Genomic DNA, 56,275 nt, shown 5'->3' with positions numbered 1-56,275 from the left:
TTATGGAAAAAAAATTTAATGTCTACTGTTTGCTTTTTGAAACCTTCCTTTATTATTTATTATTATTATTATTATTATTTTTTACTAAGCTACAAGCCTAGTTGGAAAAGCAGGGTCCTATAAGCCCAAGGGCTCCAACAGGGAATATAGCCCAGTGAGGAAAAGAAATAAGGAAATATATAGTTGGAAAAGCAGGATCCTACAAACCCAAGGGCTCCAACAGGGAATATAGCCCAGTGAGGAAAAGAAATAAGGAAATTAATAGTTGGAAAAGCAGGATCCTATAAGCCCAAGGGCTCCAACGGGGAATATAGCCCAGTGAGGAAAAGAAATAAGGAAATTAATATACTAGAGAAGTAATTAATAATAAGCTACTAATAACACTTAAGAAGCAATTGTGAATGGACAAACTAAGAACCCTCGAAAGGAAATTGACAAAACCACAACGGAACAATATTTTAACAATTGAAATGGGTGAGGGCTATGCATTAACTCTTTTACCCCCAAAAGGACGTACTGGTACTTTTCACAAAAGCCATCCCTTTACCCCCATGGACATACTGGTACGTCCTTGCAAAAAAATGCTATAAATTTTTTTTTTTTTCATATTTTTGATAATTTTTTCAGAAACTTCAGGCATTTTCCAAGAGAATGAGACCAACCTGACCTCTCTCTGACAAAAATTAAGGCTGTTAGAGCAATTTAAAAAAAATATACTGCAAAATGTGCTGGGAAAAAAATAACACCCTGGGGGTTAAGGGTTGGAAATTTCCAAATAGCCTGCGGGGTAAAAGGGATAATTGGGTTAGCCACCTTTGTCTTTGAATTGTCGTTCGCCTTGGCTGAGTGTCTTTAACCAAATGAGTTCTTTCAAGTTGTTTGACCTCAGAATTATTTTTTCATCACCAGGGCGGAAATGTTCAACCACTAGTTAATGGTTCCGGTGCTTTCTGTCTCTGATCGTTGAAATTATCCTTTGCGATGATAAACCAACAAGGAGACTTGCAATATTTGCCAATGAATGTCTTCTATACAATAGAGATATTGCTACACTAAGTAACACTCTTGAGGTGGGAAAGTCTTCCTAAAGACTAAGAGTACACCATAGAATTGATAAATCCAATTCTAGGTAAGAAAAGACGTGAACAATGTTAACCCTTTTACCCCCAGGCTATTTGGAAATTTCCAACCCTTAACCCCCAGGGGTTAATTTTGTTTTCAAGCACATTTTGCAGTATATTTTTTGTTAATTGCTCTAACAGCCTTAATTTTCGTCATAGAGAGGTCAGGTTGGTCTCATTCTCTTGGAAAATGCCTGAAGTTTCTCAAAAAATTATCAAAAATATGGAAAATAAAATTTAAATAGCAGTTGTTCCAACACGAATACTTACCTCGAACTACTTTCTTAGGAGTTACCTGTAATCTCCTCTCTACCGACCAGAGTTTTGTGTAGGATACCCTAAAACCCGTTTTCTATGGAGGGCTATCTCGGGCGTAAGAGAACGTGCCACGAGGGTAGCTTTTGCGCTAGGTCGAGGTCCACCTGGGTCGTGAGCGTCGGTAAGTTCTCTGGTCGCGACGTGTCACCACGTCGCTCTCGTTCTCTCTCGACCCTTTGTGTGCGCCACGTGTTTACCGCGTGGTAACTTGTGCTTATCCCTTGTGTCCCTGTGTGTTCACTTCCCTTCCTCGTGCTTCCCCAGTGTATTCCTTTAATTCCCTGCGTTCCTGTGTCTCGTGTTTGTGCGCTATGGAGCAGATCCGCCGTTGTCCTGGGCCTAGAGCCGGAAAATCGTGTGGAGCGTTCCTCTCCAAACCTGAAGTGGACCCTCACTCCCTTTGCTCTTCCTGTAGGGGCAAAGTTTGTTCGTCTTCGGATACGTGCCTCGAGTGTGTTGGTTGGAGTGATATTCAGTGGGTGCATTACGGCACGAAGAAGAAGAAATCGTCGAAGCGTTCACCCAGGAAAGCTAGTGTTTCTTCGCCGCTACCGTCGCCCAGTGAACGGTCCGACGGGGCTTCTGTCTTGCCTTCTCCTACCCAGAGTAGGGGACGAGGTAAGTCCATCGTGGGGAAGGAACCGAGCGTTCTTCCCCAGGAGTCTGGTGAATGTGAAGTGGGGGTTGCAGGGCCTTCTCGGGCTAGTGAGGAGCCTGGTAGTGCTGTGTCAGGGAGCTCTGGAGACTCGGCCCTTGTGCTTGGGGGGCACGTTTCCTCCGATGACCCCTTGTGGTGTAGCAACGTTGTTTCTGTGTCTTCGCCCCCTTCATGGGCCTGTGTTTCAGGTTCTTCGACAGGCAGCGACAACCAGGGTAAGTTAGGTTCCGCAGGGAGTGATGCCTTCGGGTGAAAGCTTCCTAAGACACCAGGTAGGTCCCCTGTGCGGATGGAAGAGGGCCTGGATTCCTGGTTCCCTAGTGTTGGGCGCCAACCCTCGTTTCCAACCCCTCTCACGGAAGTTCCTGAAGAATTCCTGCAACCCTCTACCTCGGGTACACAACGAGTCGCGAAGACCCCCGCGGTCTCCGCTCCCGCCCGCCGTACGGTAGGTACAGTGACGTCGGGCTCCTCAGAGGAGTCTTTCTCGTCGGGAGAAGAAGCCAGGAGAAAACATCGGCGTCGGAGGGAGCGGTCCAGGAGCAGGTGTTCCCGCTCAAGATCACGTTCCAGGTACAGCAGGAGGCGCTCCCGTTCTCCACGAAGAAAACACAGGAGTAGGAGGTCACCCGATGGCGATTGGGTTTTCGTACCCCGTAAGTCGGAGATACAGTGTTCCCCGGACCGGCGGTCCAGGGATTTCTCGCCAAGGAGACCATCCTCCAAGCATGGTTATGAAGGCCTCTGCAGGCAGGCGTAAGACCGCGAAGCCTCCGGTTCACCCCGCCCAGCGGGGGGAACCGCGCTTCCTTACGGGCAGCCAGGCCAAACCAGCCCAGCTGGTGCGGCCCTCGGACCTTAAGGAACGGTTCCCGCTGTCGGGTCAGCCCACGGGATCCGCGTCCTCGTCCCCCAGGGAACAGGATCGGACACTAGTCCCCGCCGGTTCGGCGATGCCTGTCCTAACCCCTGCCCTTGGTGCGGAGACCTCCGCCGGGGAGGACCAGTACCTCTGCAGGGGAGTGCCTGTTGTGCCAGGACCAAGGCTCCCGGTGGGAGTGCCCGGTGACCCGGCTCCCCGGGCTCAAGCCGAAGCTTCGGCCGACGGTAGAGAGGGTTCCCCGACGGAGGACTCGGCCTATAGAAGAGTGATTGGCCTAATCAGGAGGCATCACAAGATTGAAGAACTATTGGAGGTCCAGCCTTATCAGACTGATGCAGGCCCCTGCCCAGCCAAAAACCTCCCTGGCTCTTCCTGTAGCCCGGGATCTCGTCCTGGGACAGGAGCACATGGATAGAGTGGTGGCAGGTAATGCCGAAGCCCCCAAGACTCAGAGCTCTTTTAAGTTGCTCCAGGGACTCAAGATGCAGAGCAAGGTCTATGTACCAGAAGGACGACGGCTGGGAGCCTGCAAAGTAGAACCTTCTCTCGACATTCTGGGGCAGGCCGTCTCGGAGGACAGAGCCTCTTCAGCCCCAGTCTGTTTTTCTCCATCGGAGGCTGCGATGATGGAGGAAATGTCTAGGGACCTGGTACACGTCTCCTCTTGGCTAGACTGGTGGGCTTCCACCTTAGTAGGGGTGCAAGCTACCTTTGACCCTACAGACCCGGAACAACAAAGCCTCCTGAGGGAACTTATCACCTCCGGGGGCAAGACTCTTAAGTTCCTGACTTACCAGTCACTCGCCCTGACAGCGAATTGGTGACTTACCAGTCCCTCGCCCTGACAGCGAATTGGGTGCTTCGCAAGAGAGACACCATCCTGGCGAAGGTGTCCCGAAAGGTCCCAGACAGAGAGGCGCGGGCCATGAGGACCCTTCCTTTGTGGGGTGACTCCTTGTTCCCCTTAAAGGACTTGGAAACGATCATGGAGAAAGTGTCTAAAAGGAAAGAATTAAACACGCCCAGGTCTACGCCGGTAAGGAGACCTCCCTACTAGAGGTCAGTCTCAGACAGTGCCGCGACGTCTCAGGCCTCTCCTAGCATGACGAAGCGAGAAGCTCCTTCTTCCTCCTGGGCCTCAGCCCCCCCGTAGAGGAGCCCCAGCAGCTTCAGCCTCCTTTAGGACAGGTTATTCTGCTTCCAGGAGAGGCCGTTCAGGCCGCTCCTCCAGGAGGAGATATAGTGGGAGGCCCCCTATCCCTGCCCAAGCCTCAGGTTGGGGGATGCCTCAGACTATATTGGCAAACATGGAAAGCTCTCGGAGCAGAGCCCTGGACAGTGTTCGTACTGAAAGAGGGCTACAGGTTACCGTTCTTAGCAGAACCCCCCCTTCTAATTCCGGCCATCCGGTCGGAGTGGCTGGTTCCCAAGGATCCGTTGAAGAGAGCCGCTCTTCAAGAGGAGGTGTCCTCCATGTTAGAGAAGGGCGCCATGGAGGAGATCCTACACCCAGGTCCAGGTTTCTACAGTCGTAAGGAAGACAGACTTCAAAATGGACACTCCGAAGTCAGTCCTGCTGTCCTTGAGGGAGAAAGATTACATGATGACCATAGACCTCAAGGACGCCTACTTCCAAATTCCGGTCCACCCCTCGAGTCGGAAGTTTCTCCGGGTGAAATGGGGTACCCAGATCCTGCAATTCAAGACCCTTTGCTTCGGATTGTCAACAGCGCCCCAGGTATTCACGAGAGTCTTCACGACAGTCTCAGTGTGGGCTCACAAACGAGGCATTCGCCTCATCCGGTACCTGGACGACTGGTTGCTTCTTTCCTCCTCGAAGGACCTCTTGAAGGAAAAATCGAACCTATCCCCCTCCACCAGAATGACCTATTTGGGGATGACGCTGGATACCCTTCTGGGAAAAGCATTTCCTTCGGAAGACAGAATAAGCAATCTGATGGAGATCCTTCGTCCGTTCCTATCGGGGCAACCCAGGAGAGCGAAGGACTGGCAAAGACTAATAGGGCATCTGGTGTCGTTGGAAAAACTGGTTCCCCAGGGGAGAATCAGGCTCAGAGCTGTCCAATGGAACCTGAAGAACCTCTGGTGCCAACTGGACTCGCAACAAGAACTAATCCCAGTCCTACCAAACACAATGCCCTCCCTGGAATGGTGGCATTGCCGATCGAACTCGCTCAAAGGGATGCCCTTCGCGAACGACCCTCCCGAGTTACTTCTCTTCACAGACGCCTCCAACCAGGGGTGGGGAGCCCATCTCCTCGACGAGTCAGCGAGAGGAACCTGGATGGACGGGGAAAAGAACCTACACATCAATGTCCTAGAGTTGAAGGCAGTCCAGAAAGCTTGCCTACACTTCGTAGATCTACTAAGGGGAAACACTGTGGCGTTGATGTGCGACAACGCCACAGTGGTAGCGTACATAGAGAAACAAGGAGGTTTGAAGTCAGGGGAATTGTGCGATCTCGCCCTAGAGATTCTAGATTGGGCAGAAACGAACCAGGTTGTGTTATTAGCAAGGTTCATCCCCGGGAAAAAAAACGTGCTGGCCGACGGCCTCAGCAGGATGGGTCAAATAGTAGGGACAGAATGGTCCCTCCTTCCAGAAGTAGCCAAGCTCATCATCCAACGTTGGGGTTCCCCGGTGATGGACCTCTTTGCAACCAAACTCAACGCGCAACTTCCCGTGTATTGTTCGCCTGTCCCAGACCAGAAGGCAGCCTTGGAGGATGCCTTTCAGCACAGGTGGGACAACCTAGACGTGTACGCTTTTTCCCCCTTCACGTTGATAAGGCAAGTACTCAACAGAGTAAGGACTGCCCGGAACTTAAGGATGACTTTGGTGGCCGGAGAGAGAATGGTTCGCAGACCTAAAAGACCTGGCGAGTCAACCTCCGTGGCCACTCCCCGACAGGTCAGATCTTCTACAACAACCGCATTTTCTCAGATTTCACGACAACCCACAGTCTCTACATCTTCACGCCTGGAGACTATCGAGCGACTCCTGAAGAAGGAGGGGTATTCATCAGCTACTGCTAAGAGGATGTCGCTATACCTGAGAAGGTCGTCGGCAGCGGTCTACCAAGCTAAGTGGGCCTCCTTCACGAAGTGGTGCGCTTCGAGGCACATTAAACCCCTCAAAGCCTCGGTCCCAGACATAGCGGATTTTCTGCTATATCTCAGGGACAAAATAGGAATGTCAATCCTAGCCATAAAAGGAGTACGGGCCGCCTTGGGTCAAGTCTTCCTCTTGAAGGGCATCGACCTGGGTTCCTCTAGGCACATCTCGATGCTTGTCGGGAGCTTCGAGCAGTCCTGCCCCCACAAGCAGTTAGGGTACCTCAGTGGGACTTAGCTAGGGTCCTGAAGATGTTAAGTGGCCCCCCCTTCGAACCAATGAAAGATATCGTAGACAGGGATCTCACTCTCAAGACAGTCTTTTTGCTAGCCTTGGCTTCCGCTAAAAGAGTAGGGGAGATCCATGGGCTGTCTTATGACGTCTCTCATTCGAGGGGGTGGAAAGAAATATCTTTCAAGTTCGTTCCTTCTTTTGTGGCGAAGACCCAGAATCCAGCTGTCTGGGATCCTAAATTCGAAGGTTTCTCTCTGCCAGCCATCCCTAGGACAGGAAATGCTGAGGATTTGAAATTATGCCCGGTCCGTGCCATTAGAAAATACCTTGAAAGGACGGCTCATCTCCGGCCAGGCATCAAGAGCCTTTTCGTCTCCACGGGTGTTACTAAGAAACGGGTATCCAAGAACACCATTTCCTTCTGGTTGAGACAAGTCATTGCCAGGGCCTACAGGGAAGAAGCTCTGGCCTTGCCAGGCGTCCACAAACCCCATGACATCAGGGGTCTGAGTACGTCCTTAGCCTTTGAGAAAAACATGGCAGTAGGTCAGATCCTTCGGGCAGGTACCTGGTCTAACCAGTCAACCTTTACTGCTCATTACCTCAAGGACTACTCGAGGAATTCCTTAGACGGGTTCTCCATTGGAACAGTCATCTCCGCTCTCCAAGTGGTTTAACGGTAAAAGCCCCAGGCTCAATCGTGGATAGCAAACCGGGAGACACAGGTTCGTTCCCTTTCACCCTATTCCCCGTTTTTCCCTATTCTTATCGGAGATAACCCTCTTGTGACCATTGGATAACACGTTCTCCGCAACTACGTTACTGGATTCAACATCAGAAGAAGTTTTTCAAAGGGTGAGTACTTAGACACTAACGTGAGCTCTTTGTGTAGTTACCCTACCGTCCGTTTTCCTAGTATGTTTCGTTGTTACCTAGGCCTCTTGGCTTCCGCTTACTGGGTCTGAAGGTCAGAAAGGCACTCCCGCCTCCTAAAGTGTAAGTCTCCTAAGAAAGTAGTTTGAGGTAAGTATTCGTGTTGGAACAAATAAAAAATTTTAAGTAATTTTTATTTTTCTTAACATACTTACAGAGAACTACTTCCGGGTAATGGCCCTCCCTTCCTTCCCCGAGTGCCTCTCTGCCCTTGCGAGTATTGTGCAACATCTGAAGATCTTACTGACGCTCACGACCCAGGTGGACCTCGACCTAGCGCAAAAGCTACCCTCGGGGCACGTTCTCTTACGCCCGAGATAGCCCTCCATAGAAAACGGGTTTTAGGGTATCCTACACAAAACTCTGGTCGGTAGAGAGGAGATTACAGGTAACTCCTAAGAAAGTAGGTCGTGGTAAGTGTTAGGAAAAATAAAAATTACTTAAAATTTTTTATTTTTTTGCAAGGACGTACCGGTACGTCCATGGGGGTAAAGGGCGAGTTTTGTGAAACGTACCAGTACGTCCTTTTGGGGGTAAAAGGATTAATTACTGTTCAGTTTTGTTAGAAATATTTTCCTGCTGGTTTTAAGCATGAAAATTGACATTTGATCAGTTTTAACGAACTTTAACAATTTGTTAATTATGTTCTATTGAATATTAAGATTTTTCAATGTTTATTTACCATTGGTATCCAACAAAGATCAGTCTTGATAATTTGACATCACTATGTGCTATTCATTTTTCTTACTTAGTAAAACTCAAAGATTTAATTGTATGATGTATGAAAATAAAACTTGATGATTTTAAACATCTTTTAGGTTATGCTAGGAGGCTGTGAGGATGCAGAACACAAGAATTCTAATATAAATGGCATTTCTACTGTTTTAGCATCTGTAGTTTGGTCGTAACTTCATCTCGCAACTTTTAACATCAAAGACCTAACACCAGTTATTCTTCCATGGACGACCACCGGATTATTCATGAAACTTTCGGCAGGTATTAGTTCTATTTACTTAGTTTTAGAAAATATATCTATGAATAAAAAGAATATTTAAGCTTTATTATTAAATGAATACGAAATTGATATTGATGAAAACGAAATGTAGTACAGTAGTAAATTTTTTTACAGGTGAGCAGTTTTAGAAAATATATTGGTTATGAATAAAAAGAATATTTAAGCTTTATTAAATGAATACGAAATTGATATTGATGAAAACGAAATATAATAAATTTTTTCTACAGGCGAGAATTCAACATCGATAGTAGTGTCTGCAAATGGCACGCGAGAGAAATTAGACTGGTCAGCGTTAATCCGGGTCGAGTTCCCAAAGCATTGGTGATAGTTTTCTCATTTCAAAAAGGACTTAATCTAGAGAAGTCTCCGATTGTTACATGGATGGGTAAGTTTTGCGAAATTGGCATGCCATTTAAGAGAGGCATCTCATGTCTTTAATGTTGTGTATGCTTATATGCAAGGAGGAGGGTGTTCTAATAGACTTGGGCTAATGCTGTGGAAGAGTCATTTGAGGTATCGGGTAAATAGAAGCAGAGCTTTATAGCAAAACTGTTAAAACTCCTGTGTTATGGAAGGGACATTTCCCTGTCTTGTAGTTCAATGTTCTGAAAGAGCACCATGGCAATTAAGGTATGGCTCGGTTGGTTAGCACTATTGGTAAGAAAGTGTGCTTTATGTGGGAGTTTGTACCTATTTTTTATTCATAAGAACCTCCACACATGTTCACATTACTTCTTAAACCTTGATATATATTTTTCTGGGCTCCGACTTGTGCCGCCCAGTGAAATGCTCCTTTTACATCATTTCTAAGGTAAAAACTGCTATGAATTTACCAGAAAAAATTGTATAGGAATGCCAGGTTGAACCCAGCTCGCTCACCTAATAAGGTGTCGGTATAATATACTGGGGCGTGATAAATCACAACCAGAGGCAGATGTTCACGTTGCTGCTTAAACCTTGATATATATTTGTTTAATCCCTTCTAAAATCAAAAATTTCCTTTGGCACAATTAACCCTTTTACCTCCAAAGGACGTACTGGTACGTTTCACAAAACTCGTCCCTTTACCCCCATGGACGTACCGGTATGTCCTTGCAAAAAAATGCTATTTAAAATGTTTTTTTTTTGTCAATTTTTTTTTAGAAAATTCAGGCATTTTCCAAGAGAATGAGACCAACCTGACCTCTCTATGAGAAAAATTAAGGCTGTTAGAGCAATTTTGAAAAAAATATACTGCAAAAAATAACCCTTAGGGGTTAAGGGTTGGAAATTTCCAAATAGCCTGGGGGTAAAAGGGTTAAACCTTGATATATATTTGTTTAATCCCTCCAAAAATCAAAAATTTCCTTTGACACAATTAGGCTAATACAGTGTTGAATGGCCATAATTATGACTTAACGCTGTACCTGCTTTTGTCTCTTCGTTGAGCGCGACTGTGTAAGGTTCACTGCTCGGTGTTACTTGGGTTATTAGTATTTACAATGGATGTCTACTGGATTTAATAATTACCGAGTAGGCTGTTCAGGGAATTTTTTTTATTTCCGGCCACTATTGCGACGTGAGTCTTTGTTCCAATTAGGGGAAAAAATCACAAATTCTAAGTAATTTGTATTTTTCCTAACATACATACCGAGAACTACTTTCTTAGGAGGTACCTGGAATCTCCTCTCAACCGACCAGAGTTTTGTGTAGTTTACCCTACTTCCGTTTTCTGTGAGGATCACCTCGGGCGGAAGGATACGTTCCCTGAGGCTAACCCAGAGTCAGGCCACATGCTAGCTTGGGACTCGACCCTCAGTAAGTTCTCTGGTCGCGTCGTGATGTCAGATTAAAATTTCAATTAGTTTAGAGGAAAATCTATAGAATTGTAAAATAACTTTTGAGAAGGGAAGTTTCCTTTTAGGCAGTAATAAAAGGCTTATCAAATGTACTTGTCGGTACCAAGGTGATCTCATTGATGAATAGTCAATGACTCCAGCTCTAAACAATGTAGCTCAAATTTATAAATCCCAAGGTGTACTCTTTTTTAGTCTCATCTTTTGGGCCCCCTTGTCCTCTTCATCTCTTCCCTTTCTATCTAACTTTTATATTTGGGCTCGAGCCATGTCGTCCTGATGGAAGTTCTTTCTGGCAACTTTCTACAGTATAATATTTCTGCGATTGATATTACGAGAGAATTAACGTCGGGTATCACCGGGCTCCAACCCCGGAAACGACTATCCGAAGATATCGCGTATAATCAGGGACGTATCCTAACATAACCATAGGTATCTGCACCCCAAATAGACCTTACCCAGTCTAATCCACTAAGGGGAAGGATAAGTAGGAAGCCGCTACACCACCTATCACCTTCGAGCGCCCCTATACGTTCCTGCTTCTCATGCCTTCGAACGCAGCTGATGGCTACAGTTCGGTTGATTTTTGGGGGCGCTTATTTCGCAAACTTTGACGATTAGATTTGTGAATTGGCTTCCTCTTTTTGCAAAAGTTGAGTATATATTTCTCTCTGGTTTTGTTTATGGTCATTTTGATTTTAGCTCCCTTCGGGGACTTAGAGATCCCTTCTTTGATTTAGCACTGTTGAATATCCTCCCTTGGTCAAATTACCCAGACACAAGACCCTAATCACATATATCAAATCGCCCAATTTAAAATTTAGCCAACTTGTGAAAAATATATTAGAGATCTTATTGCAAGAGCTTGAAAAGTTATCGAGGGATACCTTAACCTAAAGTCCTATTTGTATTTAAATTAAATTTTTTTGGGGTATAATACAGTAATTCAATATTGGAATAATATTGCTTGAGCAGCTATGAGAAATTTTAAGCTTGTGGTCATATGTTTGGCCTTACATTCGGCCATAATACGTATAATTAAAATTGCTTTACGAATGTATTTCCTGGCTAAGTTCAATGTGATTTGAATAGACCAATTTGGTTTTATTCTACCATCATATGGGGTTTTGTGGAAATTTTATCAATAAGGACAACCCATATTATTAGATACATGAATATTTTTATTAAAAAGTTTAAAGCAGAACCGAACCTATTGAACATAGCTGTATGAACTACCTTTGCAATTGACTAGCACAAGGAATAAGTGCTTTAGTCTGCTTTTCATTTTAATGTGTAATATTGGCCTTAATATTATGTTGGTACCGTCTCAATGGATAGTTATCTAGTTGAGTCGTGAGATGTTATAGCAATTGTTAATGCCCCGTTTACATTAAAAGTGGTTAACTACTGCATTGTGATTGTTCATTTGCTACTTAACTCTTGGTAAAGGTAGAAGCGCACTCGAGCTATGGTAAGCAGTTCTTTAAGAAGACACTCTAAAATCAAACCATTGGTCTCTAGTCTTGGGTAGTGCCATTGTCAAAGTTGACCATGGTCTGCCATTGTTTAGGGGTAGAGTTCTCTTGCTTGAGGGTACACTCTGGCACACTATTCTATCCGTTTCCTTATTTCCTTAACTCACAGGGCTCTATTATGGTCTGTCATTGTCTAGGGGTAGAGTTTTCTTGCTTGAGGGTACACTCAGTCGCATTATTGTTTCCTTAACTCGCTGGGCTATTTTACCTGTTGGAGCCCTTGGATTTTATAACATCCTTCTTTTCCTACTAAGGTTGTACCCGAGCTAATACTCTAATAATGATGCCGATTGTTTACGGGTGTGTTCAATGGCAATTGTTGAATTAACCCTTTTACCCCCAGGCTATTTGGAAATTTCCAACCCTTAACCCCCAGGGGGTTATTTTTTTTCCCAGCACATTTTGCAGTATATTTTTTTTAAATTGCTCTAACAGCCTTAATTTTTGTCATAGAGAGGTCAGGTTGGTCTCATTCTCTTGGAAAATGCCTGAATTTTCTCAAAAATCAAAAATATGACGCATTTTTTTTTGCGAGGACGTACCGGTACGTCCATGGGTTAAAGGGATGGCTTTTGTGAAACGTACCAGTACGTCCTTTTGGGGGTAAAAGGGTTAAGTAATAAGTAGGTAGTATTTTTTTTATGTAAAATGAAAACTTAGAATGTACAAGAAAACCATGTTTCATATTTGATGCCATTTGAAATTGTTTTATTCACCAATGTTCAGCAATATACTGTACATCAATTCTACCTAACTTTCAACTTCAGTGATACCTCAACATACGATCTTAATTCGTTTCAGAAACTGCTTTGTATGTTGGAGCAAATATTCCCATAAGAATACGTGGTAATTGATTTAATTCGTTCCTCAGCCTAAAAACCCATAATATATCCTTAATAAATGGCTACAAGTTTGCATTTTTAGCCTGTCATTCGACCTTTGATTCATGTTTAATCAATCATATATAAGTTTGTCTGTCAACAGAGAGATCTCATGTTAATTATATATTTCAGGAATAGAAAAATGCATATTGATAAAAGATCGACGTTCTCTACATAGCTGCCTTTATCAACGAGTAGATCGCTGGTTATAAAAATGGCTTCCTGCTGATTAATGGTATGTACTTGAATTGTTGTGAGAAATGCTTATAATAGTTAATTTTGCAATACTATTTTCACACCTATTAATCATATATTCCATACCCAAGGTGTTCAGACAACTTGTGCACAACACACAGGTATTTAATCCATTGCAAAAGAAGTGGTAGCTCAATATATATGCTACCTATATTTTAGGTACATATCAATCACAATCTACATTCCCTCTAGATTGGATATGAGTTACTGTGATCTTGTTATCTGAACAAACGGGTAGATGGAAAGATTTAGTCCCGAGGTGTTGCTCCGTTTTTGGAAGTAATGGAAGACTGTTTTACTGAATAGAAAAACTTCCTATTCATTATTGGTGGTAAAGGATTTTGTGGAAAAGTCCCGCATGTTAGAACCTTTAAGGGGTGGTGGTGGGCGATGTGGTAACGTCCCTGACTGGTGAACGCCAGACTTGGGTTCGAGTCCCGCTCAAACTCGTTAGTTTCTCTGGTCGCTACAACCTCGCCATCCTTGTGTGCTAAGGATATGGGGTTTGGGGGAACCTATAGGTCTATCTGCTGAGCCATCAGCAGCCATTGCCTGGGTCTCCTTGGTACCAGCTTGCGTGGAGAGGAGGGCTTGGGCGCTGATCATATGTATACATGGTCAGTCTCTCGGGCAATGTCCGGCCTGCTAAGGCAATGTTGCTGTCCCTTGCCCCTGCTATTCATGAGCAGCCTATAAAAGTGTGCCTGCAATCAATACAACTTTAGAACTCTGGCCTTTATAAGTTTGCCTTAGTCACCTTTCAAATTGAGAGGAAGACAAGGCTTCAAGGATCTCTCATCAGAATTTATAGTTTTCTTGCAGAACCTGCATCGTGTTCTCAAATTTTTAAGATTCGAAAGGAGCTTCACTGGCTGTAAGTGACAGTCCTTATCAACTTTAGTTGCAATTAGAGTGTTCTGATTAGAAGTAACCTTCCCACTGCTCCAATTATAGAATTGTCTTCACTTGGCCTTGCAATTGATAATCATTGCCATGGAAGGTCTTGCTAGTAATAGCTTTAGCTTTTTTTTTGGCTGACAATCCCTTACTGCTGAAACTAATAGCAGTCTGTGTAAAATGGTAACACTTTGTTTCTGGTAGTCTGCATAATTGCAACTTCGATATATCATGGAGGACTTTGTGGTAAGTAACTACTTGTGCAGCCAAAGAAAAGTAATCAAAAAGGCATCTACATATTCTCGGTCCTTCATAATCTTGTCTAGCGCCTATCTGGTGAGAGAAACGGTAGGAAAGAGACCGTATAAGGAATGCATCAGTTTTCTTCGATGCAAACAGGTCTATTTAAGATACTGATATTAAATATTTTTGCAGAGTATTTTAATGAGTGCTAAAGAGAATGAATTCCAAAGTTTGTGCTCCTTTCCTGAGTTGAACCTCCAGCATGTTCGTTGGTTGAGGTCTTAAAGGTTTTGTAAAGCTAGAAAGAAACTGTTTCTAATTATCTACCTAAGATACTATAGTGGAACGCTGCTTGCAGACATTCTGATCATCCCTTGACATGGAGAAGGACTTGAACTTTGTTTTGTGGACAGTTGGATTCTAGGTTTTGGCCACAATTTTGCGAAGAATCTTCAGTATAGGGGACTTTTCATTCATTGAATTAGTGACAGAGATGACAATAGCCAGCCCACTCACATCGCCAAAGCTAACTGAAAGACAATCTGATCAAATCTTTGCTTGATAATTTTCTTAAAGACCCTTGAGGATGTGGATCATATCCCATTTTAAGGCATTAAGGCCTCGGGTGGGGAGAGATTGCTTGTATGTTTTGTGTCAACTTAGAAGTCTGTTCCGCAGTCAGAAAAGATTGTGCTTAAGGCTAAATGGTAGTCTTTCCCAAGTGCAAAGTCTGCACTGGAGAAGTTTCCAGTGACTTTGACACTGACCATTTGCCTATTTAACTTAATCAACAGCAGAAAATGTGATTATACTCAAAGCCTTTGCAAATACCCTTTAGCTCATAGAAACTGTGTAATAGAAACTGTGTAATCTCCAACCTTGAAGTGCAAGTGAAATTACAAATGATTTTAAGTACGATAAATGTGGAGGAGTGTACCTTCATGAGGTCTACTAAATGTGTCAACAGCTTTGAGACCAAGTTATAACCTCTGCTCTGCAGGACGCTGTAGTAATCCCACAATTGTAGATGAAGCTGAGTCATACCCGCTCTTGTAGTCGTAGCTACATTATGCCTGCTCTTGTGGTCGGAGTTGCACGGAGCTGCATCTGGCCCGCTATTGTTGTCGCAGCCACATCATGACTGCTGTAGTTGACGTTAGAGCATCTGGCCCACTTTTGTGGATGCCGCCGCATTATTCCCGCTCTTGTGGTTGTAGCTGCATCACCACCTTACTGGACGCAGCCGCATCCTCCTTACCTTCTTGGACATAGCCGCAGCATACCCACTCTCGTGGACGAAGCAGCATCATGCCTGATCTTGTGGATGTAGCTGTATCATGCCTGCTCTTGTGGATGTAGCTGTATCATGCCTGCTCTTGTGGACGCAGCCATATCATGCCTGCTCTTGTGGACGCAGCCATATCATGCCCGCTCTTGTGGAAGCAACTGCAAAGTGTCCTCGCTTGTGGACGCGGCAGCATCGTGCCCGTTCTCGTGGACGTATCAGCAACATGCCTGCTCTCGTGGACGCAGCAGCAGCGTACCCGCTCTTGAGGACGCAACCGCATTGTGCCTGCTCTCATGGACACAGCAGCATTGTGCCTGCTCTCATGGACACAGCAGCATTGTGCCTGCTCTCATAGACACAGCAGTATTGTGCCCGCTCTCGTAGACACAGCAGTATTGTGCCCGCTCACGTAGACACAGCAGTATTGTGCCCACTCTTGTCGATGCAGCAGCATTGTGCCCTCGCATGTGGACGTAGCAGCAACATGCCCGCTCTTGTGGATGTAATCACAGCGTGCCCGCCCTTGTGGATGCAACTGCGTTGTGCCCGCTCTTGTGGACGCAGCAGCATTGTTCCTGCTCTCATGGACACAGCAGTATTGTGCCCACTCTCGTAGACACAGCAGTATTGTGCCCGCTCTCGTAGACACAGCAGTATTGTGCCCACTCTTGTCGACGCAGCAGCATTGTGCCCTCGCATGTGGACGTAGCAGCAACATGCCCGCTCTTGTGGACGCAGCAGCATTGTGCCTGCTCTCATGGACACAGCAGTATTGTGCCCGCTCTCGTAGACACAGCAGTATTGTGCCCGCTCTCGTAGACACAGCAGTATTGTGCCCACTCTTGTCGACGCAGCAGCATTGTGCCCTCGCATGTGGACGTAGCAGCAACATGCCCGCTCTTGTGGACGCAGCAGCTTTGTGCCTGCTCTCATGGACACAGCAGTATTGTGCCCGCTCTCGTAGACACAGCAGTATTGTGCCCACTCTTGTCGACGCAGCAGCATTGTGCCCTCGCATGTGGACGTAGCAGCAACATGCCCGCTCTTGTGGACGCAGCAGCATTGTGCCTGCTCTCATGGACACAGCAGCATTGTGCCTGCTCTCATGGACACAGCAGTATTGTGCCCGCTCTCGTAGACACAGCAACACAGCAGTATTGTGCCCACTCTTGTCGACGCAGCAGCATTGTGCCCTCGCATGTGGACGTAGCAGCAACATGCCCGCTCTTGTGGACGCAGCAGCATTGTGCCTGCTCTCATGGACACAGCAGTATTGTGCCCGCTCTCGTTGACGCAGCAGTATTGTGCCCGCTCTTGTCGACGCAGCAGCATTGTGCCTGCTCTCATGGACACAGCAGTATTGTGCCTGCTCTCATGGACACAGCAGTATTGTGCCCGCTCTCGTAGACACAGCAGTATTGTGCCCACTCTTGTCGACGCAGCAGCATTGTGCCGCTCTCGACATGGCCACATCATCCCCACCTAACTGGACATAGCCGCAGCATGCCCACCCTCGTGGACGCAGCCGTATCATGCCCACCTTCCTGGATGTAGCCGCATCTTCCTTACCTTCCTGGGCCCAGCCGCATCATGCTAGCTCGTGGACGTAGCAGCAACATGCCGCTTGTGGACGCAGCCACATCGTGCCTGCGCTTGTGGACCAGGCTACATCATACCCACTCTTGAACACAGCCGCATCATCCTTCCCTTCCTGGGCCCTGCCGCAGCATGCCCGCTCTCATAGACACAACCGCATAATCCCCGCTCGTGAATGAAGCAGTAACATGCCCGCTTGTGGATGTAGCCGTATTATACTTTAGTGGACGCAGCCACATCATGCCCGCTCTCGTGGATACAGCGGCACCATCCCCACCTTCCTCGACACGGCCACATCATCCCCACCTTTCTGGACATAGCTGTAGCATGCCCACCCTCGGGGACGCAGCCATATCTGCCCACCTTCCTGGATGTAGCTGTATCTTCCTTACATTCCTGGGCCCAGCCGCAACATGCTCACTCTTGGACGCAGTTGCATTATGTTTGTTCTTGTGGACGCAGCTGCATTATGCTTACTCTTATGAACGCAGCTGCATCATTTTTGCCTTCCTGGGCTCTGCCGCAGCATGCCCGCTCTCGTGGACGCAGCTGCATGGTGCCCGCTTGTGAAAGCAGCAGCAACACACCCGCTCTCTTGAAAGCAGCAGCAACACGCCCGCTCTCTTGAATGTAGCTGCATCATCCCCGCCTTCCTGGACGTAGCAACATCATCCTTGCCTTCCTGGGCCCAGCCACAGTATACCTGCTCACGTGGACGCAGCTGCATCATGCCCACTCTTCTGAACTTCGCTTGTGAATGCAGCAGCATGAAACCTGTTCTCGTGGATGCAACTGCATCATCCTTGCCTTCCTGGACAAAGTTGCAGCATGCCCACTCTCATAGACGCAGGAGCATCATACCCGCTCGTGGACGCAGTAGCAACATGCCTGCTTGCAGACACAGATGCACTATGTCCACTCTTGTGAACGTAGCAGCATCATCCCCACCTTCCTGGACACAGCCACAACATGCCTGTGCTTGGGGACCAGGCAGCATCATGCATGGCTCTCTTGAATACAGCCACATCATCCTTGCCTTCCTGGACACAGCCGCAGCATGCCCACACAACTGTACGCAGCTGCATCATGCCCACTTGTGGACGCAGCTGCATCATGCCCTCGCTTGTGGGTACAGCCACATGGAGCCTGCTCTCGTGAACGCAGCCGTATTATCCTTGCATTCCTGGACACAGCCGCAGCATGCCCGCTCTCGTGGACGCAGCAGCAACATACCCGCTCGTAGATGCAGCAGCAACGTCGTGAACGCAGCCGGATCATGGCCGCTCTTATGGATGCAGCAACAACGTGCCCGCTCTCGTGAAAGCAACCACAGCATCCCCACCTTCCTGAACGCAGCCACATCATGCCAGCTCTTGTGGATGGCCGCATCATGTCCACACTTGTGGATGCTACCGCCGCATTATGCCCGCCCTTGGCAACGCAGTCAGTGCAGCCACATCATGACCTTTTTCGTGCACATTTTGTCTAGTAGAACCAGCCTGGTCTGGCCTGCTGATATGTACGTTGCTGCAACACGCCAGCTATTATGGACGTTTTGCTGCGCCATTGCCTGCTCTTGTGGATGTGGACGTTCTGCCGCACCATGGCTCACTCTTTTGGACGCGGATGTTTTGCCGCACCATGACTCACTCTTTTGGACGTGGATGTTCTGCCGCACTCTTGATGTGTTTCCGCACATAGGCTCCAGATTTGTAGGATTGGGCATAGGTTGGACACTAATTTTTTGAGCTCTCGGACGAAATGCAGCTTGAGTCTACATCTGATGAATGTCAAGGGGAAAGCAAGTTAGTTTGTATAATAAGGTTGTCCATTTAACTTGAGCTATTGGAGTGAACACTAATGCAATGCTGTAATAGAACAGAAATAATTCAGGAAAATGTCAAGGTAAAACATAGATGGGAACTCTTGAATTGTATGAAAAAATTATCATCATTCTAAAATAAAAAAATTAACTGTCCAAGTTATTATTGTGAAAAGTCTGGAATTGATAAAGTAATCAAAATTTTAGGGAAGATATATACTTATGATTATATAACTAGTCCTGTAAATTTCTTTTTCAGATGCACACAGAGAATGATGCTGTGGAAAACTGGTGCTGTACATTACATTATTCCTAGGGAAAGAATACACCAGCTAAGAATAATTTTGTTTATTCTCAGGCTTTAAACAAAACGACAAGAAACAGGAGAAATTTTTTTTTACAAAAATAAAAATCTTTAAATCTATATATAGCATTTCTATTGACCCTATTTTTAAATAGCAAAATGTTTTAACCTTAGAGAAATGTACTTGTCTTGTAAATATTAAAGTAATATAATGTAAAGAAACATAACAGCACATGATAGTTAAAAGCTGGTTATATTTATATATACTTTTTATATATAACTATAATATATTAAACAAAAACAGTATAACTAGGCTTTTACAACTTTGTTTCATCATCACAGTATGCTTCATTTTCTTTGCCAGCAATGGCAGGTTTTTCTTCTTTGACATTCTCTTCCTCTTCCTTTACTTCGTCCACATACTTGTAATTGAAGGCCAAAGCCGCAAAGATGACCATGTCGACAAACATCAGCCCAGCAAAGAGGAAAAATTCCATAGACTGAAATGGAAGGAAGTTAATTTTTAAACATTGCATTAAATGATATTTGATACTAAAGAAGAAATATAAAAAATAATTTGGCGTAAGCAAAAAAACTTTTCATTTAGAGATGCTTTATAATGCGTCAAAGAGATTTCCATAAACACATGAAATTTGAATACAGCTTCCAGGACGTTTCCACCATGAATTTAACAGCTTTAAACTAATATTTATTATTCCAAACCCATTTTTCATCACTATGTTAGACACTTAATTACAAACCGAGTTAAGTTAAATATAATTTGGATGTTGAACAAACATGATGCATAAAAATAACAACAATACAAACTGAGGAAGATGAACACGGATGATCAACACTGTTTTTCTTTAATTGATTCCTTGAAATACCTCGGCAAAGAAAAGAAAACTTTCATTTTCTCACCTTGCTTGGATGTATGTCTAAATTCCATAGAGCATACCATACAGGATGTCTTCTAATAAAAACTATTACAGCACTAAGAAAATGTGCAGGCCATATTTACTTAAATAATATGTCTTGGTAAGTCTTAAGATAATATTCATCCAAGAGAGATTATAGAACTAGAGGAGGTGATATTCCAACACAAAATATTCAAAGAAATTGCCAACGAAAGGCACCACAAGGATGGAAACTAGGCAACGTTCCTCCAACTTACAAGAAGGGGCCAAAGGAAGAACCTGGCAACTAGTTAAACAGAGCAGTGTGTCTAACTTCAATGCCTTGCAAAAGTTTTTGAATTGATTGCAGTAGATTCGTTAGTAAAAACAAAGAGAAAAACAATCTAATAGATACCCAACATGGATTTAGACAAACTGAGATCGTGTGTGATATATCGGTTAGAATTTTTTTTACACGTTTAGCATGTGACAAAAGGAAGTCAATAGGTATCATATACCTGTCAAAAGGCTTTTGACAAAACCTCTCATACAAAATTAATGGTTAAAATTGAACACTAAGCCATCATTGATAAGCCCGCTAAATGGATTCAAGATTGGCCGACAAACAGAAAATAGTTGTAATCAATGGAGAAGCCTCAGAGTGGGCAGCTGTTACAAACGGAGTACCTCAAGGATCAGTTCTTAACCCGTAACTATTCCTGATTTACATAAATGACAGATTAAGGATCAACTTGGTAGAATAGCCAAATTTGCCAACGATATTAAATTGGGCGTAAATGCTGCGAACTTAGAAGCCTTAAGAGAGGATCTTATCAAGTTGGGAAATGTAAAGTCATGCACATAAGTTATAGTAACCCAATTACTAAGTCCAGCCGAAGTCCAGCTGAGAAAATTTAAACGGTAATAGTTGAGTTCTTGGCAATACCACTTTGAACCTCCGAACAATACCTGGATTCATAACGTGTTTTAGACATACCTTACTCTCCTGGCTAGAAATATGGATGGGTCAAATAAGAATAAAAAATTACTGAATCAGAGAGAGAGTTTGGTTAGCCTGCTCTGTGTGGTCTTTCTCATTGGTCTTTCTTATGCTACACAACACTATTGACATAGGACCCAAAATGAGTGTCTTATGTCAAAAAGGATTTGGGAGGAAATAGAGAGGAATTCTTTTTTATAATATTATAAGGTCATAAGGATAACAGCATATGATTTTTGGGTAGGATTCAAGGAAATGATTATTTCATATATGGATATCATAAAATTCCAATTTTCTTTATGTATATATTCTGGTGAAAACTTAGTGTAAAATAATTAATCACAGTTTTTTTTAAACAGTCACAGCCTGAGCTGAAACTAGATTTGGGGTGGTGACAACCTCTGTACTATCTTTGTGTTTTTTTTAGATGAAAAACAAAAGTGCCTTTCTTAAGCTATAACTGTTCTAAATACTGTAATAATGTCATAACTTAAGATGAGCTCACTTTGACTTTGGGTTAAAAAGCATTTTAAAACCAAACAATATTTCTGTACTAAAGATCAAGTGACTAGCAAATTAAGACTAGCAGAAATATAAGCCTTTGAAAAATATTTTACTGTATACAAAATCATTGCAAATTAACTAGGGGCTTCTTTGCTCATCATATATAAATATAGCTAGTCTTCCCTCTGCCATTCATGAGCGGCCTTTAAACTTCTCCGAAAAATTAACAAAATAAACTTACCTGTTGCTTCACAAACTTGGCCTCTGCAACAATTACAACAATCAAGTTTCCAAAGGCCGTGGTTAAAAGCCATGCTGCTTGAAGGACAGACTTCATAGAGGATGGTGCCTGTGAAAACATATTTATTAGTAAATGGCCCTAAATCTTTAAACTGTTCAGGCACAGAGTTGCAAAATGCTATGAGAAAATTCTCACCCAAATACACTATATACTATATAATTATAAAGTTACAATATTATAAAATTCCCTCTTCTGGTGACTTGAAAGAAAATATATCTTCATCAATACCATTTTAAAACATTTTTCATTCATGAGATCATACATGAAATGGGTTCTTTCAACCAGAGGGTCTCAATTCCCAAAGCTTCAAGGACCCAATGTATTCGTAAATGAAATTCCTGGACCTCTGTTCCATAATAAATATGTACAAGTGAAATTACATTCCATTCGTTTTAAGAATACGTAACCATTAAATCAACCTTTACAAATGTTACAGGAAATCTCATGTTCTGTATGAAATCCCTTTTCCTGTGATTTTATAGCCCCTCTTGGGGGTCTTCAACCTCGCTTCTCCCCATATCTACAACTAAAGTGGCTAACAATTTCTCATCGCCTTTCATCACAATCTTTGAGATCTGTCTTACCGTCCAGCTGCTGTACACCACATTCATCAGCAACTTCCTCAAATTAGAATAGTAACTAGTCTTCTTGTAACTTATCAAAATCTTTTCCAGTAATTGAAAATATGTCTGCTTCATACTGAGGGAAACAGGCACATGAAGTATAAGCTATTGCTCTTATTTTCATTAATGAACTTCATTACTCTTCTTATTCCATTGCATACCATAAATCAAAATGTTCTACCCTCGTTCAAGTGCGACTTACTCTTGTAGCGATCTTCGCTTCTCAAACAATTATGAAGTCTCTTGCTCAAGTCTTTTATTCAGCCATCCAATACATCTCTTTCAACACCTCAAGCAACTACGACTAGAAAGTCCTCAAATTACAAACTTAATAGGTTCCAAGAAAAAAGTCCTCAATTACAAACTTAACCCTTTTACCCCCAGGCTCTTTGGAAATTTCCAACCCTTAACCCCCAAGGGGTTATTTTTTCCCCAGCACATTTTGCAGTATATTTTTTTTAAAATTGCTCTAACAGCCTTAATTTTTGTCATAGAGAGGTCAGGTTGGTCTCATTCTCTTGGAAAATGCCTGAATTTTCTCAAAAAATTATCAAAAATATGAAAAAAAAAAAATTTTTATAGCATTTTTTTGCAAGGACGTACCGGTACGTCCATGGGGGTAAAGGGACGAGTTTTGTGAAACGTACCAGTACGTCCTTTGGGGGTAAAAGGGTTAATAGGTTCCAAGAATTTGTAAATTGAATTTTGTTAAACTCAGGCCTAGGGTAGACTTCACCTAACTCGGATGCCTAAGATTTTCAGCTGTAAAAGTCAACAAATTGACCTGTTTCATATTGCAGTTGTCCTCTTATTTACTGGATTAAATTATATGATTTTGTTTTATTACAATATTCCATTATGAGTTTATGATTTCAATTGGATGTGTGTTTCTATCCCTGAATGTTTGATACTTAAAAAATCTTCTGTACAAGTAAGAACATTGTATTCTAGTCAAACTCCAAATGACTGATCCTTACCTGCGTAAAGGAAAACTCCAAACCGGTAATGGAAAACATGACTTCCGATATCGTGATGATCAAGTACTGCGGGATCAACCAGAGCATGTGGACTGAGTTCTCCGCTGTTATTTGGTAAAGGGTCACAGTCTGTCGAGAAAATAAGTTCCAATTAGGTTTACAAATTCATAATTTGTATTTTTCCTTAACTAATAAAAACCTGGAGTTATTTATATATAGATATATCTTTCGGCAAAGCTGGCAGGTAGCCAATTAGACTTTTAGTGCGAGGTGGCAACCCTAACCCATAGCTTGGGTAGGGCGTGGCTAGTGGTACCAGTCACCTGTATATATAACCACGGAATGATGAACTCTCTTACAATAAACTACAGTATCAAGATTATCAAGATATGAATGTGTTGAAGTGGTTTGGCCATGTTGAGAGAATGGAAAATGGCTGTCTGCTAAAGAAGGTGATGAATGCAAGAGTTGATGGGAGAAGTACAAGAGGAAGGCCAAGGTTTGGGTGGATGAATGGAGTGAAGGAAGCTCTGGGTGATAGGAGGATAGATGTGAGAGAGGCAAGAGAGCGTGCTAGAAATAGTAATGAATGGCGAGCGATTGTGACGCAGTTCCGGTAGGCCCTGCTGCTGCCTCCGATGCCTTAGATGACCGCGGAGGTAGCAGCAGTAGGGGATTCAGCATTATGAAGCTTCATCTGTGGTGGATAATGTGGGAGGGTGGGCTGTGGCACCCTAGCAGTACCAGCTCAACTCGGTTGAGTCCCTTGTTAGGCTGGGAGGAACGTAGAGAGTAGAGGTCCCCTTTTTTGTTTTTGTTTCATTTGTTGATGTCGGCTACCCCCCAAAATTGGAGGAAGTGACTTGGTATATGTACAGTATGTATGTATGTATCAAGATTACTACCTTCTACAGGAATAAAGCTGGTAGCCACATGCCCAGCTCAAAAAAATATTTGGCCCACATGGCTAAGCTAGAGAGGCCATCAACACTCGCAACTCGTCTATAGTTTGTCTTGGGGGTTACCAATCCAAAGAGAGACCATTATTAGACAATGTAAATGCAATCGTTACGTATAAAACTAAACGGTAATGTTCCTCGAATTGTAAATCTACAAGTGGAATATTAAGGAAATAAAAGATGAATTTGAGTAAGTTATACAAAAAATTATGAAGGGCAACAATTCTTAATAAAATTGGTGCTTATTAATAAGATTTATTCCGATGTAAACTAATTTTCTATTCAACAAATATTTCTAATTTAAAGAGGCTGAATAAATAACCATACAGAAACATATATGTAGTAAAAATCTAGTTAATAATACAATGATCAAAAGAATTTATGATAGGATTCAACAAGGTTGAATATCCAAAGAGGAAAGAATCGAAAAAAAAATATAAATGCTGTACAACAGTAAGTTAACATCAATGGGATACAGTGGGGTCATTGAATTTCGATATGATACACTAAAGATAAGTTGAAAATGTGCGAAAAAAAATAATGTTTATCAAATAGCACACAAATATTGTGACATTTATATTCTATATATAAAATATGCTAAAGCAACAAGAACTATTTTTTATAGCTGTAGAGATAAAAAATTTAAAAAGTACTTTTAAAACAAGGGTTGTAGCTACTTTTCTAACTACGGTTGTAGCTCTGCTTGAAATAGCAAGCGTAATAATAAAAATAATTAACAAATTAAAGTTTTGGTGTAAACAGAAAACTAAAACCAATGATTTCCGGTATACTTACAGTGTTTGCTCCCGTTTCCAATGGCTTCTCAACTAAGAAATTGTAGACTCCACCGAATTTCACCGTAATTTCCCCAACAGATTCTTCTTCATGTACATCCAGTTTGTCAGTTGGCAGCAAAACATTGTACCTGAAGAAGAGGAAAATATGATAAAACAACTTTATACTTTTCTCATCATTTATTTATTCCCTTATATCCTTTCCTCACTGGGCTATTTTTCCCTATTGGAGCCCTTGGGCTTATAGCATCTTGCTTTTCCAACTCGGGTTGTAGCTTGGCTAGTAATAATAATAATAATAATAATAATAATAAGAGCATAAGGCAACACTCTCTCTTCATCAAAATAAATTGAAGTTATTCAATAGAATAAAACCTTGCTTTGAATAACCTGGTTTGGTTGAAAGTGAATAAATTTTCATGAAAAACCTGAATGAGTTGCTATAGGATGCGAAAGATGCCCAACAAGAGGTCTTATAGCCACACCTCTCTCGCCACTTTTTCTCCTCGGTACAAAACTGAGTGTGGATGTGTGTGCTTGTACTTAATGCGATAATTCGTATCAGCATTTTCTTTAATTTGTTTTTCTTCTATATTACTCAGGTATTCTTTTATTAACCCTTTTACCCCCAACGGACGTACTGGTACGTTTCCCAAAACTCATCCCTTTACCCCCATGGATGTACTGGTATGTCCTTGCAAAAAAGATGCTATAAAAAATTTTTTTTCATATTTTTGATTATTTTTTGAGAAAATTCAGGCTTTTTCCTGATATTTTTGTGGGAGGAATAAAGCAGTTGATATTTTTGTGACTGGAATAATGAGGTGGATACTAGGGAAAAATGCTAATTCAACTTAGGTAAAGTAAATATTAGCTTGAAGCATCAGTAATAAAGACTTAGAAGTAAAAGCACAAAATTCTAATCAACTTACGTTCCTGGTTCGATATTTATGAACTCCGTGCCCGACATATGACCCTGATCAGAGTCGTAGATGAAGAACTCGTAAGTCTGAGGATTATTCTGCAGCTCCAAGCGGACAGAAGAATTGAAGGGTACGCTGGAGTCGAGGTTAAAAAGCATTCTGAAATATGAAAAGATCTTTAGCTGACAAAGCTAAAATTTTCATGATATTAAGTCACCTAAATCAATGCCTAGGTTTCAAGCGGTGATCAGACGTGAAGGTAGAGTGCATGATAGAGATAGTAACTCCAATTAAGGAAAAGTTAATGTATAAATTATTATCACCTCACAGTCGCTGCTCCTAACTTACTTCACTTGGCATATAAAGCTTTGGCCCTTCCGTAAATAAACCAACATTCATGTTCTCTTTTTTAGTCAATGATCTCTAGTGGTTATGCTGTTGTTACTTTTCTACAACCTTTTTCTTTTTTACATTATGGGGTTGCCAGCTGAGCAATAACTTTTCTCATTTTAATCAAGAAATCCTTTAGCCTACACAAAGAATGATCACTAACTTTGGCTTAGAAACCTGGTTACTAAACAGTACTTTGAAACTTTATTCTAAAAATTACTAAAGATTTATCTAAATGGTTATACCTTAATTGGCAAAGTCTTTATTTACATAAAAATATATTCATTTGAGGAAAGAGCATAACACATTGTAAATTCCTTTGTTGGCTTTACAAAAAAAAAAAACACTCGTGAAAATGCAAAGATAAGTAGGATGCATTTAGAAATTCTGCTATGTTAACACCTTGAGAGGATTCTTGAAAAATCTACCAGTAATTCAGTCATAATGCTCTACAATGCATTTACTTACAGAGTAAAAACACTAAAAATGGAGGTGCCGTATGATATAACTTAGGAAGGACACGGAAAATATAGAGAAGAAAGACAGAAGACCTTTTCTTGATCGGAGTTGCAGACGATAACACCTTGAGAGAATTCCTGAAATATCTATCAATAATTCAGTCACAAGGCTCCACAATGCATTTACTTACAGTGTAAAAACACTAAAAATGTAGGCAACAATATGAAATGACTTAGGAAGGGCTCAGAAAATATAGAGAAGAAAGACAGAAGACCTTTTCTTGATCGGAGTTGCAGACGATAACACCTTGAGAAAATTCCTGAAATATCTATCAATAATTCAGTCACAAGGCTCTACAATGCATTTACTTATAGTGTAAAAACAGTAAAAATGAAGGCTATATTATGAAATGTCTTAAGAAGGGCTCAGAAAATATAGAGAAGACAGGAGACCTTCACTCGATGAGCGTTGCAGACGACAAAACACACGATAACAACGACGATGAGACACTACTCAACCTCACCTGACACTTGGATTTCCTTCAGACGGTTTCTCGTATTCGTCGGGCGTATTTACACGAACTACCTCCGCCTTGTTATCACCGGCCGTTATCATCACAGTATATGCCTACGAGAGAAATCTAGAATTAATATGTAAACTTGAGAAGAATATAAGCAGAAGATTCAGTGATATCAAAATTGAGCTAATTTTATAAGTTATAAGCTGATTAAAGTTGTGGCAAGAACAGATTATTTGAATATTACTAGTCTATGGTATTCGCCATCAAGAAAATTAAACACACACTTTCTCGTAGTACTAAAGCACAGTATAAGTACGTACTTCAAGTCAACAATTAGTATATCCACTACTTAAACACTGGCCTTACCAAGTAACACATGCAGTACTTTAAAATACTGTCTTATGATCTGGAAAACTGTATGTATATGAAAATACTTTTCAAAAAATATAAATGCTAGGTATAACAGGAAAGTACTTAAACCCCCATTAAGAGAATTTTCCATACTCAAAACAATTAAAGCAAGACTGTTTGAAGGATTTCCACACGTAGAAAAAATTCATGAATAACTTATCCTTTTTGATTACGAAGACTTAAAAAGTTTTATTGGTTTATTATACTAGTCATCTAAAGTTGAATACCATACTACATACATACATACATATACCAAGGCACTTCCCCCAATTTTGGGGGGTAGCCGACATCAACAAATGAAACAAAACAAAAAGGGGACCTCTACTCTCTACGTTCCTCCCAGCCTGACAAGGGACTCAACCGAGTTCAGCTGGTACTGCTAGGGTGCCACAGCCCACCCTCCCCCAAACTAAATCAGCTAAAACACGGAGAAGTGTCGGTTTTAATACCGACACCCTTTAGGGGCGAGTGAGCTCGGTATACTCCTGGCATTCCATGCAACTTTTTTCTCTGGTATATTTAGCAGCTGAACTCGGTTGAGTCCCTTGTTAGGCTGGGAGGAACGTAGAGAGTAGAGGTCCCCATTTTGTTTTTGTTTCTTTGTTGATGTCGGCTACCCCCAAAATTGGGGGAAGTGCCTTGGTATATGTATGTATGTATATTTAGCAGTATTTATACCTTAGAAATGGTGCTTTAAGGAGCATTTCACCGGGCGTCACAGGTCCCTCGCCCAGAAATAGATTTTTCCTTTGTCAAAATCCCTCTTCTATGTCTAAATTCACAAGAGATTTTTTTAGAATTTATTTTTATATTTATTAATGGTTTGTACTATTCAAAATATTACTGACTGGCTTGGATTTATATACTTTAGGACAGGACAAGGCAATGGGGAAAATATTGAGGCCAACTGTACTGTCCTCATCATCTCCTCCTACGCCTATTGACACAAAGGGCCTCGATTAGATTTCGCCAGTCGTCTCTATCCCGAGCTTTTAATTCAATACTTCTTCATTCATTATCTCCTCCTTCACGCTTCATAGCCCGCAGTCACGTGGGACTGGGTCTTCCAACTCTTCTCGTACTTGGTGGAACCTAGTTAAATGTACTATACCGTACCAAAAAAAAAATTAACTTCAATAACGCATATCTCAATTTGAGGCACACACTCAACTCACCGTTTTCTCCACCACTTGAATGGTAGTGGGGCCTACGTCGTAGTCCGTTACTTGTCCGCACGCGGTTTTGTCGAATGAAATACTAACTTGGAGGTCGTTCAAGATACCATCTGGGTTATCCAGATTCACGCTGTCATATTTCTGAAAAGAAATTAGGATGTGTTCAAAGCTCTTTTTATTGATCAGCTTGGTTTATTTATGAAGTTTCCCTTGGAAAGATTTCACCAATGTCAAATTTTCCTTAACATTAAAATGTACAGTATTAAATTTAAAATAAGATTACTTCTTTCCTTCAATTTATCCAAAAGTTTCCAAAGGTATTATTATTATTAATATTATTATTATCATTACTATTATTATTATTATTATTATTATCATTATTATTATTATTATTGTCATCACTAGTTAAGCTGAAATCCTAGTTGGAAAAAGAGGAATGCTATAAGCCCGAGGGCTCCAACATGGAAAATAGCCCTTTGAAGAGAGAAAATAATGAAACTAAAAGAAAAGTAATTAATTAAAATATTTGAAATATTTTTTAAATAATCTTTAATAATGCCATTTCAAAATTACCATCTTGGAGATAAAAAATAATTACGGCCGACCCACTCGACAAACCACCCAAAAGGCACTGCGGTATAATATCTCGACTTACTCAACATACAGATGGTGAATTATTCTGCCATGTAAAAAAAGAACTGACACTAAAAAAACCTGGATAAGGAACTGAACTATGTAACAAAATTTAATTTATATAAACCCTTTTACCCCCAGGCTATTTGGAAATTTCGACCCTTGACCCCCAGGGGTTATTTTTTTTCAAGCATATTTTGCAGTATATATTTTTTAAATTGCTCTAACAGCCTTAATTTTCCATCATAGAGAGGTCAGGTTGGTCTCATTCTCTTGGAAAATGCCGGAAGTTTCTCAAAAAATTATCAAAAATATGCAAAAAAAAATTTAAATAGCAGTTTTTTGCAAGGACGTACCGGTACGTCCATGGGGGTAAAGGGATGAGTTTTGTGAAACGTACCAGTACGTCCTTTGGGGGTAAAAGGGTTAAACAGATTATAATTTGTACATTAACATTCCATATTCAACATGCAAAGTTAATTTTTTACACTAAGCTTACAACTTTGTTGATAAATAACCTAATGTAGACTAGGATATACTTCAGCAAGGGGTGGTATTATAGTTTTCCTTAAACATTACATTGAATGGTATAGGCAATTCTATCAAGTGTCCCATTTTGAAATATATACAATCTTCTGCCCTATACTACTCGTCAGATCCCCTCAACATCATCTCGCTTAGATAATTAACTACTAAGCTAATAAAACATGCTTAAAAACATTAATAAGATATTTTATTAACGTATTTGATCTTAAAATAACTTAAGTGCCCTCCTAAACGTATACCCGTATCGTCCCTCTCTTCCCTTCCTGGCCAAAACATGTAAAAAACTTACCATTTGTTCCAAATTCTTGAGGGTAACTTCCTTTTCCCATCCGGGTGACAGAGTTACGTCACAAGGCAATGTGTTAATGAAAGACAGTCTGGCTTCCCCTGCCTCGATTGGAACTGGATAGGTTTTCTGGAAAAGAAAACAGAAGGTTAAACATTTTGTCTTACATACATACATATACCAAAGGCACTTCCCCCAATTTTGGGGGGTAGCCGACATCAACAAATGAAACAAAAAAAAAAAAGGGGGGGGGACCTCTACTCTCTACATTCCTCCAGCCTAACCAGGGACTCAACCGAGTTCAGCTGGTACTGCTAGGGTGCCACAGCCCAACCTCCCACATTATCCACCACAGATGAAGCTTCATAACGCTGAATCCCCTACTGCTGCTACCTCCGCGGTCATCTAAGGCACTGGAGGAAGCAGCAGGGCCTACCGGAACTGCGTCACAATCGCTCGCCATTCATTCCTATTTCTAGCACGCTCTCTTGCCTCTCTCACATCTATCCTCCTATCACCCAGAGCTTTCTTCACTCCATCCATCCACCCAAACCTTGGCCTTCCTCTTGTACTTCTCCCATCAACTCTTGCATTCATCAACTTCTTTAGCAGACAGCCATTTTCCATTCTCTCAACATGGCCAAACCACTCGAAATACAGTGGCCTTGCCTAACATCGCTCAAGACCCCAGTAGCGTATGTTTGTGTTTTACCAATCACCCATATCCTTCCTCCCAACAGCGAGGAGTCCTGGCAAGGTTAAGTCAACAGTTCAAGAAGTGTGGATTTTTTTTTTTTAAGGAGCTGAAGTGGCTTTATTTGTTTATTACTTTATCTCTTAATGTGTAGTTAATCCTTTTACCCCCAGGCTATTTGGAAATTTCCAACCCTTAACCCCCAGGGGGTTATTTTTTTCCCAGCACATTTTGCAGTATATCTTTTTTAAATTGCTCTAAAAGTCTTAATTTTTGTCATAGAGAGGTCAGGTTGGTCTCATTCTCTTGGAAAATGCCTGAAGTTTCTCAAAAAATTATCAAAAATATGAAAAAAAAAAATGTTTATAGCATTTTTTTGCAAGGACGTACCAATATGTCCATGGGGGTAAAGGGATGGCTTTTGTGAAACGTACCAGTACGTCCTTTGGGGGTAAAAGGGTTAATGTGTAGTTAATATATGGAGTACATTATCTCAAATAACTTACTGAAGATTATATAGTTGCTTTAAGCAAACCTATCCATTGATTACATACAAAATCCTGGGGTGTCTACACTGATAGCAAAGTGACCGCCTCTCCTTGTACATAAATAATTGCCAACATAACACAAAAAAATATCAGTTCCCAAAATATTGACCTTACACCTGCTGAAATAGAAAAAAATGGTATGTATCTAGGAAAACTTAAATGGTTTGTGGCTATGAAACAAATAGTAATTTTTTGTATTATTATTAGAAACTTAATTTTGATTATCCCTCTGTGCCTTTTTCCAAAAAAATAGTTTTAATCGTTATTATCTTAGCTCCATTCTCTTGACCTGTTACTTAGGTTTTTTGGGTATTCCACCGTTGTATATTTGTTGTGTAGTGAACGTCGGGTTGTGGTCGGCATTCGGACACTAGGCAGTTCGGGTGCTACCTCTGGCCACAGTCCGCAAACCACTACACTGCCATGTACATAATTGAGTCCAGACTTGAAAATAATTTTGAAAACATGAATACGTACCTCAAGCTGAAGCTCCAGCACACCCGACACGACAAAGGCCGCTCCAGCTAAAAGACCTCCGACGAACATCCTCGGCAGCTGTCTCTTCAAGAGATTGCACTTGGCGAGCAGTGGGTAAATGAACGAATCAAATATGGGAATCAGCATCAAAATCAAGATGGGGTTGACAACCTGGAAATGGAGTGAAAAAAATAAGTTTGGGAAAGAAAATACTGTATTTTAATTCTAGCAGTACCAGCTGAACTCGGTTGAGTCGCTTGTTAGGCTGGTAGGAACGTAGAGAGTAGAGGTCCCCTTTTTTTTTTTGTTTCTTTGTTGATGTCGGCTACCCCCCAAAATTGGGGGAAGTGCCATGGTATATGTATGTATGTATCTATTTACCAAGGCACTTACTTCCCCCAATTTTGGGGGGTAGCTGACATCAAACATATGAAAAAAAGGGATCTTTCCTCCGTTCCTCCCAGCCTGACGAGGGATATTTTCATTCTATTCTCTCTATTTACCAAGGCACTTACATCCCACAATTTTGGGAGGTAGCCGACATCAAACATATGAACAAAAGGGGACCTTTCCTCCATTCCTCCCAGCCTGACGAGGCATTCAGCAGACTTTGGCTGGTACTGCTAGGGGGCCGCAGCCCACTTGGGAAAGAAAATATTTTCATTCTATTCTATCTATTTACCAAGGCACTTATTTCCCCCAATTTTGGGGGGTAGTCGACATCAAACATATGAACAAAAGGGAACCTTCCATCTCTCTGCTCCTCCCAGCCTGACGATGGATTCAGCAGACTTTGGCTGGTACTGCTAGGGGGCCGCAGCCCACTCTCCCCCATTTTCATGCTACATATAAAAAGTTTATGAAAATAGTAATATTTTATTAGACCTAAAAAAAGGATAATTTCCTTAGAATATTTAAACGAATGTAAACTAACCTATTAAAACATTTTCGACTGCTGTAAACTTGCACGGACAGTACATTTTTCATACTGACAAATTAACTTGATACAACAGATGTTTTCCCTATTGGGGCTCCTGGGCTTATAACATCCTGCTTTTCCAGCTAGGGTTGTAGCTTAGCAAGTACTAATAATAATAATAATATATAATAATAATAATAATAATAATAATAATAATAATAATTTCTTTTTTTCTCTGGTATATTTAGCAATATTTATGCCTTAGAAATGGTGCTGAAAGGTTCACGGAGTGACACAGGTCGAGCCCAGAAATAATAATAATAATAATACAATATAGAGTTGAATTCAAAATATTCCTTTGATTTCTAATTGATATTCTACAATACTATATAAACAATAAGTCCTAACTTCCAAACAATAATAGTCACACTAAATCCTTCAACATTAGTTCTAAAATGCTTCAAACTCAGATGTCAAGATGTGAAATCCTTAGATCTCTTGAAGGGTTTGAGCAAAAAACATCTGGTGGTTCCAGTCTCCATTTGAGATAGATCTCACTCCCAATATTAGAAAGGACAGGGGAGATGTAGGGGTAGAGAGGGGGGATGTTGATGAAGGAGAGGCCTAATTGGTGAGGGACCTATGGTTGTGGTTCAATCACGCCCCAGTTTTCTATACCGGCACTCAAAGAGTGAGCGAGCTAGGCTTATTCCTGACATTCCATACATCTCTTTTTTTCCTCTGGTATATTCAGCAATAACTATGCCTTAGAAATGGTGCTAGAGGAGCATTTCACTGGGCGACACAGGTTCCTCGCCCAGAAATAGATTTTTCCTTCATCTAAATCCCTTTTTTATAACACTACATTCTCTCAAAAAGGAAAACAGTTATCTAAATAACGATATTTAAATAAGGACTGACATTCGCTCAAAAATAAGAAAACCTTCCTTTTAACAATGACCCTTTCTTAAATATGACAGAATTCGTTCAAAAGTTGCATAGAATTTTATAAAAAAAATGATGATGCTACAATACAGTACAGGACCAGTATAATCTGTGAATAACAACTCTGTCACAGCCATCCTGTTTTGTTATAAACAATAACACCAGAAGCAAAACAACAGCTTGTGGTGGCCGATGTGGTAACGTCCCTGACGGGCGATCGCCTTACTGGGGTTCGAGTCCCGCTCAAACTCGTTAGTTCCTTTGGTGGCTACAACCTCACCATCATTGTGAGCTAAGGATGGGTGGTTTGGGGGAGCCTATAGAGCTATCTGCTGAGTCATCAGCCTGGCATTCCTTGGTCCTAACTTCAGTGGAGAGGGGGCTTGGGTGCTGATCATATGTACATAAGGTCAGTCTCTATGGCATTGTCCTGCTCGATAGGGCAATGTCACTGTCCCTTGTCTCTGCCATTCATGAGCGACCTTTTTTCTTTTTTTAAAAATTAGGATTGTCTTAACCCTTTTACCCCCAAGCTATTTGGAAATTTCCAACCCTTAACCCCCAAGGGGTTATTTTTTTTCAAGCACATTTTGCAGTATATCTTTTTAAAATTGCTCTAACAGCCTTAATTTTTGTCATAGAGAGGTCAGGTTGGTCTCATTCTCTTGGAAAATGCCTGAAGTTTCTCAAAAAATTATCAAAAATATGCAAAAAGAAATTTAAATAGCAGTTTTTTGCCAGGACGTACCGGTACGTCCATGGGGGTAAAGGGATGAGTTTTGTGAAACGTACCAGTACGTCCTTTGGGGGTAAGGGTTAATATACCAACATTATTTCAAATTGAATACTAAGTTAATTACCTGCATCTGATCAGGCTTAATCGTAAATCCGCCAATCTCTCCATTCATGCGAGTGGCCTGGAAGGTCCAACGGGATCCCTGGAAAATTAAAAGATGGGGGGTCAATGATAAAACAATGTAAACACTTGAAAATTAAAAGAATCCACAATAGAAATTTTATAAATTAAAAGCCTGTTATTCCATATAATATAGAATGTTTGGAAGATTGAAAGATGTGCACGTGTTTAGGGGTATGGCTAACGGTATGTCTGATCATTTTTTGGTGGAAGGAAAATTAGTTGTGGGGGAATAGAGTGGGTGAATGTAAAAGGGAGCTAGTGAGGGTCGAAGAGCTAATAAAACCGGGGGTAAAAAGTAAATATCAGGAAAGGTTGAAAATGACATATGACGAAGTGAGATTTTTCATGAAAGCATTAAATTGCAATAAACTTTTAAGCACTTATATTACTAAGCAGGGATCTAGAATATTGCAGTTCAGTACTGTACTATATTCAAGTTTTCATAAGTTTCACCATTAAATAGTGTTAGAACTTTAAAATTAAATAATTAAAGCAGTTATCTGCGCACAAAAAATAATAACCCGATTTATAATAACAGCATTACTCTTGCTAACATCCGACAACACAAACTTCGCTGCTCTCTTCCTCCAAACTCGGTTGATGTCCTTGAGTTTGGCTTTTAGTAAGAGGTCTGTTACTGAGGCGAATTGAAGGATCTTTTCACCGGGCGTCACAGCTATCTCCCCAGAAACAGATTTTTCCTTCGTCAAAATCCCTTTACTCTCGCTAACATCCGACGACACAAACTTCCAGTTTTCAAATGGTTACCAGATAATTCAACTCCCAACTCGCTGAGTAAATCTCAATGAATCATGAATCTCTCAATAAAACCATTCAAGTCTCTCAACAAACCTGTTGGTCAAACAGCGCCCAGAAAATCGGCAACGGGATGTACATCAGCAGAACTTTGAGGAGGACCTTGACGTCGGCAATGAGATCTTTGCTGTACTTGTCGTCCGCATGGTCTAACCAGTGATCTCTCTCCTTCGTGGATTTCCTTCTCATTTTCAAAGCATGCTGAAAGCATACAGGATAAATGTATCAATGTGAAACAACGTAAATACCGTATTTCCCGTGTCTTAAGACGTTACAAGTGGTAAGACGTTACAAGTGGTAAGACGCACCATAAGAGTTTTTTCCAAGGCCGTATTCAGCAACTGTCTGTTTGTATTATATTGGAACTCAGGCAACAAAGTCATTGTCAATATATTGCTTTATTACAAAATATCAAGAAAATATGTGAAAATAGATATATACTGCATAAACGACTAATATGTCATAACGTCTTCTGTTACGAGACCCACTAGTTGGCATGTTTGCTCGTAGGGGGGGGTTGCCGAGTCATCAGCTGATTACCAAAACAAACAATTTGCTACTGAACTTCATCAAATAAAGTGCAATATTAAAATAACTGAATTTATTACATATGAATGATAATTGTAGGTTTATATTCTATTTGGTGAGTTTGAGTGCTTGTATGTCTATAGTTGCGTGTTTGAGGGGTTTCAAACTCCCCTATAAAACTTTTTCTTTAGTGTAAAGACGCAGGGTGATTTTGGGGGGCATTTTTCACAAAAAAGATGCGTTTTATGACAAGGGAAATACGGTAATTTGAATTGAAAAAGCAAACTTTTTTTTCTTGAGAAACACTTAAAGGAAGTTACAATTACTATACACTCCAATGAATGTGTCAACTACTGTTTATTTAAATGGGTAATTGGAAAATTGTAAGATTCTAGCCTCTTACACTGAACATCATTGTATATACATAATGGGTATTCTCAAATAGATTTTTGAAAGATGGAATTACTTGACAGCTATTGAAGATCTCAGTTATCAGAGAGGACATGGAAACAGACATAAGACAAATTAGATCATTATCAAAGTTTTTTACTCCAATTAGAGATGTTATTGATCTAAGCAATTCATTCTACTAATTAAATATTAATCCTACAATTTCATAGAACATGTAAAGCAGGAGTAAATTACTATATTAAAAGTGTAAAAAGGCAGGAGCATTAAATTCATGCAGTGATGATCACCCAGTGGATTTGAAAGTTTAAAGGGGGATAAAAATAAAAGAAGGTTTTGACAGACAAGCAGAAAATAAACCACAAAACAAACGTGAAGTAAAAGGTACAATTAACCTCTGGTACCCTCTGCAATATGTCGTGCAAGGTGAATTGTAAAAGAAATGGCAAAGCTTCACTTAACCCTTTTACCCCCAAAGGACGTACTGGTACGTTTCACAAAAGCCATCCCTTTACCTCCATGGACGTACCGGTACGTCCTTGCAAAAAAATGCAATAAAAAAAAATTTTTATACTGTATTTTTGATAATTTTTTGAGAAAATTCAGGCATTTTCCAAGAGAATGAGACCAACCTGACCTCTCTATGATGAAAATTAAGGCTGTTAGAGCAATTTAAAAAAAATATACTGCAAAATGTGCTTGAAAAAAAAATAACCCTTGGCGGTTAAGGGTTGGAAATTTCCAAATAGCCTGGGGGTAAAAGGGTTAACCTCTGGTACCCTCTGCAATATGTCGTGCAAGGTGAATTGTGAAAGAAATGGCAAACCTTCACTTAAAAGATGCAACCAAAACAATAAACGACAACCTTTCACATACCCCTTCACTTATATTTTCACTTCTAACTCCAACATTCCTGGGCTAAGGGGCAAAATTAGTTCTCTTGACTTTCCTTAGCCTTGAGCACCAACTTCTATTACCTGAACTCCCACTGTGACTAGATCTTTATTATCAGACCTTTTTTATATCATTTTCAAATTTCCGGGGTATTCCTATAAAGGACATTAGACCATAATGTCGTTGTCTTCTTCCCCACCGTTTTCCCTACATTAACCCTTTTACCCCCGGGCTATTTGGAAATTTCCAACCCTTAACCCCCAGGGGTTAATTTGTTTCAAGCACATTTTGCAGTAATTTTTTTTTTTCAAATTGCTCTAACAGCCTTAATTTTTGTCATAGAGAGGTCAGGTTGGTCTCATTCTCTTGGAAAATGCCTGAAGTTTCTCAAAAAATCATCAAAAATATGCAAAAAAAAATTTAAATGGCAGTTTTTTGCAAGAACGTACCGGTACGTCCATGGGGGTAAAGGGACGAGTTTTGTGAAACGTACCAGTACGTCCTTTGGGGGTAAAAGGGTTAAAGGGCTGGTTGCCTGATGAGCCCTCTCTCCAATGCCTTCGATCAAAGGTATCCTCTTCCAGCAAACCTCTTCTCTCAATATCATCCTTCACCCTATGTCCCTGTTGATCTTCTTCCCCTTACAAGTTCCTCCCAAGCCATCTTCATTCCCTCCTCACCATCCATCCTTAACCCTTTTACCCCCAAAAGGACGTACTGGTACGTTTCACAAAAGCCATCCCTTTACCCCCATGGACGTACCAGTACGTCCTTGCAAAAAAATGCTATAAAAAAAATTTTCTCATATTTTGGATAATTTTTTGAGAAAATTCAGGTATTTTCCAAGAGAATGAGACCAACCTGACCTCTCTATGACGAAAATTAAGGCTGTTAGAGCAATTTAAAAAAATATACTGCAAAATGTGCTGGTAAAAAAATAATCCCCTGGGGGTTAAGGGTTGGAAATTTCCAAATAGCCTGGGGGTGAAAGGGTTAAAACTTTTTGAAATAATTGTGATGTATATGAATTCATATACATCACAATTATTTCAAAAAGTTTTAAAATGTAATTCAATATCATCAAGACTTGTAATCTCAAATTTGGAATTTTTAACCATATTGGCTGCACACTTTGCAGAATTAACCCTTTCGCCCCCAAAGGACGTACCGGTACGTTCTTGCAAAACATTGTTATTTACATGTTTTCGCATGTTTTCAATAACTTTATGAGAAACTTTAGGCATTTTCCAAAAGAATGAGACCAACCTGACCTCTCTACGACAAAAATTAAGGCTGACAGAGCAATTGGAAAAAAAAAAATATATAGCAAAATGTGCTCGAAGTTTAACCTTATGGCGGGGGTAAAAAGGTTAATAAATAAATAATGTTGCAGTAAAAATACCATCAAGTGTTCCATAGCCTTGATAGTATCTTTCTCCTGCCTGGCTCATTATGAAGGTTTTCTATAAAAGATTAAACTGCATCTTATCTCTCTTCTAGTTTTGTTAAAGTTTTTAGAATTTATATAGGAAATATTTATTTTAATGTTGTTAATGTTCTTATATTTTATTTTTCCTCGTTTCTTTTCCCCACTGGGCTATTTTCCCTGTTGGCGCCCCTGGGCTTATAGTATCCTGCTTTTCCAACTAGGGTTATAGCTTAGCAAGTACAGTAGTAATAATAATAATAATAATAATAATAATAATAACAACAGGAAAAAAAGGATATTAGAATACTGTACTGTTAATGTGTCTATATTAACCCTTTTACCCCCAAAGGACGTACTGGTACGTTTCACAAAACACACCCCTTTACCTCCATGGACGTACCGGTACGTCCTTGCAAAAAAATGTAATAAAAATTTTTTTTTTTCATATTTTTGATAATTTTTTGAGAAAATTCAGGCGTTTTCCAAGAGAATGAGACCAACTTGACCTCTCTATGACAAATATTAAGGCTGTTAGAGCTATTTGAAAAAAAATATACTGCAAAATGTACTGGGAAAAAATAACTCCCTGGGGGTTAAAGGTTGGAAATTTCCAAATAGCCTGGGGGGTAAAAGGGTTAACAATATGGCTTTAGAGAAGCCAATCTAAGCTCCTCACGCGCACAGATTTCCTTTTCGACCAGATTAGTCACCCTGCTGCCTGTGTCTAATTAAGAGATTTAGGGGGGGGCATTTCTTCCACACCCAAAGTTCTCGTTACTTCACCAGGTAGCTCATCTGCTTATATAACCGTTGGGAAACATGGATCGCTATGATATACCGCTTAGCACGGTGATGATATATTACTTCCGACATATACAGTACTGTATAGTCCATTTCTTTTAGCAAGTCATATTTGCACCGACTCGCAGCGGTGCCCTTTTAGCTCGGAAAAGTTTCCTGATCGCTGATTGGTTGGACAAGATAATTCTAACCAATCAGCGACCAGGAAACTTTTCCGAGCTAAAAGGGCACCGTTCCGAGTCGGTGCAAATATGACTCGCTAAAAGAAATGGACTATAGTTTATTTCCCTATTTCCTTTTCTCACTGGGCTAATTTTTCCCTGTTGGAGCTCTTAAAGGGCTTATAGCATCCTGCTTTACCAACTAGGGTTGTAGCTTAGGTAATAACGACGACAAACTAGATACTGTACTTAAAGGTTAAAGGTTAAAGGTGACTGGTTTCAGTTCCGGTTCCATCAGAATAGATGCTCACCAGACCGTCAGCCGGGCAAGCCCAACCCCCTACTGTGGTGCCCTACCACAGCAGTGGCCTCCCCAGTAAACCGCTTAAACTCACGGTCCTGGGCGGGGAACGATCTCTTGCCATACGAAATGCTAGGCAAACACGTTACCACTGTACTAGCCAGGAGGCTTAATCATCGTAAGTAGATCATACAAAAATCCCTCCTTAAAGTAACACTTTACGACCACCACCACCTACCGAAATAACTCTCCCGACATCCGTGATGACGCTTCCGTTGGGCGGCACAATCCTGTAGCACCTTGAGAAGTACCCAACCACGAAGACCACTGAAAGTGTTAAAGAAGAGACGTGCGTTTAACCTCTAGACCCGAACCCCGTGCAGTTTCAACATGCGTGTTAGTGAACCCGACGATGGTAAAGTATAATACACTAAACGAGATACTGTGGATGAGGTTTGAAGTCATATTTCAATGCCGTTTATTTATAAACATCTTCTGTCGTTCGTCTTCGAGTTATAACCAGTTTATTACTCTACCGTTCTCTATGCTAAGTTCTTTATTATTCTCTTCTATGGAAGCTTAACCCTTTTACCCCCAAAGGACGTACTGGTACGTTTCACAAAACCCATCCCTTTACCCCCATGGACGTACCGGTACGTCCTTGCAAAAAAATGCTATAAAATTTTTTTTTTTCATATTTTTGATAATTTTTTGAGAAAATTCAGGCATTTTCCAAGAGAATGAGACTAACCTGACCTCCCTATGACAAAAATTAAGGCTGTACGAGTAATTTAAAAAAAATATACAGCAAAATGTGCTGGGGAAAAAATAACTCCTTGGGGGTCAAGGATTGGAAATTTCCAAAGAGCCTAGGGGTAAAAGTGTTAATACGTTCATCTATTAACAACATTGATTTTTTTCCTGAATCTTTACTCCTACTGAAGATAATGTAATGTATATACACCTAATTCACTCTACTCCTGTTTAATATAAACAGTATTCATAGAATTTTTATCAGCTTTAACCCTTATTCTATGACTTTGGTCTCTAAATATATGGCAAAATATTTTTAAATGTTAAAACTATTAATTTGCTATATTATTCTTCTTTACTTTTCTTCTATCTTCTAAATTGCTATAATTTTGCTTTGTTTTTCCTACATCTTATACTATTTACTTCATATTTTATTCATATATTTAAGCTAATTATGAACTGTTACAATAAAATACTACAGCACACTTATCAACACTATTGTAAGCTTATTGCTTGTCTCAAATTATTATCCTAATCACAGTAGGACTATATTATTCACCATGACCAGTACTACAAAAAATGTACTAAGTACAAATTATTCTGGTCAACAAGAGGAAACTACAGAAGATGAACCACTAGTAACTATGTCTAGCCATGATCAGAGTTTAGCCATAACCAATAGAAATCTAATTATAGCCCATTCTTTTTAGCGAGGCAGATTTACACCGACTCCCAGGGTTGCCCTTTTAGCTCGGAAAAGTTTCCTGATCGCTGATTGGTTGAAGATAATTCTAACCAATCAGGTAGCAGGAAACTTTTCTGAGCTGAAAGGGCATCGGAAAAGTTTCCTGATCGCTGGTTGGAGAAGATAATTTAACCAATCAGGTAGTAGGAAACTTTTCTGAGCTAAAAGGGCATCGGAAAACTTTCCTGGTCGCCGACTGGTTGGAGAAGATAATTCTAACCAATCAGGTAGCAGGAAACTTTTCTGAGCTAAAAGGGCATCGGAAAAGTTTCCTGATCGCTGATTGGTTGGAGAAGATAATTCTAACCAATCAGGTAGCAGGAAACTTTTCTGAGCTAAAAGGGCATCGGAAAAGTTTCCTGATCACTGATTGGTTGGAGAATATCATTCTAACTAATCAGGTAGCAGGAAACTTTTCTGAGCTAAAAGGGCATCGGAAAAGTTTCCTGATCGCCGACTGGTTGGAGAAGATAAATCTAACCAATCAGGTAGCAGGAAACTTTTCCGAGCTAAAAGGGCACAACTGCAAGTCAGTGCTAATGCGCTTCATTGAAAAAAATTGAGTATAATCACTATATCTACAGTAGCCATGATCACAGTTCAGCCATAACCGATATAAATCCAATCAGTGTAATGTAGTATACTTCACCGCGACTACCAAAATACCGCATGCCTTGTTCCGTGCACTTACCGAAATCGTGGACGTCACTTCTACTAAAACATTATTTCCTGGCGGCTTCTTGATGTAATATTTTGACCCAACCAGGAACCAAACTGTAGAATATTGCTCAAATATTTATCATTGTTTTATAATATTTTCATGTGAGTAAATACGAGAAATTTTTTATTAAGAGTCTAAGAATGTTATAGCTGTTTTGGTGGCTTAAATTCAGTCTGTTTATCAAGGAATATAAAATTAAAATTAGAAAATCATTTCAAACTAATTAAGAATATTCTTATATCCCTAAATCAACTGTACAAATTGGAAACTGATCATTAACCCTTTTACCCCCAAAGGACGTACTGGTACGTTTCACAAAACACATCCCTTTACCCCCATGGACGTACCGGTACATCCTTGCAAAAAAATGCTATTTAAAATTTTTTTTGCATATTTTTGATAATTTTTTGAGAAACTTCAGGCATTTTCCAAGAGAATGAGACCAACCTGACCTCTCTAAGACAAAAAATAAGGCTGATAGAGCAATTTAAAAAATATATACAGTACTGCAAAATGTGCTTGAAAAAAATAACCCCTGGGGGTTAAGGGTTGGAAAGTTCCAAATAGCCTGGGGGTAAAAGGGTTAAATTCAGTCTGTTTATCAAGGAAAATAAAATTAAAATTAGAAAATCATTTCAAACTAATTAAGAATATTCTTATATCCCTAAATCATCTGTACAAATTGGAAACTGATCATTAAAAGTTTTGATATAAGTTTAACAAGACCACGAAAAGTCTAAAGGTCCCTAGTTTCAATGACTTGGTGAGAAACAGTAACCTAAAATTATCAACTAAGTATTGTAGTTTGATTGTAAATCATGAAGGATTAAATCCACTTCAAGCTTAATTCGATATGAAAATATCTAATCATTCTCTTATATCCATGAAGAGTGAGAAGACTTAGCAGATGTTATAAGAAAAAAAAATTCTAAGCAAATAATAAGGAGAATGTTGTATAATATTTTGAGTCCGTAGACATTAATATTATATTTATTAAAACTATTAATAACAAAATAAGTTTTACTTTAGATAAAGATAATATTGATTATACGTATCAATATTTGCTTCTATAAATTGCAAACTCTAATGAAAAAGATAATATTTGGTTCTATAAATTGCAAACTCTAATGAAAAAAACAATATTTGGTTCTATAAATTGAAAACTCTAATGAAAAAAAACAATATTTGGTTCTATAAATTGCAAACTCTAATGAAAAAAACAATATTTGGTTCTATAAATTGCAAACTCTAATGAAAAAAACAATATGTGGTTCTATACATTGCAAACTCTAATGAAAAAAACAATATTGGGTTCTTTAAATTGCAAACTCTAATGAAAAAAACAATACTGTATTTGGTTCTATAAATTGCAAACTCTAATGAAAAAAACAATATTGGGTTCTATAAATTGCAAACTCTAATGAAAAAAACAATATTTGGTTCTATAAATTGCAAACTCTAATGAAAAAAACAATATTTGGTTCTATACATTGCAAACTCTAATGAAAAAAACAATATTTGGTTCTATAAATTGCAAACTATAATGAAAAAAACCTAGGGTTGTTCCAATACTAACCCGCTCTCATTTACTAACGAAACATTTCACATACTCTCAAGGGATTTGATGCTCGAGACTCGTTACTTTATCAATTTCAAAAAAATCAATACGCAACAAAACGGAAGAACTAACCGAGGGCAATGACCATCAACACCGCGGGCACGCCAAAGGCGAGCGCGTAGCAGTCCTCTCCAAAACACTTGACGTCGTCTCTCAACAGCGGAGTGGTGTAGGTGGAGATGAATGAACCGGTATTAATGCTGAAACAAAAAAACAAAAAGACTAGGAGTGGAAAACTTGAAACCTCACCGATTAACCCTTTTACCCCCAAAGGACGTACTGGTACGTTTCACAAAAGCCATCCCTTTATCCCCATGGACGTACCGGTACGTCCTTGCAAAAAAATGCTATAAATTTTTTTTTTTTTTTCATATTTTTGATAATTTTTTGAGAAAATTCAGGCATTTTCCAAGAGAATGAGACCAACCTGACCTCTCTATGACAAAAATTAAGGCTGTTAGAGCAATTTAAAAAAAAATATACTGCAAAATGTGCTGGGAAAAAAATAACCCCTTGGGGGTTAAGGGTTGGAAAGTTCCAAAGAGCCTGGGGGTAAAAGGGTTAATATAACTGCCTCATTCAGATGTTTGGATTCAAATTGTCAGAAAAAATCAAACAAAATGATCGATTCTTAAAGGAGAATTAAAAATTGTGATACGAGGATAACGTGTTTTATTATGATACATCTTTGCTGTCGGGAAGTCCTGTATTTGCTTCACACCGCCAGCTCTGTGACTCAATTTTTTTTTTCCAGTGTTCTTTCATTATTCAAGCAATTTCTGTTCCAACATATTTATCATTGTCATCGCCATTTTTTTTTCTCCCTCTCTTTTTGTATGCTGATATGTATGTTATCATCATTGTTAAGCGTTAATTTTATTGTGATTTTATTACCCAGACATTAGAACTCTGTGGTCAACCTGCTAATTGATGTCTATAATATATCACTGATATTATTGCATATCTCATCTTTTTTTTACCGATGTCAAAAGTGTAGGATCACTGTACTCTTATTGTAACTCTGTATATGGCTTTTGCTGAAATAAAGATTATTATTATTATTAATATTATTATTATTATTATTATTATTATTATTATTATTATTATTATTATTATTATTATTATTATTATTATTATGCCTCGTAGGATTTTTATACAGGAGAGGGGGTTCCCAGCCCCCTCGTCCCGTCCCTTTTAGTCGCCTCTTACGACACGCAGGGATAATGTTGGCGCTATTCTAATTGTTGATGTCGGCTACCCCCCAAAATTGGGGGAAGTGCCTTTGGTATACAGTATGTATCTATGTGTATGTATTATTATTATTATTACAGTATTATTATTATTATTATTATTATTATTATAAAGTTCAGAGCTTCAATAGGGAGCCGAAGTCACGACACCAGTTACCATGGAAACGGCCAAATTGGTTTAAGCATAAATATTGTTCGGAAGGGATGGTTGCTTCCAGCATAATGTAGTTGATTTACTATTTTTCTGACAATAAACCGTGGTAAAAAGCACCATAATTCAGATCACATACTGGCCTTAAAACTATCCAAATAGGATAATAACTGGAAAAATTAAGTTGAAGGGTGGCTGTGTTAGAACACTGGCTAGTTATTAGGTCTGTGAGCAACCGAAGCATTTGTTGTGAACCACAACTTCGTAATTTGACGTTAAACTTCGGCTCCCTATTTCAGTGGGGTAGAACCCCAAAATTTCTCTATAAACTTGGGACTTAGTTTTGTAAAGGAAATGTTCAATGAGGATAAATCGGCTATGAAACAACTTCTCTTGGAAAAAAAAAAAAAAAATATGAATATGATGGCGAAACAACTTCGTAATTTGACGACAAACTTCGGCTCCCTATTTCAGTGGGGTAAAACCCCAAAAATTTCTCTATAAACTTGGGACTTAATTTTCTAAAGGAAATGTTCAATGAAGAGGATAAATCGGCTATGAAACAACTTCTCTTGGAAAAAAAAAATATGATGGCGAAAAATATACAAAAATGTAGCACTCCCAAAAAAAGATTTTTTAAAATGGAAATTCATATGACAGTTTTAAACCTTTGAGCAGCAAATTAAGACCAATTTTCCAACTCCATTTGACAGTATTGAAAGTATTTCACAACCAGTAATTACTCGACTATTCATTTTATTATTTACGTATATGAAAATTTTACAAAATACGTAACATCACATATCAACGAAAAGAAAATTTATTTAGCTATGAAATAAATGTTGTAGAGTCTGATCTTGTATAGTTTTTACGTTAAATGTAGATAAGTAAAATTTCTCTCAAATTTATGATGAAGGCAATAAATTGAACTGTCATAAAAATAAAATATTGCATGAACTTTTAAAGATGACTATTTTCTTAATTTTTTAAATGTTCTAATAAAAAATAATAAAAGAAAACCACTAACAACTTATTCAGAGTACTGTAGTGGAAAGATTATACAGTCTCTCACAAGCTAACTGGCCGCCCGATAATATTAAATCAATGCGGTACATAAATGTACTAAAAAGGAAAGCTGAAATAAATCATTTAGTATACTATATATTCAACATTCACTTTAGTCTTCCATAAGCATTATGTTGTACTGTACTATGACAACGTTAATGAATTACATACTGTACAAAATTCAACAATCTTCGTTAGTTTCTTTGGTCGCTGCAACCTCATCATTCTTGCGAGCTAAAGATAGGAGGGTTTAAGGGAGCCTATAGGTCTATCCGCCGAGTCATCAGCAGTCATTGCCTGGCCCTCTTTAGTCCTAGCTTGGTTGGAGAGGGGGCTTGGGTACTATCATATGAATATATGGTCAGTCTCTAGGGCATTGTCCTGCTCGATAGGGCAATGTCACTGTCCCTTACCTCTGCCATTCATGAGTGCCTTTAAACCTTAAATTTAATAGAACTTATCTAAACTCACTTTTTCTATCTGTGAATGCAATAAACTATAACACAAAAATGGAAAGGGCAATTTTAGCAACTGACTCGGCTATTCTGCTTTTAATTAACCCTTTTACCCCAGGCTCTTTGGAAATTTGCAACCCTTAACCCCCAAGGGATTATTTTTTCCCCAGCACATTTTGCAGTATATTTTTTTTAAATTGCTCTAACAGCCTTAATTTTTATCAGAGTGAGGTCAGGTTGGTCTTATTCTCTTGGAAAAGGCCTGAAGTTTCTTAAAAAGTTATAAAAAATATGCAAAAAAAAATTTTAAATAGTTTTTTGCAAGGACGTACCGGTACATCCATGGGGGTAAAGGGATGAGTTTTGTGAAACGTACCAGTACGTTCTTTGGGGGTAAAAGGGTTAATACACTGACATACATCAGGCAGAGGGTTAACTTTTAACCTACAAGTCTTTATCCCGAGTTATTCAATATTACCTGAAGTAGAAGATTGAAAAGAATCTTGTCAGTTCCTTCTCCTGCTGAGGAAGTATAAACTGGTCTCCCCCGAAAGCCGAGACGCAGGGTTTTATACCTCCCGTCCCGAGAGCGATGAGGAAGAGACCCGTCATGGCCACGCCTCTGTGTAAGGAAAAGTAATCTCACATTTTAGTTGTATCACAGCATCTTAAAAAAAACGTTTAATTACCTCCGCCAATGAAGTTGGAAGGAGGTTGTTTCAGGACCCGGTTTTTGTGTGTGTTTGTGAACAGCTTCCTGGCCACAATTTTAATCGTAGAGTAATGATACTTGTAGGGATTAGCTGTAATGTAAAAAGATACAAATGATTAAATTTTGGAAGGTTAAGATCAAGGTCAAGGTCAAGCAAAACGTCCAATTCACGTTATCAGCCATAAATTTGGACATCGTTGTCACAGAGACTTCAAACTTGGTTCATATTTGAGTGCATGAAAATCTAGAATAGCCAGGATAACAATATTCACTAACATGGTAAAATAAAAAAATAGTTTCCTCAGGATACATTTTCAAGATTTCCATCATAAATCTTGAAAAGACTCAAGATAATTTTTTGTGCAGTTGAAAAAAAAAACAAACAGATGTGTTTCAACAAAGTAAATTTGCATTAAAGAATTACACCTACAATTTTGAGTGAGTTTTATATCATTAAAGATAATCGATGCAAAAATCTGGTTAGATAAGGAGCCACTGTCAAACTTAATTTTGAGTTTTGTTACGGTTTAACTTCATGCCCCATAATTTGTACATGTAATAACTTTATCTAGATATCTATTCAAGTATTCAGAAACCCCAGGATCTATATTCAGGAGATGGAATTGAGGCAAAGAGAGTAGCATCATCTGCATATGGAACAAGCTAGTTTTCTAAGTCAAGCCACATATCCGAAGTATATCTATAGCATGGAAAGTAATAAGCAAAGAACAATACTGTAAGGAACACCGAATATTCCATTCCTCTAGTCACGATAGGCCCCTTTGCGTCAACAGGCATAGAAGGAATGACGATGATAGTCACTATATTGCTCAACAACAACTACTCTTTACCATCCATTATTTAAAAATTCAATAATCTCCAAGTCTCTTCGCAGCTTGCAACATTAGCAACTTGTATATTCTCAGACATTTTAGCATTCTACACTAAGAGTCCATTGTCGTGTTTAATTTTGATATCAATTGGCACATTATATCTAATGAAAATTATCTTCACTTACAAGAATTCTTATTCTCAATCATGAGAACCTTTTACCTTAACAAAAGTTCACTAGTGATGGCCAGATCTTACACCAACTTTCCAAATGTTTTCATGTCATAAATATGCCGACTCTAACCTCGTAAAACATTAGGAAGACCCCGCAGATGTTATACGCCACTAAATAATGATCCCTAATTGCATATTTTCAGAAATTGCACAGAACAGAATTTTGTTACTCAAAAACAGAATTTTGTTACTCAAAAACAGAATATTGTTACTCAAAAGAACTGCAGAACAATTTCCGAGATCACGCACCGATTATATTTACGAATTTGGGTTATAAGGCACGATGCCGGGCCCTGGGAGGCCAACCAGAGCTCGCCTCTAACTTGGGGGGAAAGCTAGCATTTGAAGTATAAGGTATATTAGGTTAAAAATTTAAGCGCACCTAGTGGCCAGAAAGGAGGCTGCAATGACCTTTATGCAATAAATACAGTGAACTGCTTGAGGTCCATCAACTATGCCCCTCTAAAAGGGATAGATATATATACAAAAATAATAAAACAACAATAATAACCACCGCAATACTCACATCTTTGGTTCTAAGCTTGGAAAAAACGGCGTAATGGCAGAGAGCGAAAGAACGGCATTTCCGAACACGTATATGATCGAGATGTAGAAGATCGTTCTGTGGGAATACGAATAGTATGAAATTGTGATAAATTTAATAATTATTTACATTTATTATTATATGAAGTTTTATTTTTTCAGTTTAAGGGATTCTAAAGGAAATATGTCGAGTCAGGAGCTAAATTTGATTGTGTATACTGCATTAGTTTATGGATAAAGAGAAGCCTATAAACTTAAAAAAATAAGATTATAAGCAGAGGCCTTAAAAATTAGGATTTAAAATACTAATAATTGAAAACTTCACATACCAATACTTAAAACCTTTATATAATTTGTGAGCCGACAAAAATGTGATTAAAGTAACAAAAATACCTTTGAGATAATCACAGTTTACGCAAATGGTGTTGTAAACACGAGAGCATATGAATTGAAACACATTAAGGCAGTTATACTGAAAGTGAATTAACGGGATTATTTAACCCTTTTACCCCCAAAGGACGTACTGGTACATTTCACAAAACTCATCCCTTTACCCCCATGGACGTACTGGTACGTTTCACAAAACTCATCCCTTTACCCCCATGGACGTACTGGTACGTTTCACAAAACTCATCCCTTTACCCCCATGGACGTACTGGTACGTTTCACAGAACTCATCCCTTGACCCCCATGGACGTACCGGTACGTCCTTGCAAAAAACTGCTATTTACATTTTTTTTTCATATTCTTGATAACTTTATAAGAAACTTCAGGCATTTTTCAAAAGAATGAGACCAACCTGACCTCTCTATGAAAAAAATTAAGGCTGTTAGAGCAATTTAAAAAATATATATTGCAAAATGTGCTTAAAAAAAAATTAAACGCCTGGGGGTTAAGGGTTGGAAAGTTCCAAATAGCCTGGGGGTAAAATGTTTAATAGTGATCACCTTTCATAACTTCAAATAATTAATCTTATTAGGCTGCGTACATGACGTTCGGGCTTGTCGTACAAGGCAAACACTGGTCTATACATTACAAATTTAACACTTTTACCTAACCATAGAAAAGCAATACATTTATAAGTTCTGTTGCAAAAATATATTTAGGGCATAATGGACGATCAATTGGGCAGACCTCGCCTAACCCAAGCATAAATCTCTCGCGTATAACTTCCGTACCTGAAACGTCCGAGAAGCGTGTCCGCAATGATGGCGCCGAAGAGCGGGGTGAAATAACACATCATGGCCCAGACATGATATACGACAGTGGCGGTGTCCTCGCTAAACAACAGCTGGTACTTCAGGTACAGGGTCAAAATTGCTAGAATGGTTAATAAGAGTATAAATCAAAATTAAATTCATAATTAGCAATGGGAAAATAAAATTATCGACTACATAAAAAGTAACTCATTAATTCAAACGACAATTTAAAGCCCTTTGCAATTTGTGTATTAGTTTATAGTTGAAATCTTACGACAATCAAATGGCGTGGAAATGCTAATAATATCAAAGTCTGATACTGTATAGCTGGATATTTACGAGCAGCAAACTGGACCATATCTCCATAGGATTTGTTGCTATACAGTACATGCTCCTATATGTCAAACTTGAATTACAACAACCACATTACCCAATAATATTGGTAGGCCATAAATTGAGTTTTGGGTCCGAGATTAATTTAGTAAAACTTAGTATAAAATTACCCTGATTATAATTATATTTAAACCATCCTAAAGTAACAATTTCCTGGGTTAGATCAAGGTTAGGCAAAGGTAATTATGAGTAGGGTAAGGTACAATATCGTAACGTAGGCGACTGTCAGGGAAATGATATGTCAGAGGCAAGCTTAAAGGGAAGATTGAGGATAGCGTAGGGTAAAAAATTGGGGATATAAGGTTGGGCACTGGGAATATAAAGCTATTCAGCAACCAACAATGAACTAAGAAGGGTATTATTTCAGTAAAGTCGCACTCGGCGGCATTACCGCTTGCCAGTACGTAGGAGCTCGCCGTTTTTCTTTTTATACGGGCGAAGCGAGCGCACGGCGGAGCTAAAACCATTAGATTTCGGTAATATTTCGATAGTCTACTGGTTTTTCCTCCGCCGTGCAATCTCTTCGCTCGCGAAGAAACACATTAAGCTCCTACGTACTGGCAAGCAGTATTGGCGCTGGCTGGGTCTCTACCAAAATATTGCCCTAAAATTTAAACAGCAAGATGGAAGGTAAAATGGAAGGATAAAAATGGGGTGCACCTAAAGGGCAATGTGACAAAGACATCCTTTAGTAATGACCCTGTAAAATGATACTTCAGAGCCCTTACTGGAATCCAACAAGTTCACCATAGATTATCCTGTCTCCTAGCCTAAAAATGTGCACTAGAAAGACACTTTTCATATTCAAACCCTTCTGTTAAAGATATGGTCAGGACTCTCAGGAGAATCATATATAAATTTGCCAGATAAATATGATAAAAATTCTCACATTACATTAAAAATCAGCATTAACCTACAGTTATATCACAGGTGAAAACATGCATGTTAAATCTTAACTTCAATAAATACAATATTGTTATATTTAACAGTGCAATTTGACATTAACACAGTATATAACATACACAGAAACTTTAGACCTTAAGTGAACACTTATAAAAAAAATCTAAATTTTAATAACAACACAAAATCAAGGATCATGGAAGAGTCATCATTCTCACTAACGCCATCTATTGGCAAGAATGAACACTAGAGCAATTAATAACAATATTTAATATTCTTTTGAAAATCTCTTTTATATATTAAATTCTGTAATTTTCCAAGATCTTTTACAAGTACCAAAACTGCATAAATTAATTATGAATCACGATAAAATTAAAATCTATTATAATATATAATATTAGGTAGTTAAAAAAGCATAGGTTAGGTTAGGACATAAACTCTCTCTCTCTCTCTCTCTCTCTCTCTCTCTCTCTCTCTCTCTCTCTCTCTCTCTCTCTCTCTCTCTCTCTCTCTCTCTCTCTCACTTACTTTTCATTCCATAATAGGAGAATCTCTCGCATAGCTCATTTCCGATAATGAAGAAGACCGACCTCGGATATGGAATTTTCTGTTGGAAAAAAAGAAAAACAGATTTAACTGACATTTTATATATATATATATATATATATATATATATATATATATATATATATATATATATATATACATGAGTTAAGACCTACGGTTAAGGACAAAATACTGTTTTAAAACCTGATAAATACAGACGTAGGCTATATGTTAAATAGGCCTAAGCTATTCAAATCAAAATACCTAAACAATAAAACAAATTAAAAAACTAAAAATACAATATAATTAATATGTTAAAAATGATAAAATAAGACACGCAGATACTCTAACCATTTTGTTTGAAGTCAGACCCAGCTCTGAGAATAAGTTTGAAAAACAAACTTGAAGGAAGTTTGAGCTAGATTTAACTATGGTGGTAAGTACACCCTTAGAGTATATGGATTTTAAGTACCGTTATTCCAATAAAATTTGTAATTAATAATTAAAATCAGCGTACATATGGATAGGTTTAAGTGGGCTTGAGTTTTTAAAATCTGAACATAAAATATATAGGCCTATATGAGTACTCTAAGTTTTAGGTTCAGTTTGGGTTTTAAAAACTGAAATTACAAAATCTATGCTTATTTAAGCCTTTTTGAAATGCATATAAAATGTAGTTAAGTTTAGTTAGGTTTATTTTGATCTCTCTCTCTCTCTCTCTCTCTCTCTCTCTCTCTCTCTCTCTCTTCCTCTCTCTCTCTCTCTCTCTCTCTCTCTCTCTCTATATATATATATATATATATATATATATATATATATATACATTGTTTCCCTAAAGATGTATAAAAGAAGCCATTTTTTGTTTTTAAAATAATGATATTTTTATTGAAATTAGTAAACACTATAATTCCCTCCCTCTCTCTCTCTCTCTCTCTCTCTCTCTCTCTCTCTCTCTCTCTCTCTCTCTCTCTCTCTCTGCAACAGAGAGGCAATAGATCTTGCCACATTGATAGATAGATATTTAGACATTTTAAAATCACTGATAGATATATGCTATTCAAGTCACGTGACTTTAAATTGGTGTCACCGTTACAATACTGTTTTTTTAATAGATTTCTGGAAACACCGAGACAGGAAATGAATTCCGGAGCCCAAATATTATTATTGAAGGTTCTTAATATATTTAATTAGCATTTCTGAGAGTTCCTTTGATAAAAAATAATAATAAATAAATAAAAATATGGTCTTCTAGGAAGGCAAAAAGTGTGACCCTGAGTTTTAACCACTGAAACAGGACTGATATAATTTTGGGGGGTCTAACCTAGACCTCTGGACTCAAATAACGGTAATATAAAGGAGAAATGAAGGGAATTTATCATTTAGAAATTTTACCATCTCTTAAAAACCGGAAGATCTAAATAATATGTCAATTTTCGTTGGGCTGAGCTAGACCTATATGACTTCAGATAAAGTTAATAAGCCCATTTGGGCTAGCAGACACTTTAATCATTGCCATTAGACCCAGAAAATCTGGTTATGAAGATAATGAACTCTGGCTATTATACCCAGAAAATACCCCTAAACTTCTTTTGGACCCAGAAAATTTGGTTATGAAGATGATGAACTCTGGCTATTTATACCCAGAAACGACCCCCTAAACTTCTTTTAGACCCAGAACATTTGGTTATAAAGATAGTGAACTCTGGCTACCATACCCAGAAACGACCCAGAAACTCCTTTTAGACCCAGAAAATTTGGTTATGAAGATAGTGAACTCTAGCTTTTATACCCAGAAAATACCCCTAGAGTTTCTTTTAGACCCAGAAAATTTGGTTATGAAGATAATGAACTCTGGCTATTATACCCAGAAAACGACCCATAAAACTTCTTTGGCAACTAAACCCAGTTACTTCAGCGTTGGACCCAGCAAACTTTCTCTATTTGACCCTGAAACTTTGGCTATTTGCCCATGAGATTTTTTATTATTAAATAGCGTAATCTTGGCTATTAGGCTCTGAAATTTTGACTATTGAACCCTAAAAGTTTGACAACTGGACCCTGAAAGTTTGGTTATTAGACCCTGAAAGTTTGGCTATTAGACCCTGAAAGTTTGGTTATTAGATTCTGAAAGTTTGGTTATTAGACCCTGAAAGTTTGGTTATTAGATTCTGAAAGTTTGGCTATTAGACCCTGAAAGTTTGGTTATTAGATTCTGAAAGTTTGGTTATTAGACCCTGAAAGTTTGGTTATTAGACCCTGAAAGTTTGGCTATTGGACCCGGGGAGTTTGGTTATTAGATTCTGAAAGTTAGGCTATTAGGCCCTGAAAGTTTGGCTATTGGACCCTGAAATTTTGGCTATTGAACCCTAAAAATTTAGCTAATGGACCCTGAAAGCTTGGCTACTGGACCCTAAAAGTTTAACCACTGGACCCTGAAAGTTTGATTATTGGATCCAGAATGTTTGACTATTAGGCCCTGAAAGTTTGGCTATTGGACCCTGAATGTTTGACTATTGGACCCTAAAATTTTAGCTATTGGACCCTGAAAGTTTGGCTATTGGACCCTGAGAGTTTGGCTATTAGGCCCTGAAATTTTGACTATTGGACCAAGAAAAGTTTGGCTATTGGACCCTGAAATTTTAGCTATTGGGCCCTGAAAATTTGACTATTGAACCCTGAATGTTTGGCTATTGGACCCTGAAAGTCTGGCTAATTGACCCAGAAACTTTGACAATCAAACCCAGCAAGTATTGTTATTGGAACCTTAAGCCAAATTCAGTCTACTAATTTTGTTATTTAAAAAAAAAATGAATCTTTCTGTATAATCTGAAAGCCTATAATAAATATTAGAAAGACGAATAAAGATTCATTCACATCTAAGTAAAATTAGAACACCATCAAATGGCAACATAGAATAGACAATTAGAACAATGAAACTAATTCAGCACAGAAATAGAGTGAAGGTATTCCAAGAAACAGTCAGACATCACGATCATGTGATGGCAACACTGACAATTCATTCATAGATTTGTAGAGTTGTTAAAACTCCCTTACGAGTAGAGGACACCCAAAAGTGAAAGTTATTTTGGGAGTGCTGGAAAATTAGAAGGAAGGGGTTGGGATGTTGTATATAATAATTAACATCAAACTCTGTTATTTCACGTTCATGTGAAGCATGTTTGAAAAGAATGTTGAATGTGATGTACATGATTTAGTGCGATAAACATTGTTAATATTCCACATTCAATGGAGGACAACTCATCAATTCACTTGTGTCATTGGGTCCAAGTTTCAAGATAGGTGTTATTATTATTATTATTATTATTATTATTATTATTATTATTATTATTATTATTATTATTATTATTAAGTCAAACGTTGACCTCTCTTAAACGAAAGGCAACTTCATGAATGCAATACAAGGTCACTGGTCGTCAACCAGGTCAAGTTGTGATTGAAAATGGAAATGATAGAAAGTTGACGACAGGCTGCGATAAAAAAGTTAAAAACTGGCTTGGGTACGAGTGAAGAATAAAGGGTTGAGAGAGAGAGAGAGAGAGAGAGGAGAGAGAGAGAGGAGAGAGAGAGAGAGAGAGAGAGGAGAGAGAGAGAGAGATTGAAGCTCTAGTTTGAATTTACCTTAGTGTTTTTTATTCAATCTAATAATAATAATAATAATAATAATAATAATAATAATAATAAGAGAGAGAGAGAGAAGAGAGAGAGAGAGGAGAGAGAGAGAGAGAGAGAGAGAGAGAGAGAGAGAAGCTCTAGTTTGAATATACCTTAGTGTTTTTATTCAATCTAATAATAATAATAATAATAATAATAATAATAATAATGAGAGAGAGAGAGAGAGAGAGAGAGAGAGAGAGGAGAGAGAGAGAGAGAGAGAGAGAGAGAGAGAAGCTCTAGTTTGAATATACCTTAGTGTTTTTATTTCAATCTAATAATAATAATAATAATAA

General features: G+C 39.2%; 1 protein-coding gene and 1 long non-coding RNA gene across 4 annotated transcripts; one reads left to right on the top strand and one right to left on the bottom strand.

Moving 5' to 3' along the window:
* Window positions 1-7,798: 7,798 nt before the first annotated feature.
* LOC137645908 (uncharacterized) lies at window positions 7,799-19,074 on the top strand. The gene is made up of 4 exons (XR_011045361.1): window positions 7,799-8,279; window positions 8,526-8,683; window positions 12,682-12,784; window positions 18,910-19,074. It is a non-coding gene; the product is annotated as an uncharacterized lncRNA (long non-coding RNA).
* Window positions 19,075-19,193: 119 nt separating this feature from the next.
* LOC137645907 (solute carrier family 15 member 2) lies at window positions 19,194-52,696 on the bottom strand. 3 transcript variants are annotated; one of them, XM_068378949.1, is made up of 18 exons: window positions 52,659-52,696; window positions 52,290-52,368; window positions 50,448-50,589; window positions 49,253-49,348; window positions 47,428-47,571; window positions 44,101-44,228; window positions 42,381-42,463; window positions 35,706-35,870; window positions 34,795-34,872; window positions 32,071-32,241; window positions 30,355-30,480; window positions 28,887-29,027; window positions 27,304-27,407; window positions 25,941-26,090; window positions 25,010-25,139; window positions 23,256-23,384; window positions 21,596-21,703; window positions 19,194-19,454 (listed from the first exon to the last, which is right to left on the bottom strand). In XM_068378949.1, exons 1-18 carry the CDS (start codon window positions 52,659-52,661, stop codon window positions 19,272-19,274), a joined length of 2,160 nt encoding a protein of 719 aa, XP_068235050.1. In that variant the 5' UTR covers window positions 52,662-52,696; the 3' UTR covers window positions 19,194-19,271. The 3 variants fall into 3 exon arrangements, with proteins under 3 accessions (XP_068235050.1, XP_068235049.1, XP_068235051.1); XM_068378948.1 differs by lacking the exon at window positions 42,381-42,463 and adding an exon at window positions 40,430-40,518 and having other exon boundaries at window positions 19,197-19,454; XM_068378950.1 differs by lacking the exons at window positions 42,381-42,463; window positions 52,290-52,368; window positions 52,659-52,696 and adding exons at window positions 40,430-40,518; window positions 51,779-51,881 and having other exon boundaries at window positions 19,197-19,454.
* Between the last annotated feature and the right edge of the window lie 3,579 nt (window positions 52,697-56,275).

This window comes from Palaemon carinicauda, chromosome 8 (assembly GCF_036898095.1).
Source record: "Palaemon carinicauda isolate YSFRI2023 chromosome 8, ASM3689809v2, whole genome shotgun sequence".
NCBI classification, from domain to species: Eukaryota; Metazoa; Arthropoda; class Malacostraca; order Decapoda; family Palaemonidae; genus Palaemon; species Palaemon carinicauda.
This window is presented reverse-complemented; position numbering and strand designations above follow the sequence as displayed.

Bases quoted from the DNA above. Each gene is read 5' to 3' on its own strand.
- LOC137645907 (XM_068378948.1), bottom strand. The intron at 27,408-28,886 runs GTGAGTTGAGTG...TTTCTCTCGTAG, and splicing joins TTCAAGTGGTGGAGAAAACG to GCATATACTGTGATGATAAC. The intron at 26,091-27,303 runs GTGAGGTTGAGT...TTCATATTTCAG, and splicing joins GAAGGAAATCCAAGTGTCAG to AATGCTTTTTAACCTCGACT.